The following is a 72,089-nucleotide window of genomic DNA, read 5'->3' on the forward strand; positions in this document are numbered from 1 at the left end:
TAATCGAATGGAAAGAGGTCTTGGAAAAAGCTCTCTTCGATTACTTAGAGGGTTGTCATAAAAGTGAGAGATTTGACTTGTTTGAAATGATTACCCTGTAAATATTATAGAAGGCATTATTAGACCATTGAAATTCAAAATGAAAACTCAGGTAATTGTTAACATGAAGCTTTTCATTGCTACGCGTAAGGAAGACAACGATGTCTCAGACAGGTATGTTATGGATACAGACATAAAGGTGGAAGAACTCACCTAGCCTTGACATCCTCCATTGTGAGGGCTCAAGGGGGTGTGAGAACCTTCTCTGTTTGGGACACACCCCTTTTGTTGTGGGAGACGGCCCTGGAGAGGCTTCAGAACATCAACATCTGCATTGCTCATGTAAGGTTTTTGTCAGGAGGAAATGGCAATATGTTTACTACACTACTCAAAGTTTTAAAAGTATTTAATCAAATCTCAATCTTTGATAGCTGGATTTGTATATCTTCAGGATTCCCAGAGACTTTTTTACTGTGCAGGAAAGAGCATAGAATTCACAATTCAAAACTAACATAAGATGATAAACGTTTGAAGTTTCTGTAAGAGATACAAAGAAAGTGTCAGATACACTCCTATAAAAAATGTTCATAGCTGTCCAGTAGTATGACCCAAAGTCTTTTTTTTTTTTTTTAGATTTATTTTTTATTGGAAAGGTGGATATACAGAGAGGAGAGACAGAGAGGAAGATCTTCCGTCCGATGATTCACTCCCCAAGTGAGCGCAACAGTCGATGCTAGCCAATCCAAGCCGGAGCTCTTCCGGGTCTCCCACGTGGGTGCAGGGTCCCAAAGCTTTGGGCCGTCCTTGACTGCTTTCCCGGGCCACAGGCAGGGAGCTGGATGGGAAGCGGGGCTGCCGGGATTAGAACCGGCGCCCATATGGGATCCTGGGTGTGCAAGGCGAGGGCCTTAACCACTGCACCACCGCGCCAGGCCCAACCCAAAGTCTTTTGAGATGATAATACCTAGATAAACTGCAGCAGATTGGGGTATGCTAGGCCTCCTGAAACTCTGTTTCGCTAACTTTGACCATATGATTTTCCATGTAAGCCTAATTTAACTGTGTCAACAGCGTAACAGCAAATCTGACTCTACTTGAAGGCTGTTTGAATCGTAACTTTGCTACAACAAGGTAGACACACTGCAAAGAGTTGTAGAATGAATGACTAAAGATTAGAGTCCAACCAGGAAGAGAGACTAGAAAACTAGTCTTATATGCAATGATAAAACTCACAAGAGCCTACCTTGGGACGTATTTCAAGCAGGTTCAGTAGTGGCTATTTGATAGAATGTATTTGTGTTTGAAGTTTTCATGTTCATTTCTGAATATTCACTTTACTTCCGTGACACTTATTTTTAACCTACAGCTTACTATGACTTCCCAAATCATCTGAGAGCACAACAGAAAACAAAGCAAAACCAATGCTTCAGTATTTTATTATATACTGGATAACTGGGCAAGCAGGTGACCATAATCCTGAAAAATCTCCATTAGTCAATCATACTTCCTAAATACTTACTGAATTTTTAATAAGTAACTCAATTTTTATTACACAACCTTAAACAAAAAGAAATTCAAGTTAAATAAATCTATTAATGTAATTCAGGAGGAAAGTACGGGATAAAGTAACATTATAAAAGTAAGAGCGCTCATGGTGTGGCTACTAAATTTCATTTACCGTTTGTAACTGCCCTCTTAGATATTTTAGCCCCATCACACACGTGAGATGACTGGTGCTCAAACGAGTCCATTGACTTTCCCTCCAAAATCAGTTGGACCCAGGCCATTGTGACTTCCAAATCTATTCTCTATTTAAGCTTGATTTATTCTCCAGTTGCCTAGACAAATCCACCACCATTTAGAAATCTTCCAGCACAGATTTACACACACTTACATGGACACTAAACATCATAAAATGTTTTTAAGGTTGCAGCTATGGCCTCTGCTGTACTACCAAAATTCATATTCGGTGTTAAGTTTATACCTAATAGTGACAATTTCCAGTCTTGATTTAAACTCTTCAATATGAGAGACCACTAAGCTGTGCTGGAATATTAGACCTTTGGTCACATTCCCTTTCATTGTTCAAACAGTCAAATTTCCCACTGTTGGGTACTAATGGATTGAAAAATGCATTAACCACCATATGTGTTGAACATGTATGTGATTTCAAATACATGCAACACCTCTCCTCTGACAGCAAAGGAAACATTCAGAATCCACAACCAGAAATATTTGCTTCCCTGACTTAGAAACTTTAAATCAATATTATATCCTATAAAACTAAATGTACTAGGGCCCGGCGCGGTGGCGCAGTGGTGAAGGTCCTCGCCTTGCAAGCCCGGGATCCCACATGGGCGCCAGTTCTAATCCCAGCAGCCCCGCTTCCCTTCCAGCTCCCTGCCTGTGGCCTGGGAAAGCAGTCGAGGACAGCCCAAAGCTTTGGGACCCTGCACCCGCGTGGGAGACCTGGAAGAGGCTCCTGGCTTCGGATCGGCATAGCACTGACCGTTGCACTCACTTGGGGAGTGAATCATCGGACGGAAGATCTTCCTCTCTGTCTCTCCTCTCTGTATATCCGCCTTTCAAATAAAATAAATCTTTAAAAAAAAAAAAACGAAATGTACTACCAAATTATTACAAATAAGCACCTGTATTAATACTGAAATAAACAGCAAGCAAACAAAAAGAAAGGGAAGAATAAAGAGAGGAAAGAAAAGACAAGTAAGGATTAAATTCCACATCCAGTTTTCTTGATACTTTTAGTGGAATGAAGCAACTTTTGACATGATCAACCGTCTTCCTAAATTTCCTATCCTGGAGCAGACAATTACTTGGTTACATTAGATTAGTTCCTTCAAGATGCTTGTTTCTAGGTACCACCAATAGCAATGTGAAACAGCTTTACTGTACTTGCCAGGTGGAAAGTGGTGCAATTGAAATACTGTATTGCATATGCATTTTCTGATCTTTGCACTTACTTGTCAAAGCGCAAAATGAAACAAAATCTTCGCAATGACACTGCAAAGCCCATTTTTCAATCAAGGACTATCCTCAAATGGAAACAAGCTGGCTCTACCAGTTAACCACCATTTCATTCCTGATTTACATCTAGCCTGCCTTACAGTTTGGAATATTTTATGGCATGAGATTGGACACAGGGAAGAGGGACCTGGATGGTTCAATAAATAACAGTAAGTGCTGAATCTTCTAAGAAATTAGCTTCTTTTAAAATGGCCAGTTTTTCTGTCAGACTTGATCTGCTTAAGTTTTCCAAGGAGCAAATCTGGTTGAATAAATCTTACCACTTGCCTACTTACAGAGGCTGTGGCATGTGCCCAAGGAACAGTGGTGTCACGGTGGAGAACCCAAAAGCTTTAAAAGTGCAACTTTCCTTAAACATCTGAAAACAAACTACCAGCTAATAATTTCCAAGGCAGAGACTAAACGCCTTCTTTCATCTCTCTATAGGGAAGGGAGTGCAAATACCAACACCGCTTGTATTTTTGGTTAAATTCGTGAAATCATGACATGACCCAACATCTTCGTGTGATCCACGAGAGCTTCTCAACAGGCTCTACCAGGGAGAGGGTTCCAGTCGATTCACCAGCCTAGCTGGCCAGAGAGCCGGTTTACATCTCCAACTAGATTAACGGCCCTCATCTACTCTAAGAATTACTTGACATCCCCCATTGTCCTTTGATTTTATAAGAGCAGGAGACATGATGCATGATCAATGAGCAAAAGAGCTCTGAATATTCAAAGTCAAGGATACACAGACTGAGAAATGTTCATCATGCTTTCACGAGCTTTAACTGGAGTCAGAAAATATATTAAAATGTACAGGAAGAATACACTTGAGTTTAGATTAACATATTTCATATTTTTCATAGATCGACTGAGGCGTAAAACAACCTGGGTGAATGAGAAGGGGGTTTAGCATTGTATGTAATGACTGATATAACAAGGTCTTCAACGAATGACAACTGTTTTTGCTGAAACTAAACTGTAAGCCAATTATACTCTCTAACTTTTCCTTTAAGAAAAACACAAGGTCTTCTAAAACACCAGATTATCTACCCGTCATGTGTATTCAAACCTCAGTCATTAGTCATATTCCAGGTGAACTGCTACTTTTTAATAAGAGATTTTACAAATATGACTTTTAAGTTGTAATTACCGAGGTTACCTTGTCTTTTCTACCGTATGCCACTGTTGTTCTTTGTTATAGCTATTATGAAATTAATTTCTCGTAGAGTATCTTGATATGACATTTGGGCACTAATATATGACTATTATAAACATTTTAATCATACCTGTGTTTTTTATCTTGAATTAAGCACAACTAATATAATACTGTTTTCCTCCAGCTCAGTTATAAACTTTGGTTAGTACTAGTTATTTAAAAGTTGTTCTGGGTTAAATTTTGTTTCTCCACAAGATGTTGAAGTCCTAACTCTCAGTAATCATAGAAGTGACCTTACTTGCAGATGTTCAAGATGAGTTCATTAGGGTAATTACCCAATACAATACGGTTGATGTTTTTGTAAGAAGTTCACACACAGAAAGAAACAGAGAGGGAAGGTGGGGTGGGGGAGAGAGAGAGAGAATGCTGTGTGAAAACGAAGGCAGAGATTCTCAGAAGACACAAGTGAAGGAATACCAAGACTTACAATAAGCCCGCAACCAGCAGGAAGGCAAGGGACAATCTCCCTCACTGCCTCCTACAGGCCCCAGGCCTGCTGCCCCGTGGCCTGTGGGCTTCCAGCCTCCACAGTGCTAAGGCTGCAGATACACGGTCCTCCACACAGTCTGTGGTGCTTTTCCACAACAACGCTAACAAGCATGGAAGGCGACTCTCCTTAAGAATTCCCGAGATGTCCACAATAATAAGTTTGCCTTTATCATCCTCATAATTTGAAATCCATATTAATACAGAATTTGTATATCTTTTAAAAATATTTTAAGGCCCGCAGGGATCTACAATTTCCAGTTTCAGAAACATTGTAAAACAAAACTTAATAATATTGATACCACATGTTACATAGGCACCTCCCTTTCTCACTGGCAATGTAATCCAAAGGCCAAGAAAGATTTGCATTAGGAGCGCTTTGGCATTATGCCAGAGACGTGCAGAAAAAAAAAAATACCATTCAGAAGGGCAGAGTTCAGAGAGAACAGTCCTAATGACGTGCTCTTTCAAAGCAGTCCCATCCATTACAGCACAGCCCTTCCCCGTGGGCCACCAGGACCACACACTGGGTGCCATGGACCGAGAGAGCTGTGACTTGCACTAGCATTGGAGGGTCACTTTGGTTTCAGAAACTTCAAGGAAAAAAGTTCAAAAATCTGACCCCTTCCAGTTTGTTTCCTGCGGTTAACAGAAACCTGCTTGTTTATTTCTGGACAGGAGATATTACTTCCCTGGATTTTTTTATTATTATTATTATTATTATTCCAAATGTTTTGGTCTAAAGCCTTCAGGCTCTGTTGCATTCTGTTTCGTCTATATTTAGAACAAAGCAAACACATGTAATTCTTTAGAACTAAGTACTTCTGCCAATGGGCCTTGGAAAATTGCTAACCCCAAAATAAAACAATACTGCTTTCTTTAAATACTTCTGCTCATACTTACCAGGAGAAGATATTGACAGCACACGTCAGTTTGAGTGACTGAAAATAAACAGAAGTGCGGAAAACAGGGACTTCTGCTATTTAAGCCAGATTTAGTTAAAGGAAATATATGACAAGCACTATTATTTTCTCAAATAGCGATCTCAAGATATTTCACCCATAAAGAAACCGTATGATGTTATTTTCATGACTCCCAAAAACTTCTTAACAGTTCTTCCCCCATGTGACAGCACTGACTATTCTAAATTGAAGCTAATGCAGAAAAGTAACGAGAGCTTGGTTTACCTGGAAAGACAACTTATAACAAGAGCCAAAGATGCCATACGCTATGAACACGGCACGAGTCCATGCAATGCCTCCTGTGGGAGAGCGCCAAGGACGTCCCACAAGTGCCCTCATGGCTTCCCCACAGTTCTGCCCACAGAAGAAGCTCAAATTAAGAATGTGGTAGGGGGGCCTGGCGGCACGGCCTAGCGGCTTAAGTCCTCACCTTGAACACGCCAGGATCCTGTATGGGCGCTGGTTCTAATCCCGGCAGCTCCACTTCCCATCTAGCTCCCTGCTTGTGGCCTGGGAAAGCAGTCCAGGATGGCCCAAAGCTTTGGGACCCTGCACCCACGTGGGAGACCCAGAAGAAGTTCCTGGATCCTGGCTTCTGACCGGCATAGCACCGGCCGTTGTGCTCACTTGGGGAGTGAATCACTGGACGGAAGATCCTCTCTGTCTCTCCTCCTCTCTGTATATCTGACTTTCCAATAAATAAATAAATCTTAAAAAAAAAAAAAAAATAGAATGTGGTGGAAAGTGAGGAGCTACCTGTTTTCACGCTGAGGCCACCATTGTGCCAGCTTTGAAAATGACAAAACTGACCTGGATGAAAGACTAAACTTCCTTCCCATGTTATAATGATGTTATAATGTGAGACGGAGGAGGAATCCAGTTATGCAACTCTCATTCATCAATTAAATTTGCTTTAATGCTCTGCTGATACAGTCATTTTTATATTCCTTTCACCACTTCCATTTTTTCAAAGTTCATGTATAACTCTTATTTCTACTTAGCTTACTGATACATGAGATCACAAAATTTATGATGATTTCATAAGACACTTTAAAGAAGGAAAGTTCTCGACCTGGCGGCGTGGCCTAGCAGCTAAAGTCCTCGCCTTGAACACACCGGGATCCCATATGGGCACTGGTTCTAATTCCGGCAGCTCCACTTCCCACCCAGCTTGCGTCCTGGGAAAGCAGCCAAGAACGGCCCAAAGCTTTGGGACCTTGCACCCGTGTGTGGTTCCTGGATCCTGGCTTCGGATTGGCTCAGCACCGGCCCTTGTGCTCACTTGGGGAGTGAATCACTGGACGGAAGAGCTTCCTCTCTGTCTCTCCTCCTCTCTGTATATCTGACCTTCCAATAAATAAATAAATCTTTAAAAAAATTTTTAAAAAAAGGAAAGTTCCCAATTCACTTCAAGAAAATTACATGAATGTCTACAAATTTAAACTGGATTTTAAACTAAAAGAAAAACTGGAACCACATACACTAAATATCAATAATTATTATCTTGAACAGGGAGAATGAAAGTAATTTTTATGCCCTTCATTATACATGTAATTGTTTAAATTTTCATAATGTGCATATATTATTCTTGCATTATACTTGTAATCAAGAAAAATAAAATTGTTTCAAAAGGTGTTGCAAGGGCCCGGCGCGGTGGTACAGTGGTTGAGGCCCTCGCCTTGCACGCCCAGGATCCCATCTGGGCGCCAGTTCTATCCCGGCAGCCCCGCTTCCCTTCCAGCTCCCTGCCTGTGGCCCGGGAAGGCAGTCGAGGACGGCCCAAAGCTTTGGGACCCTGCACCCGCGTGGGAGACCCGGAAGAGGCTCCTGGCCTCGGATTGGCATAGCATCGGCCGTTGCGGCTAACTTGGGGAGTGAATCATCGGACGGAAGATCTTCCTCTCTGTCTCTCCTCCTCTCTGTATATCCGCCTTTCCAATAAAAATAAAATAAAATCTTTAAAAAAAAAAGTGCTGCAAATAATTTTACCTCTCAAATTTTCTCTTAAAAAGTTATTAATTGATATTTATGTTATATATACCACTATTAGTAGTATTTTAAAGATATTACTTGTTATTATTTTTACATTCAACAAATGTATTCATAAACAAATTATTAATTTGTACTTAATAAAAATTCAGCTATTTCAAATTAAAATTTAATTTTTTTTTTGTAACTACAAAGTACTGAGGGACTGTTGCAATAGCTCACTGGTTAATCTTCCACCTACAAGCACTGGCATCCCATGTGGGCACCAGTTCATGTCATACCTGCTCTACTTTCCGTCTAGATCCCTGTTTGTGGCATGGAAGGTCAGCAGAGGATGGCCCAAGTCCTTGAGACCCTGCAACCACGTAGGAAACCCACAAGAGGTTCCTGGCTCCTGCCTTTGGATCGGTTCAGCTCCAGCCATTGCGACCATCTGGGCAGTGAACCAGCAGATGGAAGAACATTCTGTCTTTTCTCTCTGTAAATCTGCCTTTGCAATAAAAAAATAAATAAACTATTATTTTAAAAATGACAAGATACTGTGATCATCACCACAGATCAGGCTTAGGACATGTTATCTTCCTGGTAAGCTGAACCCTGCACATATACAGCTAGTATTTTACCCACTCCAGCCATAGGCAGCCTCTACCCTGTTGGACTTCCATGAGCATGGACTCATATGGCCCCTTGATTGTGAAGGGCAGCTCTCGTTCTCCATGTGTTGACATGCTTCCTCCCCACTGGAGGTATTAGTACATCTGTCTTACTCATCCCAGAACTGCATGCCTTGCTGGGATACAGGACATCTGGCCCACTCACACACCTTCCGTTGTTATGGTAATTCATGTTCTTTAATCTTTATCTTTAATAACACTCTTTTCCATTTCAGCGATTCCCCTTTCAGTTTTCAGTACTTAGCAATTTTACAGTTCGTAGCAATTTTACAGTGTTGCTAAGTTCATTTCCCAGAGCCACTGGAGGAAATCTGAGGTCTTGTGGCTGTCACTAGAACCAACAGACTACCATATATATGATGTTATTTTGGAAAAAAAAAGAACTCTTAGTTCCAGTGAATTCCCAAGTGGCATCTTGTCTATATCCTTATGGGACATTCCAAGTCTGAGCCACACATCTAAGCTCATCTTAAACTCCTAACTCACAGAAATCAGCTGAAGGAATGAATATTTATTATTTTTAAGTCTATTCCACTGGAGTAATTTGTTACATAGTAATAAGCAACATTGACAAATAATCTTCTGTCTTCCAAAAATCTGTAAAACCTTTAATTTCCTTATCTCTTCTTACATTCCTCTCCCACCTACACTTAGTGGTTTTTAAATTTTTATTATGCTTAATTTCTCATTGTCAGTTTTTAAAAGATTTATGCATTTATTTGAAAAGCAGAATTACAGAGAGAGAGAAAGAGAGAAAAAGAGAAAGAGAGAGAAAGAGAGAAAAAGAAAGAGAAAGAGCAAAAGAAAGAAATGTTTCATCTGCTAGTTCACTCTACAAATGGCTGCAATCGTCAGGAATACAACAGGGCAGGAGTCGAGAACTCCGCCAGGGTCTCCCATGTGGATGACAGAGCCATCTTCCACTGCCTCCCCAGGCACAGCAGCAGGGACTTGGCTTGGAATGAAACAGACAGCACTCTAACCAGCACTCACCAACACTGCTGCTCTCCAATCTGCTGCACCTCAACTCCAGCCCTCACTACCATCCTCTCAGGTTTAGAGGAGGCCAATACCATGGCACAGTAGGTTAACCTTCCATCTTTTGTGTCAGCATCCCATATGGGCACTGGTTCATGTCCCAGATGCTCCACTTCCTGATCCAGCTCTGCTAATAGCCTGAGAAAGCAGTGGAGGATGGGTCTAGTCCCTGGGTCCCTACACCCACATGGGAGACCCAGAGGAGGCTCCTGGCTCCTGACTTCACATGGACTCAACTCTGGCAACTGCAGCCATTGGGGCAGCGAACCAGGGGAAGGAAGATCTCTTTGTGTCTCTCCTTCTCTCTGTAACCCTCCAGCAAACCAACTCTGTTTGTTTCAAACAAAATAATTTTAAAAGAGAAGTTCAGAGAAGGAGACAGGAATATCTGAACCATATTGTTCTAAACATCACAGTAGGTTAACTGATTTATGTTTTTCTAATTGAAGCCAGAACATCAACTGTCTTAGAGCAACCATTCTCCTCTTGCCATGACTGCTGGTCACAGTCTGTCATTCTGTCTTGCTGACAGCCTCCTTTCTTACATGTTAATAATCAACTGTGGCCAAAGTTCATGGAGATGTTGAAAAGGAATAAATCAGTGGACATGAAGGTCACCTGGGAGATGCTGATTTCCACACCTACTCACAAAGATTCTTGTATGGCGCATTTTTGGAACACATTTTGAAGAAATACCATAGACAGTGGAAGAGAAAATTCCAAAGCAGACCAAATGGGTAACCAAAGAAATCTAACACCTACTTAAGTTGGCATCTTAAATCATTAGGACAAAGGTGGATTTTTAGTAATCATACTGGGGGAGCTGGTTTCCTATTAAAAATAGATAAGATTAAATCCCTGCCTAACATCACATGTAAACATAAATCATCATTAAATTAAGGGTCTGTAATAGAATATCAAGGTTTTACAAGTACCAAAAATAAGCATGGATAAATTCCATTATAACTTCAATGCAGGGAAGAATTTTCTGATTATATTTTCTGAATTCCATTAAAATTCAGATGTAATTTTTTTAAGATTTCTATATTTATTTTTATTGGAAAGTCAGATATACAGAGAGGAGGAGAGACAGAGAGGAAGATCTTCCGTCTGATGATTCACTCCCCAAGCGGCCACAATGGCCAGTGCTGAGTTGATCTGAAGCCAGGAGCCAGGGGCCTATTTAAGGTCTCCCAAGTTGGTACAGGGTCCCTAGGCTTTGGGCTGTCCTCCACTGTTTTCCCAGGCCACAAGCAAGGAGCTGGATGGGAAGCAGGGCCACCGGGATTAGAATCGGTACCCATATGGGATCCTGGCACATGCAAGGTGAGGACTTCAGCCACTAGGCTATCACGCTGGGCCCCACATGTAATTTTAAAACACTCCTAATGGTTCTATTGTCTCTATAGATCACACATAAGGGTATTATTGATTTATGTGGTTAAATGGTTAAAAATATAAATATGTATATCATGTCTGTTGGGGTTCTATGAAAAATTACATAGAGTTTTATATATATTTTATCCTTCGTGTGTGCAACTTTTAACTTTAAAAAAATAGATTCCCTACCCATAAGTGGTCTATTTTCTAGATAATTTATTAAAATATTCTAGTCTCAGCCAGGCAGGACTCAGAAAGACAGGGTTTGTCCAGTGTTGCCACGGTCTTGGTGTGGTCCTTCCTCTCATGCATGTTTCGACCATCTCTGTACAATTGTCTCCTTCTCCCAACACCACAGCTGTTCGCTTCTCTGTTCAGAAGGAGGTTCTAGCATCTAGCATGTAGCTTAGACAGGTTCAAAATCCCTTACCTCCTTTGAAAAAGCGTCAGCAGCCACAGTACAAGGTTGTCACTTAAATTCATCAACCGTGACAGAAAAAAAAAATTCACTCTTCCAACTCCAGTCAATATTTATTAGGAGAAGAATGTGGGATGGCTTTGTAGCTGGGTATTACTTTCAAAGCAGTGAATTGTAGGGCATCATGTAAAGAATTTAATTATGGTTTACATGCGTTCCTGTAAGCTTTGCCAGATTTCACTTGTAGAACCAACAACAGCATCACCTCTTAAGCTTTCCTGAAGGGAAAGGAAATGTTCTTAGAAGTGACTAGGATTCCAAAATATTAGAGTCACCAAGTAATGGACTCCAGCATTTACACACTCCCTGTGTGTGACAACTAATGCTCAGTTGCTGAATCAGCCTGTTACTTTCTGTTCATTTCCATCAGTGTCTCCGTACGAGGCTTTTCCCATATACATCTCTTGGGAAGCTCATTATCCCACTGCATAAAAATCCCCACATTTGTCACTGTCCCAAGATCACTGTGAATAAAGGAGCCCGTTGGAAGTTCCCTGGGCTATGAAGGGAGCAAACATTCACGCGGTGAAGGATACCATTTTATTTTCTTTCTTCTTACAGGACGGCCAACTGCCTCAGCATCAAGTTCCCGTCATGGAAAGAACAATACAGGAATTGTTCTCCATTCTCTTCCGTTTTCTTCTTGCTTATTCTTATATCATATAGGGTATTAACTTCTACAACAAATATTGATATGCTGAAAGGCTACTGCCTCCCACCCTAGCCCATCCATGATCTTCTTATTTATATTCACTAAGATCTCTAACTCTGGCATTTGGCTCGCACATGGAAGATTCAGAAAGAGCTTGTCAAGTTCAACTCATGGGCATCTAGCTAGCAGTTAAGATACCCACATCCCACATCAAAGTGCCTGAGTTTGGGACCCAACTCTGGCTCCTGAGTCCAAATCCCTGTTAATATGTATCCTGAGATACAGACACGATGACCCAAATAATTGGGTTCATGCCACCTGCTTCTAAGTATTTGGCTTTGGCTGCAGCCAATTTAGACATTTAGTAAGTGAATAATGAAGAATAAAAAGGCAAATGTAAACTCATACATGAACACACATACACAAACATACGTGATTTGCTAGGTTAATCATATTCATAATACTCAGAACCAAATATAAAGAGAAAATCTTGAATTTGGCCTGAGGAAAAAGACACACTATCTACAAATGAATGAGAGTATATTCTCTCATCAGGCATCATGCAATAGTGAGACAATGCATGGTACCTTTGAAGTTAAAACAGAAGTTTGTAAAATCAGAATTCTATACCCAGCAAAAATGCTGTTCAAGGAGAAAAAAAAAAAACTTTCTCAGAAAAACAAAAACTAACTAAACTTTGCAATTAGACATGCTCTACAACAAATATTAAAGGGAGTTAAGGCAGAAGAAAATGATAACAGTTAAATTTTTTAAACTAAATGGAGAATGTAAAAGCCCTGTAAATCAAATAAAATGAAAGTAAGATCATTTATTTTCTTTTTTTATAATTGCTGTGAAAAAAAAAACTCCCTCGTGTAAAAATAGTGATAATGTATGTGCATTTAAAGCGTATGTAAAGGTAAAATGTGCCAATATTAACATGTCATTACGCTAATGAATTGGGAAGATACTTAGATATATTCATTCTCACACTATATTTGAAAGAGTATCTTCAATACTATTTTAAGGTATAGTCAGATTAGTTAAAATGTTATAAATCCTAAGGCAACAAAAAAAATGTATGAAAGAATATAAAAAAATAAGTCCATAAAGGAGATAAAGCAGACTCATAACAACACCCAGTTAATCTAAAACAAAGCAAAAAAAGAGGAAAACTAAATACAACAGAAAATGAAAAAAAAATAGATTTCAAAAGAATCACATTGATAATCACTCTGAATGGGATTGATACAAACTCCCAGCTAAGAAATTGTCAAATTGGGTTTAAGAGAAAGACTGAGGGCCCGGCACGGGAGCCTAGCAGTTAACGTCCTCGCCTTAAACGCACTGGGATCCCATATGGGTGCCAGTTCTAGTGGTAGCACCCCACTTCCCATCCAGTTCCCTGCTTGTGGCCTGGGAAAGCAGTTGAGGATGGACCAAAGCCTTGGGACCCTGCACCCGCATGGGAGACCTGGAGGAGGGTCCTGGCTCTCCAGCCGTTGCAGCCACTTGGGGAGTGAATCCTTTCTGTATATCTGACTTTCTAATACAAATCAAGTAAATCTTTAAACAAAGAGAGAAAGACTGAACTGTGGTGCTTAAAATAATGAATGGGCCTGTTCTAGTCTCTTGAGGCCATTTCTTTATGTAATGGCTAAAGAAGAAGGAAAATCTGATGTTTTCACATAAAAATTAATCCAAGATGTAGGTCATTTCTTCCTACTTCTGTAAATCTACACCTAGTACTGTCGATAATGGGATGACAGAGATCCCCTGAGGGAACCTTGTCAAACACCAAAAATACTTAGGAATTTACTTGGCCTCAAAGGTTTCCCCTCTTCCATCATTAGCTCAGAATTCAGTAGGATATTACTAGGTATTTATTTCATTTCCTTTCAACAGGATTTTATGTCAACATTTATAAAAGTTTCATACTCCTATAAAACTTTAAAAAAAAATTCTTTGCTCAGCCCCCTAAACGCTAAGGAACAGTGTATGTGTAGTTAACATTAAAAAAAAAAAGAAAAAAAGGAAAATTACCAAAGACCCAAGAACTTTATGTGACTGAGAGCTAGACTCCCCATCAATTATATCCCAGAGAATTAAAGAATTATCCAGGCAATGGAATGGAATCACAGCAATGAATTTTAAAATGGAGAAGATAGGCTACACATTGCTTTTTTGAAAGTAATAACTCCAGGTAAAAATCTAACAACCTCACAATGAGTCTTGAGTTTAGGGGAACTACAGTACACCAAAAAAGTGTGCAAAAACTGAAGTAATATAAAAACATTTACCCTACTTTAAAAAAAAGTAAAAGAAAAAAAGACGTGTGGATACAGGTAAGGGTCTAGGGACCCAGGATTAAAACTTCTGAATCATGTTGCAAAAAAAACCAAAAAAAAAAACCAGAAGACTCTGCTTCCCTAGGACACAAACTCATGTATGTTCTATAGTCATCCTAGGGCTTAGGAGCTTTGAATTCCTTAGTTCCTTTGACACAGCATACTCGAACATATAAAGTCTTGCCTCTGCAAGAAATAAGCCCAAATTTACTCTTTCTTTAGCTAATTGCTGCTCACAATTCATGTTTCAGCTGAAATGCTGCCTCAAAGGCAAGCTTTATCTGCTGCCTTCTCAGCATCCACACTAGGGTTACAACACCGAAATAATCTTTGCTGAAGCATTATACTGATTGAGTCCATCTTAATTTAAAATTGTGTCATTTTTCTTTTCACGTCTTCCCTCGTTCAGTTACCTGAAGTGAGGATCACGTCTGAGTTACCACCACGTGTCCAACACCAAACCCGCAGAAGGAAAGGTGATATATATTTGTTGACTTCACAGTATTTTTCAGGTGATAATTTTTGCTACCAAAGGAACATTTTCAACATTTCAACATTTTCACGAATTAATAGAACATCCACATAGTATCAAGCATGCTGGATTGGAGCCACAAGACATTAATTAAAATTAAAAAGTCAACCTTGAATATTCAAATATTCAAAAGCTGTCAAAAGTGGAGTTATGACACCAGAGATGAAAAATCTTTCCATCACTGCAGGAAGTCATATTGGAAAGAGAGCTTTTGCAGAAAGCACTTAAAGAAGTAGTCAAATTCTTCCTTACCATTGTATTTTAAAGTGGTGTGAAGCTTTCCAAAAAATATCTGATTTCTAAGGGTCAGTTCTGACTCAGTGCACCCAAGACACACTTGCCTGGTGCACATATTCATAAGAAATATTTGCAATTGAACTTTAACACAATGATGCTAACTATATTTTTGACTAATGCCTGTAACCAGGATGTTAGTCACTGAGTCCAACTGGTCCAAGCATCTCAGCTGGCCTTGCAAACTTCACAGAGCTGTCTTGGATTCAACCCATTTTTGCTCATCATTTCACAGTTTTAACTCATTTTTTCTCGCCTTAATTCTCTCCCTCTTCTCCACGGGTGTCTGTATTTCAGACCCTTTTAAGCTCTTATTTGGGCAATTACAATTGATCTTGTCTTTTGATATTCTCCTACACATCACTGGATGTGTAGGAGAATGTGTTGGCAATTAAACACAGCAAGCTGTGTTGCTTGCTGCTCAAGAAACATTTGAGAATACTTATCAGCCAGCATTTATGACTCCAGGTCATCTGTGCCCAACTTACATTCCCAGTCATGTTCCCACCACTCAAACCTACTGCAGCCAGATTCAGGCCTCATTTCCAAACACACAGAGGCCATTTCAGCCTCCTTTCCTTACTTCATAACTTCCTCAAATATCTCTAACCCCTATTACCTCTTCTTTTCAGCAGCTTTGAAACGTATGCTTATTTATACAGTATTGCTAGTTTGACTCCAAATCATATGCTGCCTGTGTCATCACTTGGATTGTATCATCATAACGTTTTTTGTTTAAATAGTACTATGCTGACATGTTCTTTTCTCCCCTACCATAAAATAAGCTCTTGAGATTAGAGACTTTATATTATTTATTTTATCCTCCATAGAAGTTAGGACAACAAAGTACTACCAGCAGAAAGAAAGAAAGAAAAAAAAGAGACTTCATGAGTGTGCTTGTATGTAACAGACAGGCATTGCATATCCATATCTGTGTGCAGGTTTATAAACCCATGATGGATGAGTGAATAAGCCCTATTGCACTCACAGTTTTTCCTTGATTTCTTTGCATATGTCTTTGATTTTTTTTTGGCAGATATTCAGGATAGCACATAGGCAAATCATGCATCATGCCAGAAAACACTTATCAATGTAGGTTCAAAACTGTTAGGCAAAAGCAATTACCTCTTTCAAAATGTCACCTGAATTGGTCTCTTCCTTTTTCCTTACTACTTTCCTCACAAAACTACCACTTCTTCGCAATTTAAAAAAAAATCCTGAAATCCAAGTTCTATGGTCTGAAACTTATTTTGTAAGAAATATATTTCTTTTGGCAGTTGGAGATTAAGAAACAGACACTACATGTATTCAACTGCGTTCAGAAGGCAAAGAGGGAAAAAAGAACAACTTAGGCCCTTGTTCACTTAATTCCTATGGAAGCTTCTAGTTTAACGCACAAAGCAGCTTAAAGATGGCGATGAGACCAAAATATAAGAAAGCATGTTGGAAATCAATGACACCTCTGTGACAACATCGACCTCCCTCTTCTGAACTTCCATTTCTTAAGTTCTTTGAAGAAAAGCACTATAGCCAATTCCCAAGTGTTTACACTGGAGGAAACAAAACACAATACGTTTGGATACTCCCAGGTAATAAATAAGCTATATCAGACTTTCATATTGAATTATGTTCTAACATATTAATATGTGTGCTGTCCTTTCTAGAAATTTTACATTCACTAAAACCCTGGGGTCATATTACAAAAAGCTTAGTTTCAAAGTTATCTAAAAATCTCAGAACATATTGTGTGCAGTGGGTTAGGCCACTGCCCGCAGCACTGACCTGCCATATGGATCCCAGTTTGCACCCTGGCTGCTCCATTTCCAATCCAGCTCCTTGCTCGTAAGTCTGATAAACCAGTGCATCCACCTGGGGACTCGGAAGGAACTGCTGACTTCTGGAAGCAGGCTGACCCAGCCCTGGACACAGGAGTCTTTTGGCAAGAGAATAAAAATGACAACCTCCCTCCCTCCCTTTCTGTCTCCCCTCTGCAACTCTTTCAAATAAACAGGTAAACGTCTTTTTAAAAATTGTCCAAAATCTTTTTCCCTCTCTCCTTTCCCACCCTGACTGGGAAATAGCTGATAACAGACCTGCCATTTCCAAAAACAAAAATCTGTCTACTTAGAAGAAAATGAGAATGGCCAAGCATTCAAGGTTTAAAGAATTTTTCTGATGCAAAGCACATAGCCGTCTGAGGTTTCCATGAGGTCACCTTAGGTCCAATAGCCCAGGTAGCGCTTCTCTGTAATCCTCTTTCCTTTCTTCCTTGTCTTTCTTCCCCTCACCCCTCAATCATTTTAGTTCAAGCATTAAAAGCAATTAGTAACTGCACTAATATTGATCAATACAAGAGTTACTTTTAAAATTTTTCTTATTTAAAACATTGTTTGAAAGACAGAACAACACAGAGACAGGAAGGGAATTTCACTCCCCAAAAGCCCTCAAGAGCCAAGTCTGGGCCAAATGAAAGCCAGGAATGAGCAATTTCATCTTGGTTTCTCATGAGAGTGGCAGTTGCCCAAGTACCTGGGCCACCATTCACTGCCTTCCGAATCACATTAACAGGAAGTTGGACTGCAGACAGAGCAGCCAGGACTCAAACCAGCACTCTAATGAGGGAAGCCAGGATCACGAGCAGCAGCTCAACCCACTGTGCCACAGCGTCAATCCTTCTTTTTTCTCTTCTTAAGTAGCATTGTCACTGAAGGATTAAGAGTGTGTCTCCACTCTCGGGATGTGTGAAAACACGCTCAATTAACCTCTGTGTCCAGAACCTTTAAACGGTGACATAAATGAAAAGATGTGACAAACTGTCCTGGTTTCTTACACATGTTCATTTCATATTTTCAAGTGAGTTTCCCCTAGCACAATGCCAGCATCTTTTCTTTTGCCTCCTGATGATATCAGATCCTTGCTTGGTGCTGGCTGCTTTTCACGTGCTTCACCATTTTCATGTTCTGGTTTCTTTGGTGAGCATGGAGATGTGAGTATCCCCAATCATCTTGATTTGGCCAAGATCGGTGCTGTTCCTGGAACATGAGAGTCTCGGTGCTGAAGCAGGAAAAGCCCTGGACTAAGAGGGGCCAGTGCCCTCGGGGAGCCTGGCCTCCCCCTCTCAGCTGACGCTCTTGATGTGTCTCCCTACAGTCCACGACACCCAGAATTGTGCCACCTCTTAGAAACTTCAGTTGCCCCATGCTACTAAATACATTTTCTGAATTAGCAAAAGGTTTAGCCACTTCCAGACGGGAAGGCAGTTTCTCTCTCTCCTGTCTCTTCTCCAGCAGATCAACAAAAGTTTCAGTTGTAAAAATTGATCTCATCCTTAAAGTTTTCTTCGTGCACCATTTTCACATGTGTAGACAAATTTCAGCCCCCAACCGTAAGTAAGGGCTAAAACTATCCAACCCAGTGCCCAGTAGAGTAGCCTGGACCCCATATGGGTGCTGGTTCATGTCCCAGTTTGTGTCCTGGGAAAGCAGTCGAGGATGGCTCAAAACCTTGGGACCCTGAACCTGAGTGGGAGACCCAGAAAGAGCACCTGGCTCCTGGCTTCAGATCAGCTCAGCTCTGACCATTGTGGCCACTTGGGAAGATCTTCCTCTGTCTCTCCTTCTCTCTGTATATCTGATTTTGCAATGAAATAAATAAATAAATCTTTAAAAAAAGAAATTATCCAATCCTAGGATTCAACTTCTGGTCTCACTGTGCCTCCCTCCAGATCAGGAGCACAATGGAGCCCCAGCTTCAGCTTCGACTGCCATTGCTTTCCTCCTATCTTTAAATAATATTGGAAAAGCAGATGAAGGTTAAAGTTCATGGGATGGTATTGTAGAGTAGCACACTACTCCTCAGTGTGCAGTGTCAGCACCCCATATGGGCACCAGCATGTCCCAACTACCCCACTTCTGAACCAGCTCTCTTGGGAAAGTGGAGGAAGATGGCCCAAGTCACATTGCTTTGGAAGGGCTTAGCTCTCTGATTCCTGTGGCCATTTCAGGAATGAACCAGCAAACGGAAGATCTCTCTCTCTCCATCTCTCCCTCTCTCTCTCTCTTTAAAATAATTCTGTTACATGGGACCAGTGTTGTGATGTCACAGGTTAAGTCGTTATGCAGAACACTGGCATTCCACATCACAGCTCTGGTTCAAGACGGAGCTGTTAACATTTCCAACCAGCTTGCTGCTAATGCAACTAAGGCAGCAAAAGACGGCTCAAGTGCTTAGACCATTTCGGTCCATATGGGAAACCAGACTGCAGTTCCTGGCTACTGTTTTGGGCCCAGCCAAAACATCAATGTTGCAGCTAACTGGGGAGTGAATCAGCAGATGAATTCTCTCCTTCTTTCACTTTTATCGTGTCTAATAACAAAAAAATAAATCTTTTGTGTGGCCACTCTTCTCAGCAGTTTCTCTACTCCTGTTCATTATGCAACCACCATTGCAAATCCAAAGAGGCTCAATAACTCCTGGCTGTTTGCCTCTGCGTATCCACTCCACATACAAAATGCCAGAAAAAATCAGGACTTGAGAAAGAATGCTTGGCAAATCCTTACAGAAGAAATTGCATGCCAATTAGCCCTGTAAACTGTATAATTAATCAGTGTATGGAGTCCTTGGGGATAGAGCTTTTGCACTTCTTTGTCTCTCGGCCACTTAGCGTGCTGCCTGGTGACTGACTTAACGCTCAACCACATTTTGATGAAATGTGCTTGAACCTTCATGGGAACTCCTGGGGCCTTTGCTCAGAGCCTAACTGCTTTTATTTTATAACTATTTACAAAATGTTGGACAGCATATCAGAAGACAAATAAAAGCAAAGGCAAACACAAAATAAAACTTTAAAGGCAAACATGCCTGACCAGCACTGATATTTCTAAATTATTACACCCCAAAAGAATCACTGTATTATGATGATATAAAACTAAAATACATAATTATTTTCTTGATTCAGGAAGAAATTAAACTACATAAGGTTGCTTTGATTAAACTGATGGAGTCATTAAATGTACATTTTGGAATGATTCCCTTATATAATGCATACAGTTTTAGAGAAGGTGCTTAGGCTTGAAGGTATTAAATCCTAAACTGTTTGGAGTACTCAACAGTTACATATCGCTCTCTTTAAAAGGTGAACAGTTGAGGATCTTTCTGCATAAAGATATCTCAGTTGCCCACCGTTATGATGGCACAGCCAGTTCCAGACAAGCATTTTTCTTCATATTAACAAGAACGTAGTTCCTTCCAACGACCTCAGAGGGCTGGAGTCACTTCCTGGTGTCCCATCGCCCTGTGAGACACAATGATGCCCAAGGACCACAGAGGCACAGGAGACGTCTGGTCTGCCTGTGTTCCCGCACCGTTTCCATCTAAGGGTTTCTTCTGGGTTGCTTGCTCATCTCCACATCCCTCTTCACCACCAAGTTTCCCACAGGCCTCTTGCTTCCATAACTTCCGTGACTTAAATCCTGCCCATTCACTATTCCTAATGAAGTGTTCCAGCAGACACACTTTAGTACATAGCTAATGTCATGCTTAGCTCATGACACATCATGGCAATTCTCACACCAAAGATATATGGTTTCTCTATGTTCTTCTAAAAAATTGTTCTCTTTGTTCTCTTTGTTTTCTCTATGTAATTCTAAAAAATTGATTTCAGCTTGTATTTCATACATGAAATATGACCTTCATGTTTATCACGTTCCTGTATTGCCACTAAATATAAATAAAGCCCACATAAGCAAATAAATATAACACTTTAAAATACTTATAAAATTACAGTGAGTTGAGCCCGGCGCAGTGGCGCAAGTGGTTAAGGTCCTCGCCTCACACGCCCAGGATCCCATATGGGCGCCGGTTCTAATCCCGGCATTCCCGCTTCCCTTCCAGCTCCCTGCCTGTGGCCCGGGAAAGCAGTCGAGGATGGCCCAAAGCTTTGGGACCCTGCACCCACGTGGGAGACCCGGAAGAGGCTCCTGGCTTCGGATCGGCATAGCATCGGCCGTTGTGGCTCACTTGGGGAATGAATCATCGGATGGAAGATCTTCCTCTCTGTCTCTCCTCTCTGTATATCCGCCTTTCCAATAAAAAATAATAAAAAATAAATCTTTAAAAAAAAATACAGTGAGTTGTTACAAAGCATCTCTCAAGCCAATAAGAAAAGATGCAACCAAGAACAAATGAAGGCAGAATTCAAGTGACCAATACAGATACTACGATTTTTCAACCTTGTCAGAAATCAGTGAAATAGTGAGAAGCAAAGACATTTCACCACAAAGTCCATTAAAGCGATCACCTGCAAAAGGTTCAAAGTATCAACTATTTGGGAAAATACAATGAAACAAGACTTCATGCATATTTCAACTATCTGGGAGGTTGTCTGGGCAATATCTATTACACTGCAGTATGAAGACATTCCTAGCATACAGTCTATAAGTCTAAATAATCTTCACATGAATTCACAAATAACTGTATAAAGGCTGTGGAAAAATTGTCACAGTAGTAAAAACCGTGACAATTTTTATTACAAATAGATAACTGAATAATTAATAAAATGGAATGGTACATAACAGTAAAAACTGGTATGAATTCAGTGCATACTTGTGTGCCAACACGGACACACTTCAAAAACTTCACAATCAACTAAAACTACAAGTTGTAGACAGCAGCAACCAATCATGCTCTAAACATACAGAGCAATATCAAAAAAGAGTGAACCTAGCCATACAGTTTTAGATTCTGAGGACAGAGCAATTTTAGGGTGAGCAGTAAATGTGATTTTTACTTTTTAGAGAGTGGCTCAAAATGCCAAAAATAATTGTGTCAGAAAATGACAAATCGTTTATCATGTCCTAGGTCTCCGCTTTTAATTCATTTGCACAAGTCACTGCTGCAGTTCTAATCTAGTAATCGCTCGTGAGCTTCATGATTCTGTAACCAGGGATGTACAGCTTACTTTTGAACTGTTTTCTTTCCCTAAAACATTGAAGCACTATCCATGACCGATAACGAAAACCAACACTAACATGTGAAAATATAATTCCAAACAATACCAACAAATTTGGTGTGGTATTAACAGAATTTTATGTTATAAAAGCAAAAATATTCTGAAATAAGGAAGATTTGTCTCCTTTGTCTTGCCACTACATACGTAATGTAGGATAAGTTATTTGTATACTTTTCTAGGGGTCTGAGACATTTTCTAATTTATCATTAAAATATAAGCAAGACATACACATTGCATATACTCGTTATATAATTTCAATGATTATATATAGAAGAAACATACACAGAAAAAAATATTAAATAAACATCGTAGTACAATGACGTGAAATAACTGAACACGACTCTCCCCTGTGTCTGCTTCCTGCTGTGTACAAACTACTATTAAGGGCTACTGATTTGACTATAAAATTTAATTAGCAGATTATCTTTTATAAGACAAAAATTATCTTTCTAAGAGATAAAATGAATGACTCATTCCCTTTGGAGGCTCTACATTAGTAAGAAGGTCTCTAAGTGCGGCCTTGTAAATATTGAACACAGCAGTTACAATAACATCAATGAGTCAGTGTTTATTTACACAGTCAAGCCCACGCTTCTAAAAGAGTTTTAGCTGCTGTTCGTAGCAGAAATGCCACTGCAAGCTTTAGTCATCACAAATTCCTTTTTTTCGAGTAATGACATTCTCACCAGCTTGTCAGCTTTAAGGAATACCTGGCTGAGAGCTGTATGCAAAGGCCTTCAGGCTGGTAAGCTAATAAATGTCCTTTTAGAAATAAAGCTATGTACAATGACCCTGACTCCTGAAAGGCCAGCCACTGCCCTGGTACCCACTTACAACCCCAGACTGCGAGGGAGCTTAGCAAGGAGCTCCTGGATCCACCACAACCTTACACAGGTAGAACTGACATGCAAGGAGATGAATAGTGGATGATGTCCCACAGCTTAGGAAGTGCGCAGCCGCCATTACATTCCTGACCTGTCAACACTGCAGAGAACGCCCCAGAGAAGCCACCAAACTGCTGGGAACGACTTGAAACATCTGCTCAGAGTCCAACACCGCTCAGCTGGATCACACCCAGAAGCTGAGAGAACATGCAGACTCCAGAGAAAGCGGGTTACAAAATGTTAAAGCTGGGATTCAGGACTCCAAAATCGCACTTGATCTGTACTTGTGCTTCTAGGTGCTTCACAGCAGAAACCCTTCCTGCTACCCAGGAGAAAGCTCCATCCTTCCAGATTCCCAGCCATCCCTCCACTTGCTTGTCAGAGTCCTCCACCCACCACCACCCTCCTCCGCGGCTTTCTCCCCTTCTCCCCTCTTTCCTACCAGTAGCGAATGTTCCCCAAACCCCCACTGTTACTTGCGCCAGCAGAGGAAGGCTGTGTGGTCTCTGCCCTGTCAAAGAGAATAGAAGAAAACTCTGGCATCCAGTCAAGCAACAACTAACAATACATGGCTATTTCAATCTCGATTAAATGAAAGTTTCAGTCAAACTTAGTCATGTTTCAATATTCAATAGCCATAGTGCAAATGCTAAATATATCCATTCTCAAAGCAACTTCTATTGGAAGCACAGTCTAGAAAGCAAAGATGAGAAACGAAGCAACGAACATGCAAGTTGTTGCACCACCATGATAAGTAAAGTGAAGAAAGCAGTGGAGCACTGAACAAGAGTTACTGAAGATGCTGAGTGTCAAGGCAAAAACATACATGTTTATTCCACTGATTCCATTTACACCAGAATTTCTCTTTCTCTGACCTTCCCTCTTTATCCAGCCTTTCTTCCCTTTTCTCTTTATTGTTTTAGCTAGTGGAAGCAGGCTTCCCATCTCAATTGACAATTGACACCCCCTCCTCAGTCCTGCCCAAGCTAACCCTCAAGTCTTCTCTCACTTCCTGAATCCACCGGCTTATACTTGCCGCATTCAAAACCAAATACCTGCAACAAAGGTTCTAGAGGAAGCTTTTTGTCTTGGGCATCACCTCGTGGTCTCTAATGCCAAATGACCAGGTCAGGCCTGAAAAGGTAGACACTTATTAGGTTCTCAAAAGGGGAGTGTTTGCTTTGAGCTCCTGTAACAACACAACAAGTTCTTCTGTCTGGCTACAAAGGCAATCAACTAATTACAAGATCTGTTTACTCGCTGCTTTTTAAATATTCTAATCATCCCCTAAATGTCCTCAGAGTGGAGAGTTAACTCAAACGCAGGTGCAGAAGAGCTAACACAAAGGAGCAGAAATAATACACAAGATCAAGTGAGAAATCAGACCCTCTACGGTTTACTTACGTAACAGCTGTTGTCATGTTCAGCATGACACACCAGGAGCAAACAAGCCACTGCAGAAATCCTTGTGTCTGCTTAGATTGGAGAGAAGCCAAGCGGATAGCAAAAAGTGCATTCAAACGATATTTTTTAAAGTAAGAATTCTGCTACATCCACTTCTGAGCAGACAACTAAGGATGGGCAAGTCTTTGAGCTCACATACACACACACACACACACACATATATATATATTTTAGAAACAATCAATAGTAGTTATTTAAGCTATCAAAATAATGAGCTACAGGAATAGGCCTTCGAAGTGCTTTTATATCTTTATGCAAAAAAGGCTGAGATAACATCATACCCAAAAATATTTATCCAATTAGTATAGAAAATCTCTCTCTCTCTCTCTCTCTCTCTCTCTCTCTCTTTCCCTCTCCTCCTCTCTCTCTCTCTCCCCCTCTCTCTCTCTCAATAACCATAGGTTCTTTCTGAAGCATCACAATGAATGTGTCATTTTGAAGGTGGCCATTTCACATAGCCAACTAAACAATGCCTGAGATCCCCACGTCCCATATCAGAGTAACTGAGTTCAAACCCTGACTCTGCTGCAGAGCTCGGCTTCCACCTAACGTACACCCTGCCACCTTGCAGGTCACAGTTCAGGTCACTGGGCCCTGCCATCCACGTGGGAGAGCTAGACTGAGTTCCCAGTCCCAGCTTCAGCTTGTCACAAGCATTTGTGGGAGTGAACCAGAAACTGGGACCATGCTCTTTTTCCCTTATACTCTCTATGCATTCTCTCTCTCCCTTCCTCTTTCTCCTTCCCTTCCCTTCTCCTACCTCCCTCTCTTCATCTCTCTCAAATGAAAATCATTCTTAAAATAGTTTAGGTAATGCTTTTGATAGTTGGAATAAACACGTTTCTATAACATGAGTATTGCTCAAGGAAAATATGACCTGCATATTCGCCCTCTGCCCCACCAGGTGCATGACGCTGCTACCTCCACCCAGCTCTGCACCGCAGGAAGCTGACCTCTGTGAAGAGCCACGATGGCCAATGCAGGCTCTACATAAGCAGAGAGTCAAGAGCAGTAACACAGCTGAACCAAAATATTCTCCTGCACTCCAGGCTTGGTCGGCAATGACTTCATCCCTCCATCAAAGACTGCACCTTCTGGTGTGTGGCTTCTCTCCCAGGAACCCAAGCACACCTACAGCTACAGATCCTTGAAGTCCAGATGCTCAATAGAACTGTATGGAGTGAATACAAAAAAAACCAAAAATGCACCGTGCCTTCCTCTGCAAGATGCAATAGCAATTAATAGAACCAACGTACTGGCGATCTTACTTCCCTGCCCTATTCCACTCACTCTCCAGGGTTTTGTTGTTGTTGTTTGTTTATGATGGTGGTGATGGTGATCTTTACATAGTTGGTTAGGATGCAAAGGGTCAAGAGCTACAGGAAAGTGGTAAGACCACTGTTTCCACATTCTCTCTCTTTCTCTTTTTTTTTTCTGTATCTGGGGGAAGAGAGGAGATAAGGTGAGAAGCCCCAGGTTTTGAGTACAGAAGTGCAAGGTACTACAGGATTTCCAAAGCCTTTTCCTTCCACACCTCCCAGCTCAGACAGGAATAGATAACGTTGCTCCCACAACCCTTCCAGAGCTGTAATTGCTATTTCCATATCCCATCTTCATCTTCCTTCCCCTTCTCTTGCTTCCTTGTATTTACTTCTTCATCTTTCCCATTATCATTTTCTGCTTCATCCTCTTTTAATCTTACTCCCCCTTTCTCCTAATTTCTCATTTTTCTTTGCTTCCTGCCCCCTTTTCAACATTGTTTCTCATCCTCAGAACTCAAGCTCTTTGACCTAGCTGAGTGGCACTTGCAGAGTTCACTGCCTTTCTCAGTGTTTCTACAGACATGTGAACTTGAACCAGGTGGGCTTTGTCGTGGTTCCTGTCGAATCTGTCACTGCATCAGCCTTGTTTTGACTCGCTGCACAAGAGGTCATTATAAACTCATATTCCCTATGCACTGCATCTAGTTTACTGTTTTCTTCCACACTGATGCCTTTTACTCAACATTAGAACTCCTTTTTCCTTAAACACGGACATAATTCTCATAACTGCACTTGTGGTTTTTTTTCACATGGTTATATCATGACCTCATAAACTTAGAATTATGGAAATATTAATAAGGGAAATAAAACCTCTTATACTTTGGAAAATTTTTCAAAACTCAAAGGATAGCTACAGTTTCCTAGCTAAGAGTAACACTCGGGTATTATACTGCGTAGAAGAGTAGCTGGTTAATAATCACGCACTGTGTATTTCAAGAGAGCTGACAGAGCAGATACGGAATGTCCTTTTTTCATAGAAATAATAAATTTTGAGGTGACAGATGCAGCATCATAATTTGATCACTGTGCAACATATGCATGCATCAAAAGATCATATAGTAACCCTAAAATACCTGTTTTTTAATTAAAAATAAGATTCTATAAAAATGAGAAGATGAAAAAAATTCTAACTTCCTACAATATCAAGTAACCCTGAAAAACCTATTTTTAAGACATGCATGGCAGAGATGAATTTCACTGGTTTTCCAAGATATTCTCTTTATATTAACAGAGAAGCATTATTGTGTTTTATTAGTTGGTTTATCTATCTAATTATTTAAGAGACCCACACAGGAATCATGATTTAATATAAGTTGGAAAGCTAGACAGTCTCTCTAAATGATTTTAATAATTCTGACTTTACAAAAATAATTTGAAAAACTTCCGTACCAAAATATTAAGAAGTTACCCTGATGTCTCAGGTACATTTCTGTGTTCAAATCCATGGCTATAATTACAACCACAGTGTACCGGCAACACTCAATCATCAAGTATTTACACCAAGCACAATGCTGCACACATCATGTCCCTTATTGTCTCAAACTTCCACTTCAGTCTTATCATCCTCTAATTTTTTTGTCCCAATTTTTTTTCCTTCCTCTCACAAAATTTAGCTTCCCTATTATCCATGATCTTTTTCAATTTAATTTTTGTCTACATGTAGCTGTGATGGTCCACATAATGGTGATGTGAAAATAAAGGCATTGACACTGAGTGAAACCTTTCTAAATTCATGCCGTTGTAGGAAGTGAGCTCACCTTCCAAGATTACAACCCTTTCATAGGGATGCATAGGAATCGCTTCCTTAGCACACATTTTCCTTTTATGTTATGCCCTTCTACCACAGTACAGTCATACCCATAGCCCTCCTGATTTAATTGGTCCACTTAGGACGTTGCCAAGACTGTGTAGGGTATTTTAGCTAGCTACCAAAGCTTCACTAAGTGGAAGATCTTCTCCAAGAAGAGAAACTGATGCATCGAGGAAAGGAGAGTCCAAACTTAAACCCAAAGGTAAATTGGACATTGGATAGAAGTCATGGATGACGGAGCTATGATGAAATTTACTATGATGGGTCAGTAGCCTAGTAGCTAAAGTCTTCAAGCAGCATGCACCAGGATCCCAAATAGGCACTGGTTCACATCCCTACTGCTCTACTTCCTGTGGTCTGGGAAAGCAGTCTAGGATGGTCCAAAGCCCTGACACCCTGCATCAGTGTGAGACCAAGAAGAGACTCCTGGCTTCAGATCAGCTCAGTTCTGACCATTGCGGCCACTTGGGGAATCAACCAATAGATGGAGGATCTTTCTGTCTCTTCTCTCTTTTATCTGACTTTACAATGAAAATAAATATTAAAAAAAAAAAAAAAAAGGAATTCACTATGATAAACCAGCAGGACTGAAGGCTAAAAAAATCCATTTTCTTTCTTTTTAAAAATTTATTTTTGATGATATTTACATAATGGATTGGGATGGGAGGGGCTAAGGATTAGAGGGAAGTAGGTGAGACATTATTTCCATATTTTCTTTTTCTTCCTCCTGTATCTGGGGGAAGAAGAGAGATAAGGGGAGAAGCCACACCCAGCCTCCCAACTGCCTCAGTAACCCAGGGATGGGGAATGGCTATCCAACATCATCTCAGGATCCCAATTTGGAGCATCTGAGAGGCCTGTTTAAGTGGAAAGAATTATAGAGTTCTGAAATGCTGTTGAACTTGCCACTCCAAAGATGAGGAAATCCTTCCAAGATCCATTGGTTGACACAGCCTACCTTAGAGTCTCCATTCGCTCAGATATTTGCTGCAAACATTTGCCTGGGTGGTTGTCCAATTTGTTCTGCCCTCCTTCCTCTGCTATGGTACCTGATGTCCTCAGCAGGCCCCAATGGATTGCCATATCCTCTATGTACATCTGAATATGCCATCCACTGTTTCATCTTAGCCACTAAAGAGGCCCAGTACTGACACATGAACTTCACACTCAGTCCATAGATGCCATGATTCTCCCCATGGTTGGAGTCCTGAGTCCAGCAGTTTAGTTAGGGGTAGGGAGGATTCCCAAACAAACCTCATCTAAAGTAATCCCAGACCTAACTCCTGTGTGTGCTACCTAGTATGGAGTCTGCCTCTGTCCATCACCCACATCAGCTGACGTATACACTCATGGTTGCAATTGCTGGGCCAGATCTGTGTCCAGCCCCTCTCCCATGTAAACCAGTGGGTGCTGCATCCCAGCCCAACCCTGCCCACCATACACACACAGCCCTTCATACACCAGCAGGAATTGCAGCCTAATTGAAACAACCCCCAATAACCCTCACCAGGCCGGCCCCAGCCATGGTTCCTGTGCCTGCTAGCATGTGCAGTAGACTGACCCAGTCTATCCCACATCCAATTCAGTTCTTATACACTTCAATGGGCATTGAAGCCTGGCGCAACTGAACGACCCCATTATCCAGCCCATACTCATGTTGACAGGTGCCATCAGCTATCTAGCCAGGACACATCACCAGCCCTGGCTCTCATGCTCACCACTATGAATTGCAACTCATCAGAGAGATGCCCACAGCCTTCCCACATAAACTCATTCCTAGTCCTCTATTTTGCACTCGCCCAGTTGTTCTATAGTCTAGCATGACAGGATTTGCTAATGCTGTGGCAAAGCCCAACAAGCATGCTCTTACTCCAGCTCATGCCTGCAGCAGTGGATACAGTGGGTTAGCCCAGCCTGGCTTTCCCTCAACCCAGTTTGCATGCAGCCCAATGGGTATTGTAGCCCTGCCCAGCCTGGTCTGACACCAATCCCAGCTCCCATGCTCACCAGTGGGAGCAGTGGCCAAGCAGGGGAGAAAACTACAGCCTCCCTACCAGGCTCACATCCCCACCCATGGGTCTCATGTGTGCTGGTCTCATGTGTGCTGGCAGCCCAGCCAGCCCCCAGAACAGATCCTAAAGTGAGCTGGCTCATGTTGCAGCCCAACCCAGCTTGTCTTGCACCCCATCCTCATTCTCAGATCTACCAGTGAGTTATGAACTGGCCCAGCCATATCTCCCACTTCCCCACAGACCTGACCCACACATGTGCTGGCAGGTACCATAACCTGGCCTGGTCTGGGCTGCTCCCAGCCTTTGTTCTTGTGTTCAACTGCAGATACTGCATCCTAACATAAGAGTTCCCCAAGTTCCTCTATCAGGCCTCCTCCCAACAGCAGATCTCTTGCACTGGTTGGTCCTTGGCCAGACTGACTTAGTCTATCAATTGTCCTGGCAGGAACAGTGGCCTTGCCCAACCAGCCCACACCCATTCCGGTTCTTACTGTTGGGTGTTACAGCCCAGCCACACCTGGTCCACACCCAGACACAGCTCCTGTATGGTTCAGCACATACTGAGACCTAGCTCAGTGCATCCTACACCCTCCCCGGCTCTCATGAGCACCAGCAGGTACTAGAGTCTAGCCCAGTGTGGCACACTCCAGACCCAGTCCACACCCATGCCAAGAGACACTGCAGCCACCTCCAGCCCAGAGAGCTGCTCCCATTCCAGTCCTCACACTCAGCAGTGGGAACCACAACCCAACTGGGCGAGGAACCTTAGCTCCCCAACCAAACCTGTTCCCAGACACAGGCCTTGCACTGGTTGGTTTGATCCAGCTCAGCATATCCCATCCCCCACCTTGGCCTTTGGCATCAAATGCTTTAGCCTGACCTGTCCCAGCCTGCCTCCATTTCAACTCTTGCTAGCATGTGGTGCAGCCTAACCTTGCCTAGTCTACTCCCATCCCTGACTCAAGCAAACCAGTAAGTATGACAGGCTAGCCCAGCATGACACATACTCCAGCCTGGCTCCTGCACTTACCAGTGAGCTATGGCTGCCCTGGCCCAGTCCACCATCCTCCAGAACCAACCACACACTTACTAACAGGCAGATCTACCTTGCCCGACCCAACCAACACCTTGGGCTAAATCACATGCTCAACACCAGGGGAGTTTCCCAAGATCCCCCTTCAGACCCACTCCAAGAGTCAGATCTCACATGCGCCAGGTTGCTAGGTCCTTACTTGGCATAGTCTGCCCCCTTCACCCCAGCCCTCATATGAGTGCAGGTGGATATTCCAGCTCGGCCTGTCCCACACCCCATTCTTGGGGTGACTACTACTGCTGCAGCCTGGACCAGCCCAGCCTGTTCCCAACCCCAGTAACTATGGTCATGATTACTTATCTCATCACAACCCCTAGGTCTTAAGTAAACCAGCAAAAATTACAGTTCCATAGGGTTGGTCCACATATCCCCCATAGAATCTACTCCCACACCCAGTTCTCTCATGTGCTGGTTAGTGTCACGGTCCAGCGTAACATGATCTATCCCCTATTCCAATACGCACTGGCAGGTACTGTGATCTAGCCCTGCCAGGTAGACCCTGAACCCCAGCCTTTGTGTGGTAGGTGGTGGTCAGTGATGGTCAACACCAACCTGTTCAACTCAGGATTACCACTTGGGCAGGTGCATCAGTCTGACCCAGAAAGGTCCTCTGGTTTCCCACTTCTAAAACATTCAGTCTCAGCCCCCTCACTTAGCTGCAAGTACAGTGGCCTTGTTGGTGGAAATCCTCCCAGGACCCCATGAGTCATTGTTCACCTGCAACATTCTCCCTCAGCGGTCTTCCTTCCCTTCTTTCCCCATTGCCCCTTGCCGGAGCAATGCACGGCCCCGGTGCTGGGGAGCACATGGGTTCCCCAGCTCAGTCTTCCCAAGCCCGGTCTTCTGGTGGGTTGGCATGCTGACCTACAGCTCTGCCTGCCCACCAGAGACCCAAGATCATAGATGGTTTCCCAGACCAGTCCTCTGCCATTCATGCAGTCTGGGACCTTATCTCTCCACTCACCTGAGACACAAATGCAAGACCCCAAGCATGGCCCAGGGGCGCACCTTACCAGCCTGGAGCCTTTTTCTCCCCCTCCCCACCAGCCCTTAAGACAAAAACATAGGTCTGCTCCTACAGCCCCCAGGCTGAGGCCCCAGGCCCCAGAGCTCATGGAAAGGAGCAAAGCGCTAGTGGCCCTGACTCTGCAAGGGCAGAACTAAAAAAATTCTTGAAATGACTTCAGAGTTTTCATCAATGTATTATGTGTACAAGTGTATACACACACATTATATGCACAAATATTTCTAAATATTGCATCTTATTTTAAAATACAATATTTATGCCCATAAAGCCACAAAATATATCTTAGATTGACAAGTTTTCACAATTCTTTGCATAAATTTACGCATTTCTATAAGAGTGATCCACATCTTAATATGGCGTCCCACTCAAATATTAAGTAATCTGGGAAGAATGCGCACTTGAGACGATGGGACTCCCACATTCCATATCAGACTGTCTGGCTCCAGCATCAGCTCAATTCTCAATTCCAGATTTTGGCTAATGCACACCCTTGGAGGCAGAAAGTAATGGCTCAAGTACATGGGGCTTTGCCACTGATATGGGAGGTGTGGGCTGAATTCCAGTCTCCTGCTTTCAGCCTGGCCCTCCCTGGCACTGGCTGTTGGAGGTACCCGGGAAGTGAGCCAGTGAATTCGATAATTCTCTTTCTTTCTCTCTCTCCATGTGTGTTATAGCATTTTCACTAAAATTTCAAATAAAAAACTAATGGAATCAAAGCTGTGTGCGTGACATGGCAGATAAAGCCTCCACGTGCAACACTGGGATTCATGAGCTTAGGTGTGTCTTGGCTGCTACATTTCTGATCCATCTCCCTGAAAAATATTCCTGGGAAAGCAGCAGAACCAAGTGTTTTACACTCTATTCCACATAAGGAGGCCTGGATGAAGCTCCTGGCTGAAGCCTTGCGCTACCATGGCTGTTGTGGCCATGTGGGCTACAAACCAGCCCACAGAAACTTTCTTACTCTCTCTGTCCCTGCAACTCACAGCTTTGTCATTCAAAATAAATAAGTAAATTTTAGGAAAAGAAAAATTAGGCAATTCTTGCTCATATTGCGGTCATGTCTCAAAACTAAAATCTCTCTGATACATAAACGTGCCTCCCATCCTGAGTCCATTCAGTAACTGAGAATTGTGATAGGCAGCAAGAACTAGCAAAAGTATTTAAAACTCTGACATGATTCAACTCCTGAGTGAACTGTAACCAAGCAGCAGATCCACACTCTGAAGCAGCTGGTTTCAAGAATTTCAGCTGGCAACAAAAGTAAGCAAAAGAAAGAGAAACCAAGTTTCATAGAAGAGAAACGAAACAAGACAACTTCCTTAAATACCAATCCTTGTTAGCAAACAGCCATTTGGATTTGGGAAGCAGTAACAGGAATACAGGTGCTAGGCAAAGAGTCCATTCGCTGTTTCTTAAAGTGTCTTTCCAGATGATGCTGGGTTCTGATCTTGACAAATACAATGTACTTCTAAGGTAACCCTGAGTGTGTAACAGGAACCCCTGAGTGTGCCAATAGAAAGAACAGATACAGATATGAATATGAGCACAGAATGTTGGCTGAAACCACTTAAACAAAACTCCACTTTCCTGGTCATTCTGCTAAATACATTCAAATCACAAGACAAAGAAAGAACTTTTCACTGCGCAAGTGTAATTACACATCATAAGTGATTCAGCTTTTAGGAAGCTGTATCAAACAATAGGCAGACAAAGAAACTTGTCCTCTACTCTGCACATGGACCATTCTGGGCCATCCCAAGAAGCAGCATGCGGTGCTGGGCCAGCCACGAGGCTCTCACTGACTTTCCTCTCTCCCTGCTTCTATAGCACTCTTTCATTTTTTTCCCCCTAATAAAAACAACTGAGAAACACTGGTTCGCCGAGGTTAGTTTACACAGCTAATGCCAGGACTCCAGGATACAAACACATGGGACCAAGTTTGACATCAGCTGCATCGTGTAGTCAAAAAGTTTATGTCTTTTCTTTCTCAGGCCTCATATGGTCACCTGCACGCATTCTGTCCTGGTCTGCTAGGTTGTCCACGTCAGCCCCACAAAATGCAAAAATGAACATCATTCCATGTAACCTACGGCAACAAAGGAGACTTGATCGGTGCTCTGTGTTGGGAGAAGAAAAGTTTCAGTGTCTGAAAAACCAAGTCAGTTGCAGGATTCCACTGTCCACTCAACAGCTCTCTAGTAAGCCCTGTATTCTCTATCTTCCTCATTTAGAAAACCAGGACTCTCAAACACCAAGCAATATTACACAGCTAAACAAGACCGGGCCCTGTGAAGCTTGGCAGAAACTCACAGGGGAATAAAACCCACAAATATGCTTGTATACATTTGCACTTGCTTGTGTATTTTGGATTTTCCTCCTTCTTGCAAGAAATCCAAGGAATACTTCCAGCATGAATTTTTTTCCCCAGAGGCTCAGAAATCAGTGACAAAAAAAAAAATGAAATTTTTATCTGGCCCTTTTTTTTTCAGATTTATTTGCCTAAAAGGCAAAGTTAGAGAGAGAGAGAGATTTCATCTATTGCGTCACTCCTCACATGACAATAATGATAACTGGGCCAGGACAGAGCCAGGAGCCCAGAACTCCTCCAGGTCTCCCTCAGGGATGCAGGCTCCCAGTACTTGGGTCATCTGCTGACTTCCATGAGCATCAGCAAGAACTGGGAAGGAAAGTGGAGCAGCCAGCATTCCAACCAGGGCTCCCATACGACATGTCTGGATGCAGGCAGCTGTTTATTCCACTGCACCACAACAGAAACAACAGCCCTAGCAGAAACAATGGAACCCGTAAACAATGGAATAAACTATTTGACATGTGAAAAGATAAACCTAAGACTAAACTTACATACTCAGAAAAAATAAACCATCAATGCAAAGGCCAAATAAATACATTTCCAGACAACCACGATTAGAATTTGTCACCAGCAGGTATTAAATCAAGTTCCACTAAATTAAGTTGTTCTGGCCAAAAACAAATATTATATTATACAGCAACACAAGAGGAACGGGAAGAAATGACGAGTGATGGAAATTGGAAATGTGTGGGTAAATAGATATGATCACTTCATTAAAACAAATGGAGACGATCGATTCTGCATCCCTCCCAATGGGGTTTCTCTGCTGCCCTTCCACCTAAAGGTCAAGTTAGTCGTTCTGGTGGCCTCTGGAAGCTCTTACTGCTCCAGGGTACGCAGCTGGATCTTGCGCCAGCTGCTGTGTAACGTGAGGTCACACACCCCACACCAGGCCCAGAAATACGACAGCATGGCCTCAACGCAGCTCATCTGCTTCCCCCAGGAAAGTAACGCGGGGTCAGACAAGTTAAGCCACTTGCAGGGAGAGAGAGGGCATCTGGATGTGACCCCAGACGGCACGGGTCTGGAGTCAGTCATGCCAGGATCTCTCTGCCAATCCGTCACGGCTTCTGGAAGGAGTCCTCCAAATCTGAAGTCCTCACTCTCGCTCCTGCCAAATTCTGGTGCCGGAGGACCACCCACCCCGGTCTGTGGGACCCCAGATCTGTGCGGTCAACGCTGAGGACACTGAAGGCCACACTACCCAAGACGCCATGTCCCAGAGAACCCTGCTGTTTTCAGGAGAATAGGCAGCAAATATCACTGGTCCAGATGAAGCCAACACGGAATGCTAACAGAGCTGACCACAACACAGGGATGAAAATGACTCCCTAGCCGTGAAGGGGACCACCACCGAGCCTGGCCCTCACACTCTGTGGGGTCCCCGCTTTCCCCCTCTGGAACCATCGAAGCCCCAGGAACGTTGGGATCTGCTCCACCTGCTCCACCCCCTTACGAAGCAGCTATTGTCTTCAAGTCTGGGGGTGGGGGACAGAGGGGCAGGTCTGAGCCTTCCACGGCTTGGAAGTGATGGGCCCTAACCCACAGCTGGCAGAAGGCTCGGGGCGGTGCCAGGGAGGAGGCCACTTTGGGGTCAGGTCCACCTCGGCGTAAAGTGACCATGACCCAGCCGCAGGTCAGTCCCCCGGGTGGCCACCCCCACCGGCGGTGGGCCTGAGCCCCAACTTCAGGAGTGTAACAGGAAAGCAGCACAGACCCAGCTCCATTCCGCCTCGGCGCACAGGCCTACCGCTTCTTACTTCCCAGGTCTCCTAGGCCGGCCTGCTCTCCTTGCCGCAGGACAAGCGGCCAGCAGCGGTGCCTGTGAGCAGAGTCGGCGAAGGGATCGTTGGGGTGGGGTGGGCGATGGTGCTGGATTCTCAGCCCCTGCCCGGAACCCCACACTAGCACGGGGCCTGCGCACACTGCACACCGTCTGGCCACTCCCTCCGGAAGGCGGCTGCGGCGGCAGGATGCGCGCGGGATCCCGCTGCGGGGCGCTCTCTCCCGGATGCAGGGCGCTCTCTCCTGGATGCAGGCTGGCCATACCGCGGGGCCTCAAGGCCGGGCTGGGGAGTGCAACGAGGGGCCTGTCGGCGGGTCAGCAGGGCGTGTGGCTGCTCCTTCGCTGAGAGGTGAGCTGCAAGGTGTCACACATGCCCTCACACCCCCCCCCCCCGTTACCCAAGGTGCTGAGAGAAATAGGGCACGGTGTGTGTTGGGGGGCCCAGCAGGGAGGGGGTGCCGGGCAGTGACGCGGCTTGGGGCCGGCCCAGCGAAAGCTCGTTGCAGCAGCACAAGATGGCAGGTGGCAAGCGGCCGTGCTTTTTTTGGAGTGTGCATGTAAGGGCAGTGGGGACAACAGGGTCTCTTGCCCCTCACTGGCCACCACCCTCCATATCTGTTCCCGCGTCAGTTCAGGGCTAAGGCAGGTTGAGAAGGTAGGAATCCTGAGGCCTGGGGCAGCAGGTGGAGCCCAGAGGCTGAGGAAGACTCTGAAATCTCACCTGCGGGGCTCATATCCCCGCCCTGCTGAGTAACCCCACATGTTCCTTCCTCGGGACTCTTCTGAGGGCTCCCCAGCCCGTGGGGCCGCCTCCTTTCCTGTGGCTCACCTACCAGTCACCCTACACATGAGACACCTGCCCCAACAAGTGTGTGTCAAACACCAGCCACCCATCCTGGGTAGAGGAGGAAGCCAAGACCTAGTTCCTTATAAATATGGTAGAAATGGGCCCGGTGGCGTAGCCTTAGTGGCTAAGGTCCTCGTCTTGAACGCACAGGGATTCCATATGGGCGCCGGTTCTAATCCCGGCAGCTCCACTTCCCATCCAGCTCCTTGCTTGTAGCCTGGGAACGCAGTCGAGGGTGGTCCAAGGCCTTGGGACCCTGCACCCATGTGGGAAACTGGAAGAGGTTCCTGCTTCCCGGCTTCGGCAGCATCGGCCGTTGCGGCTCACTTGGGGAGTAAATCATCAGACAGAAGATCTTCCTCTCTGTCTCTCCTCCTCTCTGTATATCTGACTTTGTAACAAAAATAAATCTTTAAAAACATTTTTTTAAAAAAAATAAATATGGTATAAATGACATATATAACTTGGACAGGAAATTGTAACCCTGTATTTAAGCACCTTACAGAATCCAGATTCAAACTGGGCAACAGCTGTGTGGTCTGCAGACTGTGTGTGTAACTGCTGGGTCTGTGGTGGGATCTGGATTGGCATGTGTTTCAACTTTTTCCCAGGATTTGTGTGACCAGGGGATAACTCCACGTCTGAGTTACACTTGATTGGCCGTGGTAGGTATAGTCAGCTGCCAGAACTAGAAGGTGAGGCAGATGAAGAATCAGACACTTGTGCAGGGGGCCGGGGGTGCTTTGGAAACCAGGCATCCTCAACACCACGAGCCTGTTCTCTCCTTCGCTTCCTCTTAATGCAAGACACTGTCTTGGTCATTATAGACATCAATACATTAGCTCCGATCCAATTTCTCCTTGTTTTTTTTTTTAAGATTTATTTTATTATTTTTATTGGAAAGGCGGGTATACAGAGAGGAGAGACAGAGAGGAAGATCTTCCGTCCGATGATTCACTCCCCAAGTGAGCGCAACGGCCGATGCTATGCCGATCCAAAGCCAGGAGCCTCCTCCGGGTCTCCCACACGGGTGCAGGGTCCCAAAGCCTTGGGCCGTCCTGGACTGCTTTCCCGGGCCACAGGCAGGGAGCTGGAAGGGAAGCGGGGCTGCCGGGATTAGAACCGGCACCCATATGGGATCCCGGGGGTGCAAGGTGAGGACCTTAACCACTGCGCCACCGCGCCGGGCCCAATTTCTCCTTGTTTTTTATACCAATTCACAAACGTGTACACCATACCCACATATCCTTGTGGGCACAAAAGCTGTAGGATGAGCTGAACTGTTGAAGAGATATGGAAGACAAACAGCAATAGTAATAGAAGAAGCTGAAACAGGGTAGCCATTATTTCTGGTTGCTCCTTTGTATTTATTTTTAAAATGGATTTTTTTTTTATTCACCAACAATTCTCTCCTTTTTGATACTTAACTATCACTTAAGACTGCCTTTGTGTCTCACTTGGAAAAACATCTCTTCACAAATTATAAATGAGCAATTAGCACCCAGGCCAGGTCTGTCAAAGCCAAGGAACAAAGCAAAGCTCATTAACAAATTACTTTTTTTTTTTTTTTTAACAAAATCTTGGCCTAGGAAAGACTTGTAGAAATAGGTGAATTGGGGCTGACTCTGTGATACAGGAGGTTACGTCATCACTTGCAGCACCAGCATTCCATATGAGCATCAATCCAAGTCCTGGCTGTTCTACTTTGGATCTAGCTCCCTGCTGATGTGCCTGGGAAAACAGTAAAAGATAACCCGGGTCCTTGGGTCCCTGGCACCCAGGGCACACCCCAGTGGTGTCACTGGCTCTTAGCTCTTAGCTTCAGCCCTGGTCCAGCCCTGGCCATGATGATGTTTGGGGACTGGATCAGTAATGAAAGAACATTCATCTCACTCACTCACTCTCCTTCTCTGTAACTCTGTTAAATAAATCATCTTTTAAAGTGAATAGCACGAGGGCCGAGCACGGTAGCCTAGCAGCAAAAGTCTTCTCCTTGCACACTCTGGGATTCCATATAGGTGCCAGTTCATGTCCCAACTACTCCACTTCCCATACAGCTCACTGCTTGTGGCCTGGGAAAGCAGTCGAGGATGGCACAAAGGCTTGGGACCCTGCACCCATGTGGCAGACCTAGAAAAAGCTTCTGCTTCTGGGCTTCTGATTGGATCAGTGCTGGACGTTGCAGCCACTTGGGGAGTGAATGAGCACACAGAAAATATTTCTTCCTGCCCCTCCTTCTCTCTATAAACCTGCCTTCCCAATACAAATAAATAGATCTTTAATAAAAAAATAAATAACAGGTTTTCAAGTCAGGCATTCCTAATCTCTTAGGGGTCACGTGGCCTTTGAAAAGCTGGGAAAAACTGTGGCATCTTCCTTACAAATATACCCAGGATCTTATAAAAACTCTAGACACAGACATGAATGAGTGTTTGTGAGTGTATGAATGTGTGTGTGTGTTTGTGTGTAATGCCTCTCATCCATGAAGCTTCTCACACACTGTAGTCTCCACATTAAAACGCCAGGATTTAATCTAAGCAGGTAACAGAGGCACGGGAAGGTCAAGGAGGGTGTCTACACTGACAAGGTAGTAAATAGGCTCCCGGTCCAGTCCTTACTCCATCACTCCAGAGTAAAGGAAAGCCTGTATTTGAAGAAGTATGGTCCTTGGGAGGCAAATTGGACCTTCTTGAATTTGCAGTGAGGAGGAACAATCTTGAATATAAAAGACAGATTTTTTTTTCTAATTAGAGGCCTAAATTAATTGCTATTATTTTCCAGATCAGCTTTTAAAACTAAGAGAATAGATCATTGAAAATGTAAAACCCCTAGGAATAGGCATTATATTGATTCTTGATATGTTTTTTCCAGTATAGTATCCCAGAGAATAGCAGAAGAGAATCTGAAATGTCGATGCCACCATTGAAGTTTGTGATGGAAACATGCAGTTTACATGGTAATGTCATTGCTCATTTAGTCACTAAATTACAACATCAAGCATCATGTCCTTTCTACCTCTAAAATAATGAAGATACTCATTCCCCAAATTGTTAGAAGTATCTCTCTCTGCTATCCTGCAACAAAGTAGAAAACTATTGGTTTTATTTATGTATTTATGTATTTATTTATTTATTTATTTTAATTTTACATATTCAACAGATCAGATACAGTTCTACGAACACATGGGCATTCCCCTCCTCCCACTCTTCCCTCTCCTTTCCATCCATCCTTTTTTTTCCTCTTTTTGTTTTTTTAGAATTTGAGATAACATAGTCCTAACAGCACAGTACAGTAAAAGGCATAATACTTCACTAAGAAGTTTAACATGTTAAAAAAAAAAAAAAAGCCAAAAGATCTTAGTCTAGTGGGAGTGCAGACATTGGCCAAAAACCTGAGAAGAAATATGACCATTTCATCCATATGCAGGAAATTTTACCATAATCACAAATCACCAAAACTGTATTAGAATAACATTTTTTCCAAAGTTTTATTCGTTTTTATTGGAAAGGCAGACAGATTTACAGAGAGAAAGAGATACAGAGATCAAGATCTTCCATCTGCTGGTTCACTCCCCAAGCAGCCGCAGGGTCATGTTGAGCCAATCAGAAGCCAGGAACCAGGAACTTTCTGCAAGTTCTCCTCCATGGGCTTAAGGGTCCCAACGCTTTAGACCATTCTCAAATGCTTTCTCAAGCCACAGGCAGGGAGCCGGATGGGAAATAGAGCCGCCAGGACATGAAGTGGTGCCCATATGGGATGCCAGCGCATACAAGGTGAAGATTTAGTCATTGAGCCATTGAGCTGGGCCCATTAGCTAACAGTCTTACACTTGATCTTAGCCAAAAGACCAGGAAACTGTCTTTACCACTGGGTTGACAAAGACATAGAACAAAGTTTTAACGAACTATATTTACAGTGATAATGATGCAAGCATTTGTTGTTTCTTAATTTTGGGCTGGGTTTTCGGTGTTTTTGCGGGGGATGGTTTAGTTTCAGCTTCCACATATGAAGGACAACAGATGGTATCTGTCTTTCTAGAACTGACTTATTATTTTATGTCCTCCAGTAGACCTCATGTTGCTGCAAATGGTAGAATTTTGTTCTCTTTGTGACTGAATAATGTTCCATTGTGTATATCTGCCATATTTCCTTTATATTATGATAGACACTTGGGTTGATCCCAGACTTTGGGAATCGTGAACAATGCTGCTAAAAGCTGGTGGTACAGCTATACCTTTGACTCATGATGTTCAAGTCTTTGGGGTAAAAACCCAGTAGTGTGATTTTTAAATCGTATGGCAGTTTTTTAGGAAATCTCCAAACTGTTTTTTCCACAGTGGCTATACTATCTACATTTCTGCCAATGTTATTTAAGTGTTCTTCTTTCTCCACATTTTTGCCAGCATTTGTTTTTCATTTGTTTTTATTATTATCATGTTATGATACAGGTCGACAGGCCCTAGGATTTCCCCTGCCCCTTCCCCAATTTCCTCCCCACCTCCCGAGTTGTCCCAAATCATTACAACAGCATAGTTCCTCATAAACGATCATAAGTCCATTATTGAGGGCCTGGACAATGACAGAGAGTTCAGCATCCAATTGTGACAACACATCCAACAGTTTCATGGGTATCCTTCCTCAATCTGGAAGTACAGATACACACTGCACTGTATCCTCAAATTTAGACATGTCACTCTCCATTACACAGTCGCTGTACATCTCCCAAAGTGAAAAGCCACAAAACAAAATCAACAACAGGAAAAAAAATTGAAACTTACAACGCCATGAAGTTGAACAACATGGTACTGAATTACTAATGTGTCACTGAGGAAAAGGGAGAGCAAGAGCCTTCTTGAAGAAAATGATGCTAGTGTATGATCTATGAGTCAGTGAAGAATTTAATGAGAAAAAAAGGTGTTTTGAAGAATTGAAACTAAAAATAAAAACCTCAAAATTCATGAGATATAGTTTCCACTAATCTTTGTTGGCTAGATGTAACTCCTGTAGGCAACAAATAAATGAGTTTTGTTTTTTCAGTCCAGTCTACTAATCTATGACATTTGACCAATGAGTCCAAGCCATCCACATTCAGGGTTAACATAAATAAGTGGTAATTTTTTCCTGTCATTCAGCGAAGGAATGTTCATTGGTTTAGTCTTCTGTTATTTTACTGAGATGTTCTTCACTTTTGGTTTTGGTGGGTGCTATTTCTCTTAATTGTCAAGAGAATATCTTTAAGGATCATTTATAGGGCAGGTTTAGAAGAGGCTTATTCTTTTAACTTTTCTTTACTGTGGAAGAATTTCATTTCATTTTCAAAGACAAAGAAAAGCTTTGCTGGATACATTATTCTGGGCAGACAATCTTTTGTTTTTAGAATCTGGATTATGTCACTCCATTCTGTTCTGGCTTGTATAGTTTCCTGTGAGAGGTCATCTGTGAATTTAATTGCCATTCCTCTATATGTCAATTGCTGGGAATTCTGTGCCCCTCCTAGATGATGTTCCCTAATTCTTTCTCTAGATTAGGGAAATTTTCCTTTAATATTTCATTGAATACATTTTTAAACTCAGCTTCTCTTTCTACGCCTTCTGGAACTCCCATAACTTTTATATTTGGCCTTTTAATAGTGTCTGTTAGTTCTTGAATACTTGTCTTAGCTTGACCCAGCTCAGTTTCAGCTTTTTGATTGTTTCCCCATTGTGACAAGAACTATCCAGTCCTCCTAGCTCTCCAGCCTTCTGGCCACGTCATCAGTCTCTTTCGGTCTACTCTATGGATGGTTACTGGGCATTACTATGTACTATACATTCCCTAACAGCTAACAAAAGTAATAGTGAACACAACACAAATGTTTTCCCTCTGTTCAGCCTTAAGATATTGGAGTCCTCCATGGTTCTAGCCACCTCTCTGAACCGCCTCGTCACTCACTTCATTCTCTTCCTTGAATTTTAAGCTGATGTTTCAAAGTCTCCACCTTTCCCCAACTCAGTCTTTCCACTGCATAATCATCTCAGCGACACCTCAAATGTCATGTTTCGAGCCAAATTCAGTAGCAACCTCCCACTAATCCTTGACTTTATTCTTGACTTCCTCCAGCATTCCCTATTTCCTGGACTCCATCTTTGTCAGCCATGCAGCCTAGAGTTATCTTTTAATAGCATCTTTGACTAAGCACCTCCCAAAACAGATTCAGAAACTGGCTACTGAACATTTATTTAAAAGACCAATTTAGGAAGCAAGAGTGGGAGGACAGAGACCAATGGATACACAAAGAGAAAAAATCAATAAGGGGTGTATGATTGATTGAATTTCCCTTGATTGCAACTGGAGTGCAGTTCCACACAGGAATTTCTGAATATTTGTGTGAAATAATCCTGCAGGCTGTCCTCCTGAAGGATGAAACTACAGAACCTTTCAGATTACCCTTTCCAGTGCTGGAGTAGGACAATCCCACATCTACTGTCATGGTGAAACTAGAAACAAGATAAGGAAATGCTGGGAGAAGTATTTGCATATCTGCCACCTTGTTAGTCTCCAATTCCTATTAATTCTTCCTCCTAAATATTATTTATCCTTGTCTCTTTCTCTCCATCTCTTCTTCGTTGAGACTCTCATGCCTTTGCTGAATGGCTGTGTGATAACCATCTGCCTACTGTTAAATGTGTTTCTCTAAAAGCAGATCTGGCCAAGCAGATGCCTTGTTTAGGAAATTCATGTTGTCCACCATATTGACAGCTCAGCTCGCTGTTCACTTTTTGTCAGTAGAACTCATATTTCTGGTTATATCTTCACAGTTAAGCTATTTGAAACTCTCGTCCATTCTCCAATCTAGCAGGACACACCAGGGTTCTTTTCCTTTTTTATGCTTCCAGTGTTCAGAGCTGCCATACTTTTCTTCTGCATCTCATGAAGTTCTGCCTGTCAATTACAACGCAATCCAGTGCCATCTTGGAGGATGATCTCCGCCTTTCCAATGTGTCCTCAGTTCTTCAGTAACCGAGTGCATTCCTAGTGCTTAATTAGTGGAGCCTATGTCTCTCTCCTCAGCTAAGTTGTACACTCCTTGGGGCGAGCTCCTGTTTATGTCTACATCTCCAAGTCTAATATATTGTATCCACAAAATCACTCAGTGATCATTAGCTGGAAGAATATATAAAACACATGCTACCTCTTACATACACTAAATACGAAAAATGAATTGTGTTATATGTCATTTTTGGCCCTTTGTTATAATAATTAGGTCTCAAAAGTTGAGCAGTCTAGACCCAGTGCAACCACCTAGTGTCTAAAGTCCTTGTCTTCCACACACTGGGATCCCAGTTCTAATCCCAGCAGCACTGCTTCCCATCCAGCTCCCTGCTTGTGACTGGGGAGGGCAGCTGAGGACAGCCCAAAGCCTTGGGACCCTGCACCCACACTGGAGATCCAGAAGAGGCTCCTGGTTCCTGGCTTTGGTTCAGTTCAGCTCCAACCATTGTGGCCACTTAGAAAGCAAATCAGAGGGTGGAAGATCTTCCTCTCTGTCACTCCTCCTATTTGTATATCTGACTTTCCAATAAAAATAAAATTTTTTTTTCAAAAATGAACATTCCAATTCTTCATAGTGGCTAGTATTCACAGTGCTTTACAAAATGCTATTATTTCAAATTGCAAGTTTTTTTAATGTTGAGTAACATTTTGATATTAGAAATTAGTGGGATATCTAAGTTAATGCTTAAGATGTCTTTTTAAAAATGTATTTGAGGGCCCGGCGCGGTGGCGCAAGTGGTTAAGGTCCTCACCTTGCACGCCCAGGATCCCATATAGGCGCCGGTTCTATCCCAGCAGCCCCGCTTCCCTTCCAGCTCCCTGCTTGTGGCCCGGGAAAGCAGTCGAGCACGGCCCAAAGCTTTGGGACCCTGCACCCACGTGGGAGACCCGGAAGAGGCTCCTGGCTTCGGACTGGCATAGTATCGGCCGTTGCAGCTCACTTGGGGAGTGAATCATCGGACGGAAGATCTTCCTCTCTGTCTCTCCTGTCTGTATATCTGCCTTTCCAATAATAATAATAATAATAATAATAATAATAATAATGTATTTGAAAGGAAGAAAGACAGAAAGACAGAAACAGAAAAAAGTCTTCCATCCTCTGATTCACTCCCTAAATGTCCACAACAATTGGAACTGGGACTGGGCTAGGACAGAGAAAGGCACTTGGGACTCAGACTGAGTATTTGACATAAATCACAGGACCACTATTACTCCAGCTAACACCTGCTGCCTCTCAGAGTGTGCACTCGCAAAAAGCTGAGCCCTGACTCAAACTCGGGCATTCCAACCTGGGATGCAGGTATTCCAAGCAGCATCTTCGTTGCTGTGCCAGCATTTGCCCCTAAATTAACATTTAAATGTTCTAAACTCAGTGTTATTTTCATGTGCTTCATAAGCTCATTTCCCCTACTTTGCCTTATACATTTGTTTCTAACACTTGTGAAGTTTGACAAATGAAGAACCTGAAAAAAATTTACATAACTGGAAAGAAAATACAGTTGTCAGTGGAATTAATTGTACATATGAATATTGCTTCTCAACCCTGCTTTTCCACTACGTTAAGTCATCCACACCGCCCACATGAGAGTGTTGCAATTTAAAAAAACGTCTGTCAGGCCCTGACATTTGGCCTATTGATTAATATACTCACAGCCCCAGCTCTTGACACTCAGCCTGGATTCAGGACCCAACCCCTGCTCTTGATCCAGAATCCTCTAATTCAGACAATGGGAGGCAGCAGTAATGGCTCCAATGAATGTGTCTCTACCACACTCCTGGGAGACCTGGATTGGGTTCCTGGCTCCTGAATTTGTTTGTAGCCAAGAACCAACCTTTACAGGTATTTGATGAGTGAAACAGCAGATGGACTCTCTCTCAAATAAGGAATATTTTAAATGCCTCTAACATAACATCTCCAGGGCCCATACAAGTGAGGATGGCATTTTCTCTCTTTCCTTATGGACTTTTATTATATGTCTTTCCAGGTCAAAAGAACATAATTAACTTGAATGAAATGTAAACAACACCGAAGCCCAAAGCTCATTTTGTCTTGACTGTACACTTTAAATTTGATTAAAGACAAAGTTTTGCTGGTTGGAGACAGAAAACCTCAAGTGTGTCAGTCACTTTTCTTAAACTTTGAAATCGTCTAAAAATACAGTCTAGATCTCAGAAACCACCACCACCACCCCTGCCAGAAAAAAGAAAAAAAAAGTATGTCACAATTAGTATCTCGTTGACTCATTGTGAATTTCGGTGAACAGCAAAGTAGAGCAAAACCACCCTTCCTTAATCTGTATCTTAATCCTAGAAAGAAGGCTGAATATAGAAGTCAAAACAAAAGGCAGGAAGGGCGGGATTCCTGTTGAGCAAGACTTGATGTGAATTATTGTGAACATCACTAGGAATAAAAGCATAGGAAATAGAACACCGGCTGGAAAATTCAACTGTTTGTAAGTTTCCATCATCCTAAATGATGACATGGCCACGCTCCAAGCTCATGACTCACAGACACCAGTGGTAAGGTGAAAGCCCAGGGCTTTCCCGAGAGCTCTGCCCACTGGGCTGGTGTGAATAGCTTTCCTTCACGGGCCCACAGCTAGCACAGCACCAATAAACAAAACTGAGTGCCTCACAGAGGAACCCCATGGAAAAGGAATATTCCGGAAGTGCCTCCTGTGGCCCTTGGATCTACGCGGTGCACGGCCCTTTGTCATGACTTCTTAGGGGCCAGGTAGCTTTGAATATTGAGGTTAAGAGAAGTCTGAGTTATGGGCCTCAGTATATGGGCGAGGTGTAGGCAAGCAAGTAGAAAACAGGTCAGACTTTCATTCTTGACAAAACAGCAGAAATGGAGTTTTTAAACTGATAAATCCAAAGGGACAAATACTCATGAGAATTTTTCAACAGATCGTTATAAAACAGAAGCAGATGAAAGTGATAACTGGCTTACAGGGCCGAGAAAATCACAACTAAATGCTTGCAAAGAAAGGATGCCAGAGAGAAGGGAAGCAACGTGCCCTTTGTATCCATCCCCCCCCCCAGGCCTAGCACTTGTGCTGACACAGAGGGTTATATTCAGATGCAAGTCCAAATGCAGGAGATAGGGACTTGCATTTTCTAGGGAAGGCTGGAAGTTTGTCCCGTCTCTGAAGCCCACCCTCAGGCAGGTCAACGAAGTGAGCCAGCTTCCTTGTTACATTCCCTGAAAAGGCAGAATGTCATGCTCTGATGACACAGACATCCAAGAAGATAAACCAGGAGAGGAGCTGGTTTTTCAGATAAGTACCTGAAAGTAAGCATCTACCCTGAAGCTGTGTGTCCCACTCTACTCACAGAACCCCATACAGCCAGTAAGGACACTAACAGCTCTGCTCCCAGCCTCAGGAGGGAAAGGCAGCCCACTGATGCCCTCAGTGGATTTTACTAGCTAATCAATATGCCCCACTCCCATCTACAGATGAAAACATCAGTCAACCTCTTAGAGTTTCACTTAAATATGGATAAACATCCCAGAGTCACCAGAAAACTGAGAAAATATCTTATTAGAGGAATTCTGAAAAGTAGGCAGAAAAAATAGAGGATATGGAAGTAAACTACCAAAAAACCACACTTAATATCTTCAGAAAACTGGTAACATACCGTATCTAGGAAAGAAAAGAATGGTTAAAGAAATCAGGGAAATGGTTAAAGAAACGTATTTTGATTTTTTAAACAAAGACATGTTAAAATGTATGTAATAAAATTATGATATAAAGCAAATATTTCAAAAAGATATTTTTAGAAAGAATTGTTTTGGTTACTTGAAAACAAGTTAAAGAAGGAAAAAGAAAGTTTGAGGCAGGAGGAATCTTCCATCACTCCCCAAATTGCTGCAACCCCTGTGATTTGGCAAGGCCAAAGCCCAGAGTCTGAAGTTCCAGCTCGGTCTTCCACATGCGTGGCAGAGGTCCAAGTACTTGGGCCCTCTTCTGCTGCCTTCCCAAATGTATCAGCAAGAAGCTGAATCAGAGGTGGAGCCTCCAGGACTAGACGTGCTGCTTATATTAGACTCTGGCATGACAGAAGCAGCTGAACCCACTGTGCCATAATGCTAGCCTCTCCAAAAGCTTTTAGAAGTCAAGGATACTAGAAAAGAACATACACAAGAACATAACATCAGTCTAGAACCTAGTGTGGCCCACAAACTTGTAGCCTTGACAACCACTGAGAACTCTAAAATACAGGTCTCAGTACGGTGGCCTAGTGGCTAAAGGTCCTCGCCTTGCACACATTGGGATCCCATATGGGCACTGGTTCTAATCCTGACAGCCCCGCTTCCCATCCACTCCCTGCTTGTGGCTTGGGAAAGCAGTAGAGGATGACCCAAAGTCTTGGGACCCTGCACCCATGTGAGAGACCTGGAAGAAGTTCCTGGCTCCTGGCTTCGGATCGGCGCAGCTCCTGCCATTGTGGACACTTGGGGAGTGAATCATCAGATGGAAGATCTTCCTCTCTGTCTTTCCTCCTCTCTGTACATCTGACTTTCCAATAAAAATAAATAAAATCTTAGAAAAATATATAGATTCTCAGACTCTAGCCAAGGTATATGAAGCGAAAAATATACATTTTTTAACAAGACTTTATAATATTTTATCACAAAATATCATGTATAATACAGATGCCAATTGATTTCTCCATTTTGGAAAACGAACATTATCCTTTAAGGCCGATGATCTTAACTCCCAACAATTCATGTCCTTATGACATCAAAAAAGATGACAGGAGTGTTCATAGCAGCTTTATTCTTAACTACAAAAAATAAAGTAAACATAAAAAAACACAATGCCCATCAACAGGAGAATGGATAGTTCTACTCAGCAATGGAAAAAGAAAAATGAAACTATTCCATGAACATCATGTTTAAAAACAGACAAAAGTCATCTCTAGTGAAGAAGCTGGAAGCTCGGCTACCCTTGCAGAGGAGTATGTTAGTAGCCATGATGCATAGTCCCTTGCCTTTGCATCTCTAGCAAGTAAATACCAAGCATGTGGAGTAACAGTGAGAGAGTCATCAGTGAGACCGAATGTGCCGCGCCAGCTAGGGTAACACACTCAACTCAATGAAAATTCCATACAACTTACTGAAAGTGTGGGATAGGGCCATACCTGTATACGGCAACCTTGAGTTATTTGGCCTTCCCTGCATTAAAGCTATCATGCTGCCTCATCACAACAGATCATAACGCAGATACTTAGTTGAGAATGTTCAAAAGATGCTGTTCAAACCTGTCCTCGGCATTCCAATTGTAGAATGTAAAGGTAGCTTTCCTGAAAGTGATTTATTCTAGAGCCCTGGTTTCAAAGGCAGCAGCCAAAGAAACCCAGATGTCAATATCAATATGTCAGCCCAAACTGAGCTGTCTAGATACTTGGCTCTACTTCTTTTTCCAAAATTCAAATTAGAACCAGCCCATTACCACACTGCGCACATAATCGAAATTAATAATTCTCTGTTAATTCCAAAATGCCTTTTTCATGTAAAAGTAGAGAGAATGGCTTTTTCTTAAATTCAAAACATTTCCTCATTTTAGCCTTCGATTCATGAGAAATCCAGTAATCTTGAAGATGACCCTAGACCCATCACACCTCCTAGATGAGGTTTAAATAATATCATACACAAAGCTATGAAATGGGCCTCCTCATAGAGCAGCTGCCTCGGGGCTGCAGGTTAGGGTAGGAACAAACGTGCCCCTGGCAAGCCAAATAGAAGTTGTTTGTAATCTCTCCCGGATGTATGAATTCTGTGTTCTATAGATCAAAGAAGTCACAAGCTCGCCCAGATTCAAGAGGTAGGGAAACAAAGTCCTTTTTAACAGAAGAACTGCCGGAGAAGTTGAAAATTTAGCACTGCCACTTGGAGGAAAGAGAACCACATCATTTGGAAATACATAGCTTATACACACATATAAGTTGTCCTTTCCTTTTGCAATCAAGTTTGAAATCATCAGAAACTCGAAGCTGGTGATTCTCCTACTTACACCATGGAGACTGAAAAAAAATGGGGAAAAAACAGCAAAACAGATCTCATAAATAACACTGTTATTTATCAAATGAGATCAGTTTTAGTGGTAGACAAAAGGACCTGAAATTATAAAAAGATGTTTCTTCAAACATCCAAGAAAAGTCAAATACTCTTCTTTAATGTATATACATATATATATATTTATCCATTGTAAAGGAAGAATTACAGAGGAAGGACAGAAGGATCCTTCATTCACTGGTTCACTCCCCCAGTGGCCACAACAGCCAGAACTGAACCAATCCAAAACTAAGGGGCTCCTCCAGTTCCCCTGGATGGGTGCAGGCTCCCGGAGCTTTGGGGGTCATCCTGCACTATTTTCCCAGGCCACAAGCAAAGAGTTGGATGGGAGATGGAGCAGTCAGGGCACGAACCAAAGGCCATAAAGGATCCTGGCACTTCCAAGGTAAGGACTTAACCACTAAGACATCAGTTGGGCCCAATAATCTTAAAGCTTAAAGGCTTAAATCTGCACTCTCTTCATGCCTCCCACTTCCTGCCCAGATGGTCAACCTGTCTTAATTTCATATAAATTAAGAATGAATTGAGCCATGCACAAAGATGTGATAAAAGACTAAGGTCTTTTAAGACTAAGACTCCTGCTTAAAGTGGGATGTGGAAGTGCTGAACACCAGAAACATCGTACCATCTATATGATTTTATCTGTAAAAGTTCTGAGGCAAGAAGTGAGGCAATAAAGCAAGATGACATAATCATAGATTTCAGGGCTGCTGCTTTATGCCATGCCCCAATGCTCTGGTTTTCATAACCTAGACTTTAAAACAAGCTTCTATTGAGAGTCATATTTTTTCTTAGAAGAATTCCAGGAACCATTTTATGTTGGACTTATATAAGTTACCAAAGGGGGATTGAAGATGTATAATTTAATCCTAATTCATGGCTTCAAAAAATGCTTTTCTTCTCAAAGATGGAACTTGATTTTGTGTTGGGGCAGAGGAAATGATTTAAAAATATTTTTTCCTGCTGTCTTCTTTGTGAAGAGCCCAGGAGCAGACATTAGAGCCCCACTGGTCCCACAAAGAAACAACGGGATAATAATAGCTTCTTTATTATCCAGTCTTGAAACAAATGTCAATGATTGGAACCTCTGAACTAAAAGATTGCTGTAGAGTCTACCAACCTCCTTATCACAATATACTGTGGCAAGCCAATTAAACCCAGGAGATGAAAGGTCAGATACCCGTCTTAGATGGGGTTTACGGAGACTGAAGACCTTGCATAGTCACCAAAAATCATATGCCAGATGAGTACATGATAAATATTTCAGATTGGTCATGAGGAATACTTTAAGAGCCACTAAACTGAAAAACAAAATTCTTCTCAGATATTTTGAATAAGGGTTCCATTTCCAAGTGTATCAGCATCTATATGCACTCCACTGCCCTGAATGTCACATTCACACAATGAATCCCATAGTTCAAGGCTTCTTGGAGCCCCTGAGAGCCAGCCCCTCGCGGAGCCTGAACGATAATAGGAGATACACAGAAAGCAGCAATGACTGTGTTTGTGCCGTGTACTCACATCACTTGGTCCTCATTAGCTTAGGTCCAGTTCTTCTCAGGACGTGGGTCACAGCTTATTTTCGTATGTCCATGACACTGTGACTCATGATCTTGTTAAACTTTTAGGCAGGAAATCTCTATTGGTGATAAATTAAAACCAAGTGTCTTTTGCTTTATTACCTCATAACAAAAACAGCCAGAAGAAGAGTCCCATTGTTCACATTCACTGAATACTGGATATGATGGAAAAATGGAATCAAAGAACTATGAACGGCAATAAGCAAGAAGGTTTTCTCCCCCAAAAGAAATATGGTTTCCTATAAAAATTATTAAAATCAGAGTGAGTTAGCTCTCACATGGTATGTTTGATGAAGAAAGAAGAAAAAAAATGAGCAGCTATAATGACAAAAGGATTGGAGGGTGTTTACACTGTTAGTAAGCTGAGTGGACTGGGACTAATTCCAGAAATGCAGATCTAAGATGCAGCTGTAATAGAACCAAGTAATATTAATCCGCTGTATCCACACTTTCACAGAGGTGTGAAAAAAGGCAAAGGAATTACAAATTAGTAAGATCACAAAAAAAAATTATCTCAGAGTTGTTAATGATATCAACTTTCTGCACATATGCACAATGGCTTCCTATGATTGAAAGCAATGGTTCTCAAATTGAATATCTCAAACCAGCTGTATGGACACCACCTGGGAACTTCTTGGAAATGTTGGAAATTCTTATTCCTGAATATACACACACAAATTGCCAGCTCTGAAGGTGGTACCCAAATCAAAGTGATGCATATGAAGGTTTGAAAACCACCAACTGAAACTCTGGATTTATCTTAACTTAGAAATAGGACTAGGTTCATATGACCTCTGGTTCTATTTCCACATTCAAAACACCCAGGGCACAGTTTGGCTTTCCGGGGAGCGGGGCCTAGGTAGGCCGACTAAGGTATTCCTGTCCTCTTAATGTTTTATTTCCCAATCCGAATTAATAAATTAGCACTCTGATTTTAATAGACAGGTCACCTATAGGGTGTTTTTAAGCTGAGTCAACACCTCAGTTTGAAATCTGATCTTCAGAAGCCCCATTGTAAACACCCCTGTATGATGCTTACACACAACCAAAATGGAAAATGTGAAACTTTTTTGAAAGAGATCCATGTCTATCAAACAGAAAAAGAAGGACTGCTCCAATGCAGACTGGAATAAATGGTAAGTCCTCCCCTTCAATTCCTCCCCTTTGCAATTTGAGGGCTTAACTCCCACAAGGCCTCACACTCTGGGGTCATTGTTCAAAAATGGAGTTTCCCAGAAAACAGCATCTGTGAGGAAAGTTCTGGTCCTGGAGGGGTGGAGCGAATACAGATATATGGAGAAAAGACCTGAGGAGGAGTGTCTGCAGGAACCACAGGGATTCTACCCCTTCAGAATGGAGAGAGGCTACTGGGTAGTGACCAGAAATCGAGTCAAAGATAAAGTGAGACCATGGTGTGGTGCATTTTCAACTCCAGGTGGAAGCATTCAGATTTGGATCAGTTATCAGGGAGATCCACTGCAAGCATCTGAATAGACCGAGTGGGAGGTGCAAGCTGGGGCCATCACTCAATGATCTTGGCGCCTGTGGATGCCATAATGCTGGCATCCTCACCAAGAAACCTCACCAAGTGACTGGATCAGATTCTTCTTGAGAAACCTTGAATTCTAAGCATCCCTCTAAAAACTCATGCAATATTAGACTCATACGTTTATAATAGCTTCGACTTAACACATGCTACAAAAAGAGTTTGGTTTGTAAGCTAAAAAGGAAACTTGGAAAGTTTTGAGTGTGTTAGGACGAGTCTCCGGCAGCTGCTGAGTCACATGTCAAGTGGAAGACTAGGAAAAGCTTTAACAAAACAAAAACAAGAAACTTAGTCTTCAGTCCCTCATTATACTTCAGGCTATCTGGCATATGTCTAAAATGTGTCCCTCCACCAATGTGCACATAATAAGAAATTTAACCTGCAATGCAACAGTTAGGCGGTTGAGCCCTAACAAGTGTTTAATCGACCAGAGCGGCATCCTCAGTGTGTGGATGGATGCTGATGAGGGAAGAGTTTGAACCCTTGCTCTCTCTGTGTTCATGTTCATGCTGTCTGGCCTGACCACTGTCTGCCACTGAATAATGCAACAAGAAGGCCCTCACCAAATGTAGGCTTCTCAGACCCCAAAACTCAAGAAATAAACCTCGGTTTTTATAAACTGCAGAGTTGTAGATATCCTTCCTTAGCACAAAATGCACTAAGATAGCAAATGACTAAACTTTTCATAATCTGTTTCTTCAAACAATAAAATGCAAGCAACGTCTTCCCAAGAGTTGATTGTGAAGGCTAAATCAGAAGCATAAGACATCTAGCACAGAGCTTGATATCTAATAGAAATTCAATAAATATCATTTTCTTTTCTGATTATGAAAATTATGAAGGCAGAATGTTGCCTACATGCACCAGGGCTAGAATTTTTAACATTTCCAAGAATCAAGAAAAAGTTTAGCATCCATTGTGCATATCCACTGAAAACATCTGGAAACCTCTACAAATAATCACTTTATGGAAATACTCAGTTACCGAAAGAACAGTGAAGTCAAAAGCAGAGTACTGATGGCTTTAACTCACTTGAGCTGGGTGTGTCCACAATGAGTGAACACTGTCCAGTGTCAAGTCGATGCCAAACATACTCCCTTGGGAGCAGGTGTGTTGTGTTCGGGTTCCCAAGGCAATTATCTGTGGTTTGCCCTCCTGGTGGCTTGCTCAAGGAAGAGACAGGTGATGTGAGTGCACCCATCACCCCCATATAATTAAAATCCCAAAGCAGACGAGAAAGTTCCATTCCCCAGATATTAGTTAGCAAACCTTAGCTTCAGCAAGGATTTCCTAGGTTGTTTTATTTTTGTTTGTTTGTTTTTTAAGATTTTCCGAAATGGCCATGACACTAAGCAGTTAAGCCTTAACACGCAAAATTTCATTGACTCAAGTGACATCCAGGGGTCACAAGCACGTGGCAAAATTCCACAGAAATAGGGTCAGAGGCACACCCTGACATTCTTGTGCAGAAAAACACCAGGGTCACTGTCATGGAAGGTGAACACCACTCTGCAAGTCAAAGCCAGCACGGTTGTAGAGTCCCCAGATAACACTTCCGTGTGGACTCACTGAAATCTGTCCTTTCTGCATACATTTCAACTGGACTTGCTTCTTTCATCTCTTTTTAACAGTACATCAAAACTTTAAATTGCCAAGACATTTCTTTTAGGAGCTGGAACCCCATTATGCATTTCCTTCTCTTTCCTTTTTGTGGTTTTCAGATTTCTACAAACTGCTTTCTTAATAAAATAAATAAATAAATAAATAAACACAAATTTTTAAAAATACACTTGAAACACAGAGACATTTGTCCCGTTCTAGTCTTAAAACATATTTTAATCATTTCATTCTTTCTGTAATAACTCTGAGCCAATATTATTTATCTATCTAGAATATCTATTTCCTTTATTGCTAGATTCTCCCATTTGCCAGTCCCCAGTGAAGAGCCACAATCCATACGAAGCTTTTGCTGACTGCTTAGACCAAAGAAACCCTGCTTTCTCTGAATCCCAATTTCCCAGTTTCCAAAGTGTGTTCCACAGTGTTCCAGTTCATTCCAAAGGTGCAATTTCCACATTTAATGCTCAGGATGTTTTTCATGAATAAATCAGATCAATAAATACTTGTTACTTTATCCTCCCTCTAGAAAGTGAAGACTTACAGTACCCAATTGAAGGCTGAGAAATAATTTTTCATGTATTGCCCCTTCATTTGACTATGTATTTTTTCATTAGTTCTTTTGCACATTTCTCATAACCACCCATGGAGCAAATCACAAACCCTTTTTTGAAGAATTCTTTTCCACAGCAACACATTTGAAACTGCTCAGAAATATGCGTTGATAGATGCGTCAGTCAGAAGCTAGCAGATCTTTGACACTGAAAAATCTTGCTGGATCATTAAAAACAAATAGCACAAAGTGAAGTCCGTAGAAGTTGTGTTTTCTTTGAGCTATCACTATGAACACACCAGTAACTCTGGACGATGTTGTGTTAGAAAGTCGTTATCCTCTCCCCAGAGCAGAAGGTCAGTCTATACCACCAGCTGCCTCGTGGTATAGGAAAGCCACAGTGTCCCATCTCTGCTTTTTACTCTGAAAAGAGAGGAGCCTAGTTGGAGAGAGTTTGTTTTCTCAGAATATCTTGCACCATCGGTAAGGTTGAAAGATGTCTGATGCCATCTGAGATCTCTCTTCTGGGTCAGCTCCCTTTTTTGTACATGCTCCTCCCTGGAGAGTAAGTTCTCCGTAAGAAGGCTGCTGCACCTGTAACTGTGGGTAAGAAGGCAGATGATCGTACAAAGCTAGATTACTACTGCAGTGCAGCCACATCCCCCAGTGCAGACTGATCAGTCTCACACTGATGTGTGTTATCGTACAATGAATTCTGCATCTATTTCCCAATGAGTTAAGCATCAGGAATGAATACATGGAGTTGTATTATCTAAAATGTACTCCAGTAAATAAATAAATAAAAACATAGGCCACCTTAAATCTCTCTGTCCTCTATAGTCTACAGCTCAGTTCATTCCCCTAAACCTTCCTTTAATAAGTATTCAGCCAATGAATAAATAATGGGAAACTATAATTTATAATTAATGCTCACTCTCCAGAACCTCTATCAAAGGATATTTGCTTCTGCTAGACCTCCACATGTCACACAGTGGACAGGGATACAAGAAGGCAGGATCTCACGGTAAAAAATCATTTTCAGTTATCCATCGATTTGATTTATATTATTTTCTAAATAAGTCAGAATCTGTTCATGGGTGATAATCATGCCTGGCAGACTAACTGCAAGAACTGGTCATTCTTAGCATCCAAGACCTGTAATTCAACCTCCTCTCGGCTCTTGACAGCTTCACAGGCAGTTGGCTCAAAACAAGCTGAGACTTGAAGACACTTAAAAGACTATTTTTCCCTAAAACATCTAATTCACAGGAACACTAAAGGCCTTCAATTCCCACCACTACAAATACTGTACTAAGGTTAAAGCACCATCAATATACATGCACAGATTACAGACAAATCAGGCAACACGCAGATAAAAGTCCACTCCAAAGGAAAGGAAATGGAGTTGACAGCAGGGAAGGCTTTAGGGCATAGAGAAAGTACGCAGAGACTGTGTGTGCTTCAGCTGAAGACACCAGGACCTCTCCTGGAGCCCATTAGAGTGTGTTGTCAAAAATGAATAAGCTAGAAGCCAGATCGAGGCTCTGTGAGAGAGCAATCCTGTTTAACCGTTGTATAAATACGTTTGAATGCCGTGTACCCATCCAAAGAGCTTTGATTCTTAACTAATCCTCATGAGCCCTTTAATAATACAATCATAACTTTGAGTACCTACCATGTACATGACACTTTTCCAATTAATCTTTTAAACACCTACGACACATCCTGTTATCACTTATGACCATGGCTGGAATCAAGAGTGGTTTTAGAAAAGCATACCAAGAAATAGATAAGATACATCTTACTAGGCAGGATAAATACCTAAATACATAAAATAATGTTTGCAAAGGTTGACACTCAAAAGTTTGCATTTTCCAGAGACATGCTACACCCTCTTGGAAAGAATATTTCCAGGCTTCAGCAACACAATGAATGAAATATTGTAAGGCAGAATGAGCAGAAAGTGAATTCCTAAGCCAAACCCAGTGCCTGGTTTTTAGAAGGTGCTCAATAGGTGTTTGCTCAAAATAGACACGAATAATGTGCATGTGTAGTGTGAGTGTTCAATGTTAAGTAGCATTTCAATGGCAATGATTTGACATGTCACAACATCACAGACATTCCAGAGAGATAATGACTATAATAGAATCCATTATGTTCTTCCAATAAAATAAAAATACAGTTCCAAAGGCAAAAACTGTAATTGGATTCATTGTTCAGGAGATGAAAAGGACTGAAAAAAATTCTTGCTCAGAATAGCTTAGTTTGGTTTGCTATAGGACGAATCTTGCAACAAAGAGTTGAGTTTAGGTAGTTTATTTGGGAAGTGACTTCAGGATGTGGGAGGGAATAATGAGAACAAAGGAGGGATGCAGGAAGGAACTCTATTAGAACTGTTGCTGGGGACTGGAGTAGTAGCACAATAAGCTAAGCTGCCACCTAGTCCCCACTGTTCTACTTCCAATCTAGCTCCCTGCTAATGTACCTGGGAACGCAGTGGAAAACAGCCCCACTGCTTTAGTCCCTGCCACCCACACGGGAAACTCAGAAGGAGCTGCAGACTCCTGGCTTTGATCTAGTCCAGACTTAACTCTGGCTGTGGTGGCCATTTGGAGCCAGAACCAGTAAGCAGATCTCTTTGTTTTCTTTCATTCTGCCTTTCAAATGATTAGAACTGTTTCTTTGTTTTCAGTTGCTGCTCTATGTCATTGCGAGTGATTCTACTAGAACCTCCTGAGAAATCTTAAGAATGCCTCCCAGGACTGTCAGGTGACAGATGGAAGGATGAGAAAACCATCAATCTGCTAGTCTCCCAGGGTGCCATCTCCACCTGCTGCGACTTCACATGGGGCTTTCAGATGTGGATAAAGGTACTGGGATTGAAATCAGGAACACAGTTTGATGGGGGACACTCTGAGCTAGAGGAACTGTGCATGATAGCTTCTGTGAGAACTCCAGGTAGGCACTAACCACGAAATGCAAGCATCAAGGAGTATCTCCTTGAGCACTTCCACTGGGTGACTGTGTTAATTACTGTATTATATCAGCAATAGTGACCCCCCCAGAGTCATTGTATCTTCAACATAGAAAGTATTAGTAAAACTTTTTTTTTCTGAATTACCTCTTCTTCCTCTTTGCTTTAATGATCCCTTTCTACCAATATGCTATTCATGACTCATGCATTTTGAGAAGCCTTTCAAATGAAGTTCATCCAAAGTGACCTTTCTACTTGTAGAACACTTCTCCATTTTCTGTTTATACGTTACAATTTATTTAAATAACATAGGTTGTTAAAATCTGGTTTGAAAACCCTCCAGAGGTCAATAAGGCAGGGGCAGGGACACAGGACTATGTCCTCTAAAATAATAACCTGTAACAAAAGCTTGTTCCAGAAATGTCAGACAGCATAAGAGATTTTAGTATAATTTCTGTAAGGTAATATATTAGAGAATGCAGCATTTCCTGCTGTAACCAACAAATGCCATTCTATACAATGGCTCAAAGATAATGCAAGTTGATGTCCTGCCAGTGCTAAATGCACTGGGGGTGTCCCTGCTTGGAAAGCAGTATGATTCTGAAACATGCCGGGTTCCAGTCAATTAGAGACCAAGACTCCTTGCACAGCCTTGCTCTGCCATCTTCAAGATTTGGCTTCCAAAGTCACTGGGCTTCTCTGCATCAATGTGGTGATGATGATGACATGGTGGAGGCCATAATGAATCTGCTCATTCCATCCATTATGACTCAGTCCTGTGGTGATAATAAGCAACGAAGGAGACAGAAAACATAGAATCCATGGGTTTGGTCAACAATGGGTCACAGTCCATCTTGGCTGCAACCAGTAGCATAGATGAGTTTTCTGAGTTTTCCTCAGAACTCAGTACATATTTTCCTGGTGTGGTTGGTCTTGCTTAGTTTCAGAACAACTTACTGCATTTGGAATCAAGTCTCCAGACACCTTGTTTAGCTCCTGTAAATGTTCTGTAACACCATGTGTTAGTTTATACATGCCTGTGCATCATCAGGCTGCGGACTCCATGAAGGTTTCTTTTTTTTTTTTCAATGAGCAAAGCATGAAGTAAGAAACTTCTTGCAGCAGTAAGGAGAGAGGCCTTTAAGAGAGACAGACCTGACAATCTGTGAGCTTTCTCAGCACAATTTGGGATATACCAAAATTGAACAGCAGCTGACAATCAGAGGGTGGGGGATTGGTAACTTCTGTCTGTTCTCATGACCAGCTGAAAGCACAGAAGGGTGAACCTACCATCTCCTTGCTTTCTCATGGTGGAACTGGAAGTTCAGAGGCATGGGAACAGTGCTTGTATCTTGCTAAAGGCAGCTTTCGGGGGAAAGAGGGTGCTTTGGGGGAAAAGAAGGCGCTTTGGGGGAAAAAGAGGTGCTTTGCACTCTCTGAAAGAGGCCCAGTTACTTCCTCACTATTCCCATGATTAAAATGGAAACAGAGGAGAAACAAGCCCTTTGTATCCTCTTAAAAAATTTTCCTTTTTCCACAATCTGTGGGAATCCCCTCAAACTGCATACTAGTTGCCCTTCCACAGATTTCTGATACCATTTCATCTTTGAAAAGCTAATCATGTCATGATAAAGCATTTATTTAAAGTTTTTAAATAACTTTCACTCTCTAAAAAGTTATTTGTAAAAGACCACTGCGTATATATGTATTAAATGTCACTTGCTGCAGGGAAGACATTGTGATGCAAATGTTAGCATGTAGAAGTAAAACATAACTAAAAGTAAAGCTATTTTCTGAATTCCCTCCACCTTGGCCTATGAATATTGCTGTGCCCTGGGACTCTAGCTTGTGCCCCCTTGTCATCTCTGCATCACTGTCTTCCGATGTGACCCCCATCTCTTCTTTCATCGGTCATCTATTGCTACAGTAGCACTGTGCAAAACTACCTCGAAACCTTAGTAGTGTATAGAAGAAGCGTTTCTTCTCCCTCCCTAACCTGCAGATTGCCGGGGCCATTTTGCCCAGTGGGCCAGTCAGCCAGGTCTTGTTGTGAGCGGATGCACTTATTCCTACACAGCAGGAGAGTCACCTGGAGCCTGCCTGGCTCAGGGGCATGAGCTGGGATGACTCAATGCACCTCCAGCAGTCCAGCTGACTAACACAGATGTGAGCCAGTTCTCAGGACAGAGAAATAGAGGGAATGCCAGAGTCCATTTTAAAGGCATACATGCTCATTCTTACGATCACATGACAAAATTAAGCAGCAAACAACTGGCATAGAATTCATCATTAATTTTTTTTTTTAAAGGGAAGGAGCCATCTATCTCAAACATATTGGAAAACAGGAATCTTTAAGAGTGCTGATCAAGTGAAAGGAGTTAACATTCAGAAACAGAGGCAAATAAAAAGAAAATACGGTTGTTGACAAAAATAATGTATCAAATCAGTTTTCCCAGGATGAGCTGCTCTGTATTTAGGGACTTTAGACAACTTAGTGTCCTGTGGGCAAAAAGCAGCAGTGCACCCTTGTTCTATCAGAAAGACAAGGAAGCTCAAATGGACCAAGTATGTAGACTAAAAGAATAGTGAGTGTATATTTACAAATGTAACAGAAAACCTGGAATCACAAAGGATGGATATATTCAGTTATATCAGAACAAACATTGCTGCATGCCAAAGACCAACAAGACAGTCAAAAAACCAATAGGTTGTCGAATGTATTCTTCACTCAAGTCACTGAAAAACAGCTGATTTCCGAAACAAAGCAGGAAAAAAATCATACATGTGATATTTGCAAAAATAAATAGAAAATAGAAAACAAATGGAAAAAATCTACACCGAGACCCTTTGCTTTATAAAATTTTCAAATTTCAACATTATTCGATTTTCTTACATCAACTCGGCAAGAATCAAAAGCTTTTATTTCACTGTGTTGACAGGTTTAAGATCAGGAATCAGCAAACTTTTCTTTTACATATATATATATATTTTAATTTATTCATTCCTTCATTAAAAGGCAGATTTAGAAAGAAATGAGAGGCAAAGAGAAAGCTCTTTCATCAGCTGGTTCACTCTCCGAGTGGCCACAATGGCCGGAGCTGAGTGGATTCCAAGCCAGGAGCCAGGAGCTTCCTCAGGGTCTCCCACGCAGGTGCAGGGTCCCAAGGCTTTGGGCTGTCCTCGACTGCTCTCCCAGGCCACAAGCAGGGAGCTGGATGGGAAGTGGAGCTGCCAGGACATGAACTAGCACCTATGGGGAATTCTGGTGAATGCAAGGGGAGAATTTAGGCCATCATTCTGGGCCTGCCTACTTTTTCTTAAAAAACAAAACAAAGCAAAACAAAAAACTTTAGATTAATTTTACTGTGTATTTTTAAGGTTAACATGATTGTAACATACCTGCTGAAATGAAGCAAATTAACCTATCGTCTCATGTAGTTATTTGGTGACAAGAAAAAAGCAAAATATGCTTGGTTTTAAATCTAATACAAATTAATCTTGTAAACTCCAGCCCTACTGTGTATAAGATCTCTAGGAGTGTTGATTATGTCTACTTCCCTGTAACCTTGGACCTGCATTTCCCCAATGCCTGTCCCAGGTCCCCATCCCATCCCTGACTCCTGTATCATTTTCCGTCTGTGTGTGTGATACATATATAGCACAAAAATCTATCAACAAAAGTAATTCATTATTCTTTTCACTTTGTGTCTGACTTATTTCCCCCAAGGTCCATACATGTTGTGGTAAAATGCTAAGACCTCTTTCTTGTGTTGAAGTTGAGTTTATGTCATTATTAAAAAAAAAAAAAAAGATAGGAAGGAGCTGAAGGAAGCTTTGTTTTGGCTCACAGTTTGGGAGGTTCGCAGTCCAAGGTTGAGTGGCTCCACTGGTCTGGAATCTGATGAAGATGGTAGATACTGAAGGAAGGATTTCATGTTGAGCCCAGAGTAGATACAGGAAGTACCCTTATTCCCCATGTGGTCTCCACCCTAGAAACCTAATCGAATCCATTCATCTTCCAAACATCCCACTTTCAGACACTAGTTGTATTAAGTATATGCATATACATCATTTGTTTTCTATCAAAGATACATAAGAGATGTGCCTATCTTGGCCACTGTGAATACCCTGCACCTGTGTGAGAGACCCAGAAGAACTTCCTGGCTCCTGGCTTCGGATTTACTCGGCTCAAATCCTTACAGCCACTTAGGGAGTGAACCAGCAGACAGAAGATCTTTCTCTCTGTGTCTTCTCTCTGCAAATCTGCCTTTCAATAAAAATAAGTAACTAAATAAAAAGAGCAACTGTTCTCTGCAGAGAAACAGTAAATATTTTGGGGCTCTATAGGCCACGTGCTCACTGTCACGTCTACTGAAGGCTGCTGTGTGAAAGCAGCCATAGCCACTATGTAAACAGGCACAGTGTGTTCTCATAAAATTCTGTTGACAAAAACAGTGTGTCGTAGTCCACTCCTGCCGTGTTCACACACATGCAGGTGGGATTGCAAATCACCTTACCTCCAAGGAGGAGAGTCTGCTTTACATGTCAAAATTAAAATACACATCTCTTTTCGTCCAGCAATTTTCTTCTTTTAAGGATTTATTTATTTAAGAGAGACTGGGAGAAAGAGAAAGAGATGTTGCATCCATTAATTCACTTCCCAAAAAGCTGCCCCATCCAGGCCTGGGCAGGGACAGGGTCAGGAGACAGTGCCAGGAAACACCTACAAGGAATTTCTAATCCAGCTGGTGATGCAGAAGGAGGGAATGTCAACAGAGACACAAAGGAACAAACAAAAGTTTATCAGAAAAAGAAGAGGTCTAGCACAAAAACCTAAGGTGGGAGTGGCCAAAGTTCTTGGATCATCATCTACTGCCTTCTCAGACACATTAGCAGCGAGCTGGATCAAAATCTGAGTAGCTGGGACAGAACCAGCCCTTGGTATGGGATGCTTGCATTACAATGGATGGCTTAACCCACATCACCATAATGCCAGCTTTTCGCCTGCAATTCTTAGTCTTGCAGCTCATAGGTGCACTCTCACTTTCGTGATGTAACCATGAAATCCCCTGCAGCCAAAAGTCAGAGATAAGCTAACAGTTCACTAACAGGATCCTGATGAACTAAACCTGGTACATTTAATACTGTAAAATAATGTTCAAATGTAAAAAAAAAAAAAATAACAGAGCTCTCTCAATTACTAATATGGAATGTCTACAAAGAACAATGTCAATGAAAAAGCTAGAAGAAAGGCTAGAACACCTAAGACTAGCACTTGGGTGATAACACACAAGATGCACAGTACACATTTTCATATATATAAGTGTATGGAATATCCAATACTGAAAAGGACAGTGGTGAACTAAGAAAGCTGCCATGCCAACAGAGGATCTGAGGAGCCAGTATTGTGATACAGTTAGTTAAACTGCTGCTGTCTGGGAAGTTGGCATCCCATATCAACGCACTGGTTCAAGTGTTAGCTGCTCCACCTCCAGTCCATCTCCCAGCTAACATGTCTGGGAAAGCAATGAATGATGCCCCCAAGTACCTGGGCCTCTGCCATTCTTGTAGAAGGCCAGAGAATGTTCCTGGCTCCTTGCTCCTGGCTTCGGCCTGGCCTAGACTGGTTGTTATGACAACTGAGGAAGTAAAGCAGAGAATGGAAGATGTGTGTGTGTGTGTGTGTGTGTGTGTGTGCGCGCGCGCGCACGTGCCCCTGTCTGTGGCTCTATCTTTGAAATAAATAAAAAATACATATTTACGGAAGAAAAAAGAGGAGAAGAACTGAGAACAAAGTAAAAGTGAGACTTAAGTTTTCACAACATTAATAGTTAACACAATGTTTAAGCTATATTACTTACATAAAACTTAAACATAAATGATTGTTCGCTCATTAGGCCCATCTAATGGTGACTAGGCAAGTTTCTGGTGAAAAGAAACTCTAAAAAGAAAACATGCTCAAGAAAACTGTATTCCAGATGGTTTTCCTCAACTTTTTTTTTTTTTGAAAAAAAATAGATTTATTTTTAGTGGAAATACACATTTACAGAAAGAAGAGGCAGAAAGAAAGAAACATCTTCCGTGCACTGGTTCACCCCCCCAAGAGGTCACAATGGCCGAAGCTGAGCCTTTCCAAAGCCAAGAGTCAGAAACTTCTTCTGGGTCTCCCATGTGAGCTTAAGATCCCAAGGCCTAGGGCCATCCTCTACCTCTTTCCCAAGCCACAAGCAGGAAGCTGGAAGGGAAGTAGAACAACTGGGATATGAACCAGAGTCCACATGGGATCCCAGCTCATGCAAGGTGAGGATTTAACCACTGAGTCATCACGGTGGGCCCTCAAATCTTGTTCTTTATATCCACCCTTCAGAACTTCGTACCATCTTTGTGAAGTCCCAAATATCCTACTTCTCTTTTCATACGCACTCCCAGTATAGCTGAGTCACCAGCCCTACCTCCTCTGCCCTTTCTCTTCTGCAAGTTCACCTGAGGTAAGGTGGTCACCAAGGGCTCCTTTGTCAAGTTGAGTGGGTCTTGCTGGCAAGTGCCAATGCCAAAAGTAAAGGGCAGACAAGGCCATTTCTGAAGGAGCAAACCTTGGCCAGACAGGCTCCCATCACTCACCTGATTGGGAAAGGGTGTCTTTCACAAGCTTTCTCACCACCTGGCCCCAGTTTGGAAAGTTCAGTATGGAATCAATGAGAAGATGATGCCGGGAACAAGGTCAGTACGCCCCTAATGACCACACAGACAGATGTGATTGTTGGCTGGTGAAACCATAAGGCAGCAAATGAAAGAGAGCCAGTACCTGGGTGAACTCTACCACCTCCAGGACTCATGTTTGCACACCTGAGCACCTGGCCTCATTTAACCAGGGCGCTACCCTGAACCACTTCTCCCTTCCTCTTCGACTTCTCAGCTAGATTGGATCAAATGCTCTTTCCAGTATATCCAGGAAAAAGGACCGCAGCATCTAGGCTTGAAAGTCAGATACTCCAGTAGTACATCCCGAGATGGATTTACTGAGGGTGGGTTCTCAAATACAGGAGGAAGCACAGGAGGGCAGGGGAAGGAGCTGGGCAAAGGTCCAGTCTCAGCTCGACTCTAGCTTCAGCCTGACCCCTGGAAAAGCTCTAGAGCACAAATGGCAGGGACCAATGTTCTAACAACTCAAGACTGAGAGATAGAGGGAAGGCACAGACGACCTGGTGAAGGAGTCCTGTTTAGCTGGGGCAGTCCTTTGCTGACACAGACAGTGTGCATGGCAGCGGGAGAATAAGTTCCTCATCTCTTAAAGACCCGCATGCCTTTGCATAACAGAGAAACCACCAAGTAGCAGAGAAGAGCTGCTCCGACTGGAGTGACTTCCAAGTCGCAGATCCACCATCAAGTAACAAACAAGTCTCTGTTGGGTCAGTGCACACCTGAGCCAAATGTGAGCAGCCAGCAGTCAGCAGAGCAGGCCACAGCTGAGTGTCTTCAAGGACAGAAAGGTGTGAGTGCTGTCTTGCTGCTCCGGACAGGAGAAGTCAAGTGTCAGCAAGACCACATTCCCTGAGAAACCTGAAGCAAAGGCTCTCACTTAGCATCCTCCATCTCCTGGGAGCTACATCTATCCCCATGGCCTGTGGAAGTCCAACTCCAGTCTCAGCTGACAATCTCCTTTTGTGCATGTCCATCTCCAGAGTTCTTTCTGTTATGAGAGCACCAGTCATGTTGGAGAACGGGCCCACTCTACCCCAGTACAACCTTCTCTCAGTTCTTTTTCTCCAAAGAAGGCCACTTTCTAAGGTGTCAAGGATTAGGACTTCAGCATACGAATTTGATGGGGAGGGGACTGCAATGCCACCTTAGGTAATCGCACCATCACATTAGCATTTTGACCTAAGAGTTTTGGCTTCCTGCCTGGGACTGTTCCTGCTATACAATGTACAGTGTGGCAACAGCAATTCAGCCTTGTATGACCCACCATTTAATTGCAGCACCAAGGTTAGCCTTAATTTTAATTAGCTTAGCCATGGTAATGACAAGCAAGGGCCCAAAGCAGCCCTTCTCTTAGGTGATAGCAATATGTGATCAAATGTTGAACAGAAAAACCATCTCCATGAACATAAAAAAAAAAACATACACTTTTCATTCTTATGGGGAAGAAGAGAAGCAGAAAGGATGGGATTTGTATATTTTGCTGATAATATGTTTGATTTAATATTGACCTGTGAGATATATTAAATTACTAGAAAAATTATGAATTTTAAGAGAGAGCATGTGGAGAGTAGGCTCTTATTCCCACATGATGGATTTAGAGAGAAAGGGAGCGTCGGCGTGAATCATTATTGATCCTGGCTGCCCATCAGAAAGTCGAATGAAGTCACCAAAACACACCTGTGCAAAGACACACGACCAGAACTTGTGGAGAGCAGTGCTAGGGTGGCACATTGACAAATCTCCTTGGAGAGAGGTTCTCTGGGAACTATAAACAAAGACGTATGTGGACCCATGACGTTAAGAAAAAAGACAAGAGTTTGTGTGTGTGAGAGAGAGGAAGTGACCCCACTAAAAGATGACCTCTCTCTCTTCCCAGGGTTGCTGTCTCAAATCAAGTGTATTCCTGACCCAGCATTTAAGTTCTGAACATCCCATGTTGCTCTCTGGGCCAGAGTCTTGCTTTAGTATCCAGGTGATGTCACAGGCTCCTGGCAAGCGGGCCACCTATTAACTCCTGCCTAACTTGAACTTCCTGACCCATCATTTGGCCCTGGCCTCTGGAAACAATAGGCACCTCACTCCTACTTACCTGCCTAGCCTTGTGGGGCAGATCTAACTTAAGGCCTTTGCTCTTCAACACTATGATCTGCTACTCAAGCTGGAGGTTCAATATCTTCAAGGGCCACAATCTGTTGTCAAGTTTTCTAGACCCTTTGAATTAAACCCAAAGACTTAGACCATCCACCATTGTTATCCTAGGCCATTAGCAGGGAGCTGGATCAGAAATGGAGCAGCTAGAATTCAATCTGACATCCATACAGAATGCCCGCACTGTAGGGAATAACTTAGCCATGGTGTTGGCCCCAGCAAGCCCTTGTCTATCTATCTATCTATCTATCTATCTATCTATCTATCTATCTATCTATCTACCTTCATTTATTTTAAGGTGAGAGCATTTGAGCCCTAACCATGTTTCACAGTGATAAGTAATATTGGTCTAATGTGCATCTTATAAATTTTCTTCAAAGCTAGGCTTACTGCAAAATAACCAGAAATGTTGAAATAAATGTTGCATATTTCTTTCTAGCAGGATAACCACACATCTTAAAATGAAAGATCACAGATTTCTTTAACAGTCATCTGCGTGTGTCCACAGTAGTGCACTGACAGTATATCAAAGTGTGCCCTTCAAGAGGGTGGATCGGTTGCAGCAACTCTTCCAATGCCCTCCCTGCACCCATGCCTTCTCTCACCATGCAGTGCTCCCTCTCTGAATCCAGGTCGACCGAGGCCCTCCATGTGGCTGCATGGATGCTGGAAAATGTGCTGGGAGGCCTGAAGAAGCACTTGCGTGTTTCTACTATTTCCGTATGCACATCGCTGGCCTAACATGCTAGATGACTAGATACGTAGACAGGGTCAGAGTAGCCTTGTGCTAAGCATCCTGTTGAAGATACCACAAGTCAGACACAGATCCAAACCCCAGGCCTGTGGGCAAGTGCAGTTAAGACCCCAAAGGCCTCCCAGCCAATCTGCAGACCGAATGTATCTCCTTTGGGGGATACACAATTTTTTTCTTTATTTTTAATTTATTGTACTCCAGCCCTGTCTCTTATGCAAAGCATGGGTGCTACAGCCCTACCCAACCCTGCGCACCACACACTCAGCCCCCATGTACACCATTGGGAGCTATGGCCCAGACAGATTGATCCCAAATAACCCCCATTCACCTGGCCCCCAATCTTGGTTTCTGTGACTGGCAGCATGTGGACTGGTCTGGTGTGTCCCACATTCCATTTAGCTCTTGTGCACATTGTTGGGTGTGGAAGTCTAACTCAACCCAACTGACAGTCTACCCTCTAGCTCACATTCATGCCAGTGGGTGCCACTGCCTGTCTAGTCTCGTGCTCACCAGTGGGAGCTGCAGCCCATCAGAGAAGTGGGGGTACACTTTTTAAATGAATGATTTCTTACTGACACAATAGCTTATAAAGTATCTTACCATACACAACCTCTTCCATAGTAACAAACCCATTTGAGAACATATTCCTTAATTTCCTTTTATTACTGATGTATCCTAAGAACTTAGCAAAGTGCATAATACCTGGTAGATTTTCAACAACCATTGATTGAATTAAAGAAAAATAAATAAGATTCGTAATGTTAATAACCATAATAGTTTTTATATGCTTTGCTAAGTTCTTAAACACCTAAGTATTTAATAAAGCATATCATTAGCTTTCATTGCCAACTTATAAAACAAATATTATTTATCCCATTCTAAAAATAAGAGAATGGAGATTCAACATGGTTGAGCAAATTACTCAAGATGATATGCCTCAAAAAAAAAAAAAACACCGAGATATAAGACTATTTAAATTTAAATTCATGTTATTCTTGGGAAATGTATGGTAGTGAAACATTAGACTATTTAATAGGTATTGCTGAGAGAATTTGAGTGACTTGGCCACATTTTAAAAAACCAATTATGAAGTTTAGTCTGGAAAACTTCTTCCATGCCCCCACTGCTTTATAATAATCATAAAAATGGGAGCCAAGTGAGAAAAATTACAAGCCCCATCCCCACCATAAGAATGTGGAATCATCATCTGCTAATTTGAAGGAAAAATTAGACGCCAAATTAAATAAGAAATGTGTGGATAGTTTCAATAAAATGACTCTAGAAAAAGGAAGATACAAAGAAGCAGCTTAATTTGTGTTGCTAATAAAGATAACAAAACGGCAGAATCCTTAGACATGAGAATGCTCGTGTCCTTCCCCATTCCAGGCAGAAAAGGAAACTTAAAGGAATGTAAGTCAAAGAAGAGAGGAAGGAAGAAGGAAGGAAAGAAAAATCTCTAGGAGTTCATTAATTAATAAGTCATGTTTCTTGAGAATCAGGACTTAGGGGATGCATGTGTGTGTCCATTTTTCCTTGTGTGTTTACTTTCTGCAGTTTTTCTTTACATAGTTTTAGTTCCTGCCTCATCATCAATTATGGCCTCAAATCCAACACAGTGCAATAGGATCATCAGAGAAGCAGGGAGAGACATTCTTTCATATAACTTCTACTAGCATATGGTTGTAATCATTTTATTTGGTTATAGCACACTCGGAATCCCATACGGGTGCCAGTTCATGTCCTGGCTCCACTTCCTATCGAGCATCCTGCTGGTGGCCTGGGAAAGCAGTCAAGGACAGCCCAGAGCCTTAGGACCCTGCACCCATGCGGGAGACCTGGAGGAAGCTCCTGGCTCCTGGCTTTGGATCAGCTCAGCTCCAGCCATCATGGCCACTCAGGGAGTAAACCAGCGGTGGAAGAGCTCTGTCTCTTCTTCTCTCGGTAAATCTGCCTTTTCAACAAAAATAAATAAATAAAAATAAAATTGAATTAAGTGATAAATTTACATTTCTGCAAATAAATGTTGAAAATCGTGCCTAGTTTTTACCATAATATATATATTTTGTAAATTTATTGATGTCTCATATAGAGAGATAAGCAGTATTTATGATTTCTAGGGGGCCTTCAGATTTGGCCTTCGAGGATAAGGGAGACAAGTGCAGTACACACACAGAGAGAGAGAAGAGAGGAGGATACAGAGAGACTACCATGAAGAACTGCATCACGTGATCTTGTAGCTGGCCAGTTTCTGATTTGCAGTGTGGCCGGCAGACTGGAGACAAGACAATCAATACTGTTAAGCGCCTGCTGCCAAACCACCTCCTGCTCAAACCAGTTTGTTCTCTTTAGGCTTTCAACTAGTTATATGAGGCTCACATTCACGGTGATTGGACAGTCTACTCAATATTCAACAATTGAAGTTGGGGCCCAGCACGGTGGCACAAGTAGTTAAGGTCCTCGCCTTGCACACCCGGGATCCCATATGGGCGCCGGTTCTATCCCTGCAGCCCCGCTTCCCTTCCAGCTCCCTGCCTGTGGCCCAGGAAAGCAGTAGAGGACAGCCCAAAGCTTTGGGACCCTGCACCCGTGTGGGAGACCCGGAAGAGGCTCCTGGCTTCGGATCGGCATAGTATCGGCCATTGCACTCACTTGGGGAGTGAATCATCGGACAGAAGATCTTCCTCTCTGTCTCTCCTGTCTGTATATCTGCCTTTCCAATAAAAAATAATAAAAATAAATCTTTAAGAAAAAAAAATTGAAGTGTATTTATTTGGGGCCATCATGGTGGCATAGTGAGGTAAGACTGTCACCTGCCATGCCAGCATCCCAAGAGAGTGCAGCTTCGTATCCTGCCTGCTCTTCTTCTGATCCAGCTCCCTGCTAATATGCCCAAGAAAGCAGCAGGTGATAGTATAAGAACTTAAGTCCTGCCACCTACGTGAGACACCTGGAAGGAGTTCCAGGCTCCTGGCTTCAGCCTGGCCCAAATCCAGTTATTGTGGTCATTTGGGAAGTGAACCAAAAATGAAAACCACCTCTCTCTTCCTCTCCTTCTGTCCCTCTCTTTCTGTAACTTTCAAATAAAGAAATAAATCTTTAAGAAGAATTGTGAACTTGTTTATTTATCTAAAAGACATAAACAGAGCTCCCTTTTATTGATTTGCTTTCCTAATGTCATCAAAGGCTGGAACTTGGTGAGACCAAGGAGCTGGGAACTTATTCTGGAGTCTCCCACCAGTTGACAGGGCCCCAACCTCTTGTGCCATCCTCTGCTGTTTCTGAGGGTCTTTGACCAGTGGACGCCAGGACCCAGGACAGGTCCAAACCTAGGTTCTCTGATGTGATATGAATCGGGATGTTGACCCCTAGACCAAATACCCACCCCACCAAGTTAAACATTAATGTCACTCCCAAAATACCTATCAAGATAATGCAAAAAATTTACCATCTCACACAAGTACTTAGAAAACAGAAGTTTCCAAGGATTGTTAAAATACAGAAAGTACAAGGGTAGATACACAAAGAAGCACAATAAAGGAAAACCACAGCCTAAATCACACACAGGGAACAACCATGAAAGACTCATGGGGCATTTTCAGGACCAGTGATTAAAAGTTTGCTGTGGAAAGAACTAGGACCCTTCTCTACCTCCCAACACTCACTAAACGGCTGGAGCAACAGGTTCCCCTGGGCCTTGGGAGCTGGCATCTGAACAAACTGAACCCTTGACAGCTCTTCGCATGAAGGATTCTGAAAGGTGCTAAGCTACTTCAGACCTTCCAAAAGATGATGGAAACAACTCGAGACAAGTGTTTTCTCCTAAGACAAAGGCTGTGAGGGTAACTCTGCTAGTCTCAGAACCTCTTCCTGTGGCCTCACTCTCTAGCATCCCCTCACAGAGATGAGATTCCCCGGACACAAAGACACCTACAATCAAAGTACTCAGAAAAGCAGGAGGTAAGAAGAATGAAAAGGAGGGGCAGCAACCAGATACTGATGTCTGCACGGCTCTCTGTTAATACGATGCAGGGGGCTCCAAAAAGTTCATGGAAAACATGGATTAGAAAACAACTGTACTGGATCTCAAAATTTTGCTCACGGAAGTAATTTCATCTGTCAATTTCAGATTCCTGTAAACTGTTTAAACTCCTTGCGTATGAGGAAAACAAAATTTTTCACCAATGAAGAAATTGAAACATAAATACTTTGAAACATGTTAGTACCTAAATACACAAAACTAAAACCTGACAAAAGTTCCAGGCTGATTGAAAATCTATCAACATTGGCCAATGTTGTGGAGCAAGCCACCTTGGGCAATGTCAGCTCCTTGTGTAAGAATAATGGCTCTGCTTTCA

The sequence above is a fragment of the Ochotona curzoniae genome, unplaced genomic scaffold, assembly GCF_017591425.1.
Source record: "Ochotona curzoniae isolate NIBS_2020 unplaced genomic scaffold, NIBS_Ocur_1.0 contig_3520, whole genome shotgun sequence".
Lineage (NCBI taxonomy): Eukaryota > Metazoa > Chordata > Mammalia > Lagomorpha > Ochotonidae > Ochotona > Ochotona curzoniae.